The 67,172-nt window shown below is 39.4% G+C and overlaps 5 protein-coding genes across 5 annotated transcripts; 1 reads left to right on the plus strand and 4 right to left on the minus strand.

Annotated features, from left to right (window-relative positions):
* Positions 1–4,151: 4,151 nt before the first annotated feature.
* LOC129541400 (olfactory receptor 6K3) lies at positions 4,152–5,138 on the minus strand. Its single transcript, XM_055403278.2, has one exon. The coding sequence runs from the start codon at positions 5,097–5,099 to the stop codon at positions 4,152–4,154; it is 948 nt and encodes a 315-aa protein (XP_055259253.2). The 5' UTR covers positions 5,100–5,138.
* An 11,105-nt stretch (positions 5,139–16,243) lies between these two features.
* On the minus strand, positions 16,244–17,552 carry LOC129540442 (olfactory receptor 6K3-like). The gene is made up of 2 exons (XM_088834962.1): positions 16,647–17,552; positions 16,244–16,288 (listed from the first exon to the last, which is right to left on the minus strand). The coding sequence occupies exons 1-2, from the start codon at positions 17,550–17,552 to the stop codon at positions 16,244–16,246; spliced, it is 951 nt and encodes a 316-aa protein (XP_088691088.1).
* A 17,427-nt stretch (positions 17,553–34,979) lies between these two features.
* OR6K6 (olfactory receptor family 6 subfamily K member 6) lies at positions 34,980–35,936 on the plus strand. The gene has a single exon (XM_055403087.2). It carries the CDS (start codon positions 34,989–34,991, stop codon positions 35,934–35,936), a length of 948 nt encoding a protein of 315 aa, XP_055259062.1. The 5' UTR covers positions 34,980–34,988.
* A 7,877-nt stretch (positions 35,937–43,813) lies between these two features.
* On the minus strand, positions 43,814–44,752 carry OR6N1 (olfactory receptor family 6 subfamily N member 1). Its single transcript, XM_055403684.1, has one exon. The coding sequence runs from the start codon at positions 44,750–44,752 to the stop codon at positions 43,814–43,816; it is 939 nt and encodes a 312-aa protein (XP_055259659.1).
* A 16,946-nt stretch (positions 44,753–61,698) lies between these two features.
* Positions 61,699–62,652, minus strand: LOC129541465 (olfactory receptor 6N2). Its single transcript, XM_055403387.2, has one exon. The coding sequence runs from the start codon at positions 62,650–62,652 to the stop codon at positions 61,699–61,701; it is 954 nt and encodes a 317-aa protein (XP_055259362.2).
* Between the last annotated feature and the right edge of the window lie 4,520 nt (positions 62,653–67,172).

Consider the following 67,172-nt stretch of genomic DNA (forward strand, 5'->3'; position numbering starts at 1 on the left):
TCAAACCCAAGTCTGAAGCGCAGGCAGATTCTTTATGATCCGAGCCACTGTAATGTTTTAATGTTGAATACTTTTTTTACATACCTGTTAGCGAAGTGTATGTCTTATTTGAAGAAATATCTGTTCAAATCCTTTACCCATTTTAATTGAGTTATTTGAGGGGGTCTTTTTTATATTTCGGGGTTTCCTTGGTGGCTCAGAGAGTAAAGAACCTGCCTGCAAGGCGGAGACCAGGGTTTGATCCCTGGATTGGGAAGATTGCCTGGAGAAGGAAATGGCAACCCACTCCAATATTCTTACCTGGAGAATTCCATGAACAGAGGAGCTTGATGGGTTACAGTCCCCGGGGTCGCAAAGAGTCGGACATGACTGGGTGACTAACAAATGTTTTAGAAATTATCTCCTCCTCAGATATATGGTTTGCAAATGTTTCTCTCTTTCTGCAGATTGCCTTTTTGTTCTGTTGATTATTTCCTTTGCTGTACAGTAGTTTTTAGTTTGACGTAGTCCCACTTGTCTATTTTTTTTTCCTGCTTGTCTGTTTTTGTTTTTGTTGCCTGTGCTTTTGGTGTCATATGCAAAAAGTCATTGCCAAAATTGATGCCAAGGGTATTCTCCTGTTTTCTTCTAGGAATTTTACAGTCCCAGGTCTTATGTGAAACAGTCTCTTCTGATCTGCTGTTTAAATTATTCTTTAGCTCAAAAATAATTTCCTTTAATTTCGATTATTATTTTTCTTCTACTTTGTTTCTTTATGGAATTTCTATATTCAAATGTATGGCAAAGGATGAGATGGTTGGATGGCATCACTGACTCAATGAACATGAGTTTGAGCAAACTCCAGGAGACAGTGAAAGACAGGGAAGCCAAGCGTGCTGCAGTCCACGGGGTCACAAAGAGTCAGACATAACTTAGCTACTGAACAACAACAACAACAATATATGGTTTGTAGAATAAGTGAATATATGCCTTATATATTTCTTTCCTTACGTTTAATCTTTGGCTTCTCATGTTGGTCCTTTTTTTCTGGAATATGCCCTTCAGGCTTTCTTCTAAGTCATTATTTTCATTGTTTGTAGTATTCAATTTATTCAATATTTCTATTTTATTTTTGTATTTTTTATTTGCCAGTATTTTTACTAATAGATGTTAATACTATTTTCACAAATCTCCTTGAATATTTAAATAAAAATTATTTTACTTATTTTTTAAATTAGGTTTATTCTTTTTCATTTGCTTCCAATCCTCAAATCTCAATCTCTATTTAATTATAGTAATTCTTCAAGTAATTATTGAGCCATGCATTAAGAACATTTAATGGTCTTATATCATTCAGTGTAGGGGAAGACTAAAGCACATTTTTTTACAAAAGGATAATCTGGGGGTGTGGGTATATTTGTGTGTGTTCCTGTATGTGACTACATATATGGATACAAAACTAACTAGAGCAGAATGTGTCAATGATCTAATGGCTCATCACAAATATGGAAGCATCTGCCATGAAGTTTGATATCAGCTTTAGATGACTGTACTGTGCCGAGAAGTTGTATGTTTCTGGTTTTGTTTTAGCAGCCTGAGATCACTTGAGTATTTAATCACTTCTCTGGCTTGTGTATTTCAGATTTACCTTTCATACACTTCTCTGAACACAGCTGAAGGGACAGCTCCACTGTGATTCTACTTGATTATATTTCCTGTATCTGGAGCTTCCAAATGCACCATGACTTCTCAGCATCTGCTTTTCCAACTTTCGATCATTTTTTTTTTCATAGCTTATATGTAGAATTATATCCATTTTCAACCCTAAGTTCTTTTATCCTATTTCCTCTACCAAAATCTGCTGATAAGTATGGTCTTCAATTAGACCTTGTATGTATGCATACTGGGGAAACAAAGTTTAGGGATAAATTACGGGAAATCTTTTTTACAGTATAGATTTTGGTTTTATTTTACTTTTTTTTGTATGTTCTGATTTATGGTAGTTTTTATATATACACCTTTGATCATTTCTGGACTACCCAACAGACAGATTCAGCAGTTTTAGACACTTCAAATCAAATATGTTAATTTTTCTCTTGAAAGTAATGTGACATATGGTATTTCAAGGTATAAAAATAACATTATGAATGTCCTTGGACAACACAAAGAGAACAAAAATGAAAGCAAAAGAAGTAGCTCAGAAAAGTCTGTGTCTTTAATGATATGTATTATCTCTCTTTGTTTTCTGAATGTTGAGCTTCAAGCCAACCTTTTCACTCTCCTCTTTCACTTTCATCAAGAGACTTTTTAGTTCCTCTTCATTTTCTGCCATAAGAGTGGTGTCATCTGCATATCTGAGGTTATTGATATTTCTCCCAGCAATCTTGATTCCAGCTTGTGCTTCTTCCAGCCCAGCGTTCCTCATGATGTACTCTGCATATAAGTTAAATAAGCAGGGTGACAATATACAACCTTGACGTACTCCTTTTCCTATTTGGAACCAGTCTTTTGGGAAATAGATGGGGTAACAGTGGAAACAGTGTCAGATTTTATTTTTTTGGGCTCCAAAATCACTGTGGATGCTGATTGCAGCCATGAAATTAAAAGACGCTTACTCCTTGGAAGGAAAGTTATGACCAACCTAGATAGCATATTAAAAAGCAGAGACATTACTTTGCCAACCAAGGTCCGTCTAGTTAAGGCTATGGTTTTTCCCGTGGTCATGTATGGATGTGAGAGTTGGACTGTGAAGAAAGCTGAGCGCCGAAGAATTGATGCTTTTGAACTGTGGTGCTGGAGAAGACTCTTGAGAGTCCCTTGGACTGCAAGGAGATCCAATCAGTCCATTCTAAAGGAGATCAATCCTGGTTGTTCATTGGAAGGACTGATGCTAAAGCTGAAACTCCAATACTTTGGCCACCTCATGCGATGGGTTGACTCATTGTAAAAGACTCTGATGCTTGGAGGGATTGGGGGCGGGAGGAGAAGGGGACGACAGAGAATGAGATGGCTGGATGGCATCACTGACTCGATGGACATGGGTTTGAGTGAACTCCGGGAGTTGGTGATAGACAGGGAGGCCTGGCATGCTGTGATTCATGGGGTCGCAAAGAGTGGGACACGACTGAGCGACTGAACTGAACTGAACTGAACTGATTATCTCTCTATTCATCATCTATCCGCTTTTTATAATTTCAGAGTGTGTTTGAAACCACATTAAATCAAATAGTCTAATTCAATCTAATTGGATGAATTCAACCAAAATAGTCAAAGTACACTGAAGACTGAGTCCACTTGGCCCCAGAAAAGCAATAATAAGAAAACTCTATGAATAATAATCATAGATAAGTGTCCCTAAGTATGAGATTTCATTTCTAATATATCATTTTTTACTATAGCATTCTTTAAAACATCCAAAATAAATGCAAGTAATTAGTGGCAAATAATAGTAAAGCTAACAGTTATTTTTGCACTTGCCCTGTGTTATGAAACATTCTAATTACTTGCATAGAGTAATTCACTCAGTTTTTATAATAACTGTATGAAGCTCTACTTTCAACACATATTACTTTTATATCCATTTCATAGATGATGAAACTAAGATGCAAAGTGATTAATTAACAACTTGTTCAAGGTCTCAAAGCTAGTATGTGGTACCAGTGAAATATGGACCCCACCCTCTTCTCTATATCTTATGCTTTTAACTGCTGTATTTTATAACTTTCAGTTGTTACTAATGACTATAACATTATAATAATAATATAATAATTATTATAATTTAAAACATATTAACAATAAAATTGATGTTCATAAACAACAAATGTTCAAGAAAGAAAATAACAATAAAATTAATGCTCAAATATATTTTGATGGCTTAAATATCATATTTCCTTTCTATTGTTTATCTATCTTTTCAAGTCTAAACGGGTAGTTTATTGATATCTTGGCCTGGAATGCTGTGATTCATAGGGTCGCAAAGAGTCGGACACGACTGAGCGACTGAACTGAACTGAACTGAAATGTAATAAATAGGTACATGGGAAGAAGAACTGGGATAAACAAAATATCAGTATAACAATAAATTATTTATATGTTAATTTTAGGATCTAGAACATTACAGTCACATTCAAATTAAGAGATTTTAATGATCAATCAATTCTTAGAATCTACCATTAACTTGCAGATGCATAAAGTACCTTCTGAAGGCAGACAAGCTTCTTAATTGCAATCTTCATATCCTTGTTTCTCAAGGATATGATAGGATTGAAAAAGGGAGCAAGAACTGCAAACATCAGTGCAATGATTGTGTCCAAAATTGGTGGGAAAGTGGCAGAGAAACGCAGGTACATGAGGGATACACTGCCATAGAACATCAGAAAGACACCAAGATGAGATGCACAGGTAGAAAAAGCCTTCTGACGGCCTTCAGCAGAGGGAATTCTTAGGATCACAGTGATGATTCTGATATATGAGAGGGCAATTATCAAGACAGAGAAGATGATAGCAATAGCATGGATCACATCCTCAATCAGAATCATGGATGTGTCTGTACATGCCAAACGTAGCACAGGTTCAAAGTCACAGAATATCTGGTGGATTTGGTTTGGCCCGCAGAAGGGCAGTGTGGAAATCCATGCAATCTCTGGGAGCAACACAAGAAAACCAAAGATACAGGAGCCTATAGAGAGCTGAGCGCACAGCCGGGGCGTCATAATGGTTGGGTAGCGGAGAGGATTACAGATGGCAACATACCTGTCAATGGCCACGGTAGTCAACAAAATCCCCTCTGAATTGCCCAGTGAGTGGAAGAAGTACATCTGCAAGAGGCAACCAATTATGGAGATGGTCCTCTTCTTACTGACAAGATTGGAGAGCATTTTGGGAATGGTGGCTGTGGTGTACCAGATCTCCAAAAATGAGAATATGCTGATGAAATTATACATGGGATTGTGCAGATGAGTATCCATCCTGACTGCAAAAAACACAATGAGATTCCCAATTATGATGAATAAGTAGATGATGAACAAAGGAATGAAGAAGAGGAGGCTACCATCTTCAAACTTCGGAAATCCAGAAAAGAAAAACTCTGTCACCATAGACGTTTGGTTACTTCTCACCATGGTCTCAGCAGCCTTAATTATTATGCTTAAAAAGACACAACTCACTCCCTAGATGAAGTATGAAGAATCAGGTCAATTACCTTATATGAGTACAAAGAACAACACTTGAGGTAAATTATTTACTTCTATCATTCTTTGACTCATTAAACAAATATTCATTTAGTGCCTACTATGTGCCTTGGGCTTCCCAGGTGATGCAGTGATAAGGAACTCTCTTGCCAATGCAGGAAATTCAAGAGAGGTGGCTTTGATTCCCGGATTGGGAGGATCCCCTGGAGAAGGAAATGGCAACCCACTCCAGTATTCTTGCCTGGAGAATTCCATGAACAGAGGAGCCTGATGGGCTACAGTCCATGGGGTCGCAAAGAGTTGGACATGACTGAGCACACACACACATGTGCCAAACACAACTGTATGTTTATTGAGTTCAGTAGTGAAAAAAATAGTCTCTACTTTCATGAACCTTATATACTAATTAAGGAGACAGATAATAAGCAAATAAAGTATTAATAAAGTCATGTTTATAAGCCATAGTAACTACAATAAAGTAGAATATTAGGGGTACTATTAATAATCACATTTTTATAAGAACTCACAAAATCATTACCAATCATATGCTAAATTCTCTAATGACTCTTGGCTATATATTAGAAAAATCAAAACTTTTAGTTCTTTTCTCTGTATGTAATCATCATAAAGGTACATTTTGCATTTTCTGGAACATCCCCAGTTTGCAATATTATGCTTCTTTATCAGGCCACACAGCAGCTTTGAGTGTAGCTAGAGAAGAGAATAAGGCTTTCAGACACACAAATAGAGATTTGGTAGGAAACTCCAGTAGCAGCAAAAGTAAATCCAGTAGAAATTGCCCAACACAGAATGAAAGGACTGGTGAAAAATTCAGCACTAGAGCATTTTGTAAGTATGGAGGAGGCCCAGTAGGTGAACTGTGGGCTCTCTCTTGGGAATCTGGTTCTTGAAATCTTTTTAATCAGACTCCTAAAATGTCAATCTGTTAGAGATATTGAAAGGAAGCAGAGATTCTGATTGAATAACTGTCTCCCTATTCAGTTTTCTCAATTGAATTACACACACACAAAAAAAATGGTGAATTTCTTAGAAATGGAACTTCAAGGTTAGTAGATTTGGAGATAGTGGCTGAAATGCTTCAAGGAAAAACTCAAAGATAAAGACATACATTACTTAGCTTTTGGATTTAGGAGTTTAAGATGGATGTGTGAGAATGTGAAGACAGTAAGATACTGATAATTGTGTGGAAATGGAGGCCTAGAAACTGATATTTCCATGAAATTCAAGAGAAATTGGAACAGAAATAATAATTAATGAGATAAAAGGTCATATTCTTAAAGACCAATATATTAGAGTTTAAAATATGTAAGGTAGAATAGTTACTATATGTCAAAAGTCCTAGAATGGGAGAAAAGCAATGATATAAATTCAAGGTCAAAGTTTATGAGAAAAGTGTTAACTGAGTCATTCCTGTGAACTTTAATGTCTTTGCATGACCTAACCAAGGTTGAAGGTATTAAAGTATGTACCAAAGAAAATAATTTTTAGGCAACAGCAATGTAAGGAAAAGGAGAATACCAATAAAACATTTTCCCTGGAACTCTTTTCTCAGCCTATAAAGGAAGTGGAAGAGTTGGCAACTTTCATCTGAAAATGATATTGTTTTTAGAAAAGAGATTCACTTCAGTTAAGAAAGAAGGTAAATAGACATTATAGACACAGAGAAGACTATTTGACAAGGGAAAAGTGGTGCTGGGTATTCATAGGAAAGAATAGGAAGGAATGATATTAGTTGGGATTAGTAGGAACTACACTATATTAGAAAAGTCTTGGAGAAATCCACAAAAGAAGGTAAGAAACAGGATTGACTTCAAATTCACAGAAATGTTAGGCTATCCCAACACCCAAAGGGGAAGAATCAGAAAGGAAAGAATTACACTTTTAAATAAAGGAAGTGGATTTAAGAGTTTAATGCTCTTAATAATAAGAGAGTAGAAGATCCTTCTTGCTCTACCCTCCACCTCAAAAATACATGGACAGTGAAGAAACTGGCTTCTGATGAAAAACCTGTAAAAGTTGTCAGATGTTTCCTGGTAGGCTCTGCAGGGGAAAGATGCTCTCTCCACTCCTGATTTGTGCACAGCCAGGTCATCACAGTCTCTGAAAGGAGTTGCAGTAAAACACTTAGTCTCCCCTGGTCATTCATGCTTTTTGAACATTTACATTCACCCCAGCATTTTCATTCCTAAGTCCCTTTAGCTGAAGCCTCAGACCAAAGTACCAAAGTCATCCTCAGGTATCTCTACTGAGGCCTCCTTTATGGGAGAAGAAGGAAAAACCTTTGAGATAGTTTTCTCCTCTCTGACTTAGGTCACTCTGTGACTTCCCCTCTATTTCAATGTCTGCAAAATGTTACAGCCTTTTGTTCAGAGCCCCTTCAACCCTGAAATGACCTCCAAGTCTGTGTTGATAACCCTGATGCTTGCTGGTGCTCAGTTTTATAGGAGATATGAGACGGGGTTGGGATGGGGGGATTGGTCCTTTCTCCAGTCACACTCTCACGGTAAGTGATTCAAAGCTTCACTTTTACTCCCACTTGCTTCAGTTGCTGCTTTAACCCGCTGTTTTGACACTTGGCAATTCAATGCTCTTAGATCAGTGGAACTCAGGAAGAGACTAAAGGAAGGAGCAAAGAAGAGTTACATAAGCTCCATTTACAAATTAGTGGAGAAATGACTACTACTAATTCTTTAGAACTGAGACATTTTGGACCTCTAATGCAGTCCCAGCTACTGACTTCTTGGGTTTCTAGCATCTGTGTTTATTTCCTCTAAGTGACTAGTAGTAATCCTTTCAATAGAATCCAGGTGCTTATATTTTAGCAAAATCAATATTGTACTCTACAGATCTTCATATGAAATTTATCTTCTGGAGACTGGGAGAAGAGAAATGAGCTGACCCAACCCCATGGGAGAAAGGAAGATGCACATTAAAAAACTGATCTGGAGTTAGAGACTAGTCAATTTGAGCCAATACTCTGGGATATGATTTTCAGTAATAGGCTACTGATACTACCTAATCTCTCTTTATTCGTGTTGTCATTTGGTTTATATTCATTTCACTGGGAACAGAAACCAGTATGTAAAATGACTTACTTTTGGACCAGAGTTAATTTAGAGAACCTCTGAAGGTGTGAAAGCAGAGAAACATAATAATTAGGGAAAAGGTGTTAATTATTCAACCCATCATGCCTCAGATAAAACATAACATTATCACTGGTTTTAAATCTATCGCCTCCCTTCTGATCCTAATTCCATTTATGTAATCTCAAATATGTTCCCAAATATTGGTATTTAAGTTAACAGAAGAAGCACTAGCTAAGTGCCCTAGAAACTTGCTTTCTCGTTAACATTGGACCAATCTCATCTTGGACCCGTGTGCATTTTCCTCTTACCTCTGGCAGAAACAATGAGGTCCGTTTCCTTTCCTTCATTTAAGCAGTTCAAGTCCCTTCAGGACTTCAGGTAGGACTGTTATACCTGCCTAAAGTCTTCTTAGGCATATTTCTCTACCAAAATATTTCCGCTGATGACTGAAGAAAAACAGCAATTCTATTTCCCTGTGGGTTAATTAGTAGAACCCTTCTCCTCCGGTCTTTTCTCATTAGTTCTCCTTTCTGTTAAGAACTCCAAGAGCCTTCCTTAACTCTGACCACTTTTGATAGATACGCTCAGAATCAATACAAATGAATACCATTATTCTGAAGAATTGCTTTCAACAGAATTAGGGTGTGTTTTTTTGTGGTGTGTTTTGTTGTTGTTGTTTTGGTTTTGTTTTTAACTGTTCTCTGAAAGGATAGTGGCCTTTTTCAAGGCCTGTTGAATTTCCCTGAGGAAGAGAGGAAGATACAACATCATTTGCAATAGGATTGTTAACTTGATAAACTTGTTTACTTTGCTGAAGATACTCCTCTACCACAAGCCCTAAATATAGACCACTACCTTTCCGTTGAGCCCACACAGACAGGATTAGTTCCAGTGGCTCCAGTGAAGATTTTAGCATAATGTGGGGATACCAATCATCTCTCTGTGGCAAAGAAAATCACACAATCTTAACTCTTCCCTTATCAAGCCCTTTGCAAGCTAATTTGGCAGCTCTTTCCAGTGCAGTGGTAAACAATCTGCTTGCCAGTGCAAGAAAGAGAGGCAAGAGATGCAGGTTTGATTCTTGAGTCATGAAGTCCCCTGGAGACAGGAATGGCTATCCACTCCAGTATTCTTGCCTGGAGAATTCCATGGACAGAGGAGTCTGGTGGGCTACAGTCCACAGGGTCACAAAGAGTCAGACATGACTGAGCATTCATATACTCACTCACTCTACCAAGAAGTGAAATTTCTTTCCCTCCTCTAAGTACCACTTTTTTGACTATGAGGGCTACTCCATTTCTTCTAAGGGATTTTTGCCCACAGTAGCATATATGATGGAGAAGGAAATGGCAACCCACTCCAGTGTTCTTGCCTGGGGAATCCCAGGGACAGGGGAGCCTGGTGGACTTCCATCTATGGGGTCACATAGAGTCGGACACGACTGAAGTGACTTAGCAGCAGCAGCAGCATATATGATCTGAATTAAATTCTCCCATTCCCATACATTTTAGTTCTCTGATTCTTAAAATGTCAATATTCACTCTTGCCATCTCCTGTTTGGCCACATCAAATTAAACTTGCTTCATAGACCTAACATTCCAGGTTTGTATGCAAAAATTGTTCTTTACAGCATCAGACTTAACTTTGACCACCAGACACATCCACAACTGGGCATCGTTTCCACTTTGGCTCAGCCTCTTCACTCTCTGGAGCTTTTTCTCAACTCTTCCCCAGTAGCATGTTGGACATCTACTTACCTGGAGGCTCATCTTTTTGCCTTTTCATACTGTTCATGGGGTTCTCAAGGCAAGACTGCTGAAGTGGTTTCATTGAGTTAGACAAGGCTGTGATCCATGTGATCATTTTGGTTAGTTTCCTGGGATTATAGTTTTCATTCTGTCTGACATCTTATAGATGAGGATAAGAGGCTTGTACAAGCTTCCTGATGGGAGGGACTGGCTGTTGGGAAAACTGGGTCATGCTCTCATGGACAGGGCCTGCTTAGTTAATCCAATTTTCTGCTGATGGGCAGATCTGGCTCAGTCTTTTGTGGGGGTCACTTTTTCTCTCCCTGAGTCACAAAGAATTGGACACTCCTGAGCAACTGAACAAGTTCCCCTTTTAAACTGATTTGGTTGTAGGATGCAACAGAAGGATTTATGTGCCAGTTCTGAGATGTCTCTAGAAGCCCATGTACTCAGCCTCTATATTAACACCCCAGCTAGCCATTATATGCACAATAAGGGCTAGCCTACTGTAAGATGAAAGACATGGGAGAGAGTATAACTGTCTTAGCCAGACAGAACATTGTCCTCATTCAATCAGTTCCAACCAAACAGTTGCTGACTCTTAATGCATGAGTGAACCAGGACTAGAAGAACTAGCTATATGATTCCAGTGAAAATTAACCCATAAATTAAGAGACAGAGAGATAGTTTCTCTTTTAAGCTCTAATTCTGCAGGCAGTCTGTTTTGTAACAGAAAAGCATTACTATGTTTCCATAATTCATCTTTTCCACCTCCACATTTGCTGCACTCCAACTGGAAAAGATTCTGATGCTGGGAGGGATTGCGGGCAGGAGGAGAAGGGGACGACAGAGAATGAGATGGCTGGATGGCATCACCGACTCAATGGACATGAGTTTGAGTGAACTCCGGGAGTTGGTGATGGACAGGGAGGCCTGGTGTGCTGTGATTCATGGGGTCGCAAAGAGTCGGACACGACTGAGTGACTGAACTTGTATTCATGGGCTTCCTAGGTGGCTCAGAGGTGTCGCCAATGCAGGCGACACAGGGGACAGGAGTTTGATCCCTGGGTCGGGAAGATCCCCTGGAGGAGAAAATAGCAATCCACTCCAGTATTCTTAGCTAGATGATGCCATGGACAGAGTCTGGCAGGCTATAGCATATGGAGTTGCAGAGTTGAATATGACTAAGCGACTGAGCGTGCACACAATTTGTATTCATACAACAGCAGTGGTGTTATTCTAACAATCTAATATCTTACTTCAATGTCTTCAGCTGGAACTAATTCCAGTATCTCATAATATGTGTTGCAAGTTTGCATATTTTGCCACTAATCTTCATCTCATGACTCTTACTGTGTTCCATTTGCACATATGCATTTGGTTGCTTTCAAATGGTTTTCTTAGAAATCCAGCTATTTCTAACCTCAGGATATTTGCACAATTGTTTTATCTTATATATTTTCCTGGCTGATTCTTCTCAGTATTCAACTGCCAGTTTAAATGCTGCTTCATCAAAAAAGCATTCTCTGTCACTACTTCTAAATAGATATATTAATTCTTTTGATGCATATTGCTAAATTGCTCTAGAAAAGATTATACTATTTTAACATCGTGTCAGTACTGTCAGAGAGTGTATATTTATTTTCTTCATCATATTAAAATTGCCATCATTTTAAAAAATAACACTCTTTTTTTTTAATAAAATGCAATACTTTATTATAAATAAATTAGAAAACTATAAGCAAATACAAAGTTAAAAATAGAAACAGCTTATTAAATACTCATCCAAAGACAGCAAAAATTAAAGACCCAATTTCATCAATTTTTGAAACTTATCACAATCCATTAGGAAGTGGTGAAATAAGTTCCAAAAATGATTCTAAAGAAATAGAATGGGGAAAGGAAGTAAAGAAAAGATAAGAAGTACCATATGGATTATGGATGAGAATATACATTTATGTAGATATGTGTATCTTATATTATGGCTTAAAATATGTTGTGGCTCACCCTCAACTATTTTACTGATTCCACTTGCTTCTTATTACTTTATTTCTCTCTTTTCAGTAGTAGTAAAACTCCATGAAAGAGTTATCTATAACTGAAATTTCCAACTTTTCTTTGATTCTTTTCTATCTAACTACCCAAGTCAGGCTTTTACTTTCACCATTTCATGCATACTTCTCTTATTTATTTAACAATGATCTCCATGTGTCTAAGTTCAAAGTCAACCTCAGTCTTTACCTTACTTGAATATTTTGCAGAATTTAGCAATCACTTCTTTCTTGATGTATTCTGTTCACTTGACTTTCAGAATACTTTACCTTTGTTCTTCTGTCTTATTGATCATGTCTTCTGAGTCAGGTTTTCACTAGCTTTTACTGCTGCCTAGATTATTTATTATTTTCTCTCCTCATATTCCTGTGAATCACAATTTTATTCAAATCTTTGCTCAAATGTAACCTTATAATGAGGTCCAATTGTGGCCACTTTATTTAAAATTATGATCTCCCTACCCACACTAAATCCTATTATCTTGCAATAGTTTTATTTTTCTGTTTCATAGAGACCAGATGATTTTATCCTATTTTGGAATTTTTTTTTTATTTTTAATACCTTTTTGATAACTTCCCTCATCATAGTGCAAGTTGCATAATGGCAGGGAACTTTTCTTAGTCTTATCACAAGCACCTAAAACAGATAGAGCTTGGCATAGTAGCCTAAGTAAGCTTTTGTTGTTTGAATAACAAAATGGGTCATATTATTATTTCTTTAGTTGGTTAGTATATTTTAAACTCAACAAGGTTTTAGAAATAGAATCAAAATTTATTGTCTATATTTTGCACTAAGGAATTTGTATATATTTAGTATTTTATGCAGTTGCATTATTTAAGACAATTTGACCTATTAGAATACTAGATATACCTTGCAATTCTAATTTTAGATTTCTAATTGAGCAATTAATTTGTATATTTAAAAAAATTTATGTATTTACTTTTGCCTATGCTGGGTCTTCATTGCAGTGTGGGCTTTCTCTAGTTGCAGAGCACAGGTTCTAGGCATGTGGCCTTCAGTTGTTGTGGCATATGGGCTTGAGTTGCAGTTCCTAGGCCCTTGAATATAGGCTTGATACTGGTGGTGTACAGACTGAGTTGCTCCACAGCATGTGGGATTCTCCAGACCAGGGATCAAATCTGTGTCTCCTGTATTAGCAGGCAGATTCTTTACCACTGAGCTCCCAGGGAAGCCTTTTACTTTTTAAAAAAATTTATAGTTTTTAAAATGCACACATTAAATCAAGATTTTACACTTTATTATTTAAAATTTAAATCTTACTATATTTGTCAAAGTATTAAAACACTTAAAAGTATTTAGGATAAGCCATATTTATTACTTTCTTTTTAGTTTTTGAGAGTTTTTTAAGATTATAAAGATCGTTTTTTAAAACTTGTGGAGGCTTTGGTTATTGAGTCAGAAAATCGAGGTACTTAAAAGCAAAATAGTATATGTCATGTATTGTGCTGTGCTTAGTCATGTCCAACTCTTCGTGACCCCATGGACTATATAGCCCACCAGGCTCCTCTGTCCATGGAGATTTTCCAGGTAAGAGTGTTAGAGTGGGTTGCCATGCCCTCCTCCAGGGAATCTTCCCAACTCAGGGATCAAACCCTGGTTTCCCACATTTCAGGTGGACTCTTTACCACCTGAGCCACCAGGGAAGCCCAAGAATTCTGGAGGGGGTAACCTATCCATTCTCCAGGGGAACTCCCCGACCCAGGAGTCAAACTCCCTGACCCAGGGGTCTCCTGCATTGCAGGTGAATTTTTTACCAGCTGAATTACCAGAGAAGCCCAGTGTATACTATATTTAAATGCAATTCAAAATGATTTAATTGCCAAGTTTATAAACCAGACCAAATATTTGTCAAACACCTTTAATAGTGAATAATAAAATCTATTAGATTTATAAATGGAATACTAAGCTTTTAAACCAGGAGTTCAAAAGTCAAAAGGCTAGGTTTCTAAACAGTAACCTCAAATAAGTTCATTTTAATTTTATGACCGAGAAAAGTCTATATACTTTTCTTTACTCCCAAAAAATTTCCTTATGGGCATCAAAAAGCTGACATTAATATAGCAGATAATTTGCATTTACTGGAGTGAGAGGGGATATAGGATAGCACTTGTTCCCTGAGGCATGAGAGGAAATGGGGCCTGGATGGTCCAAAGCTGAGAGCTAGCACTGTCTTCCACCTTAACACTCCCAAGTGCATTAAGAACTTATCTCCCTGATCAAAGCTGACTGGACTTTTTTTGATGGTCTATGCTACTGATATTTCTATCTTTTGGCCCCTCTCTTCTCTCTCACCTGTGGTTGTCTTCCTGCTATTTGTGATACCACTGAGACAACTGGTTTGCTTCCAACAGGAGCTAGGAGAAAAAACTTCTTCTAGAGACAATTTACCCCTAAAATCACTAGAGCACTTTTGTAGGAGGAAGGCATGGACTCTTATCCCAGAAGATAAAATGTATGTGAATTCCAGTTAGAATGGCAATCATCAAAAAACACACAAATAATAAACGGTGGAGAAGGTGTGGAGAAAAAGGAACCATTTTGCACTGTTGGTGGGAATATAACTTGATACAGCCACTACGAAGACAGTATGGAGATTAGTCAGAAAACTGTGAGTGGAACTACCATATGATATTTTGAAGAAAGCAAAATTTAAAAAGGCACAAGTACACCAGTGTTCATTACAGCACTATTTACAATAGCAAGGACACGAGAAGCAACCCAGATGTCCAACATCAGATAAATGGATAAAGAAACAGTGGTACATATATTCAGTGGAATATTTCTCAGCTGTTAAAAGGAATACATTTTTTTTTTAGTCAATCCTAATGAGGTGAATAAACCTAGAGCCTATTATGCAGAGTGAAGTAAGTCAGAAAGAGAAAAACAAATATTGTATATTAATGCATATATATAGAATCTAGAAAGATGGTACCAGTGAACCTATAATGGAGGCACAGACATAGAAAACAGACTTATGGACATGGGTGGGGGAGAGGAAAGAGAGGGTGGGGAGAATGGTGAGAGTAACATGGAAGCATATACACTACCATGTGTAAAATAGATAACCAATGGTAATGTGTTGTATGACACAGGGAACTCAGACTGGGGCTCTATAACAACCAAGAGGGCTGGGAAGCCATGGGAGGGAGGTTGAAGAGGGAGGGACGCATGTATACTTACGGGTGACTCATGCTGATCTAGACAGAGATCAATGCAATATTGTGAAGCAGTTTTCCTTTAATTAAAAATAAATAAGTTTGAGGTGGGGAAGGAAAAAAAATGTGTGTGAATTGTTTTCTTTTTTCTTTTTTTTTTGATGCTGAGTATAAGTTCCAAGGCAGAAAATAGGGAGAAACATTCCACAGCAGAAAGGTAACAAGAATAGGAACACTGAGGTGTGAGACTGGCCCAGCAGTTTAGTATAACATAACATAGAACATTATCAATATAGTGATAATAATTTTTTTAGATTAGCACATCAGATATAATTATATATATATTTACATAATTTATGGGAGTTTTTTGATCCGAAGACTATATATTTTTTCTATTTAACCTTCAAGCTTTCGAGAGTACTTGGTCGACAATTTTCTGAACAATATAAAACAAAACCCAAAAGAGTTAATAAAAACTGCAGGACACAAGCATCACAAGGTCAAAGGCTATACGGACTGCACAATCATTGTTATCATTAGACAACCTATGGAGGGATGTCTCTTAGATGAATGTTAGGAAGCCAAGTTTATTCTTCTGCCTTAAACTACTTCACTGCTGCACATCTTGTAAATCTTTTTTAAATAATAATAATAATAGTGATATAGGAGTACCGTGAAATAAAATGGAAGAGTAGGTAAGGGAAAATTTTAGATTTGCAAGAAATAAATATGATTGTTATTTAGTTCAGTATCCCCATTGATTTGGTGTTATAAAGTGTACAACATACTCCATCATAATCTATAAATGTTACAAAGATAGGTAGACCACCGACAACTTCTTTTATCAGATTAAGCAATAGTTCTTATGTTAGAAAAGTGGAAATCGTACCCAAACTACTACATAAAAATGAATTATGCCCAGTAGTTTTAAAAACTGATTTGTTAGCATTTTAAATTTATGAATATAGATACTTCATAGATAGAGTGAATTCTCATTGGCTTCCAGAGACATTGAACATGTTTTGAGAACAGACGATATTCTTTCTTTACATTTTTTAAGAAGATTTACTTATCTGTTTGCTTATTTTTTGGCTGCGGTAGGTCTTAGTTGCTGCACAGGGGTTTCTCTAGTTGCAGGGGTGGGCTATTCTTGCAGTGTGTGGGCTTCTCACTGTGGTGGCTTCTCTTGTCGCGGAGCACAGGTTCTAGGGCTTGCAGGCTTCAGTAGTTGTGGCTCGTGGACTCTAGAGCGCTGGCTCAGTAGTTGTGGTACACAGGCTTAGTTGCTGCATGGCATGTGGGATCTCCCTGGACCAGGGATTGAACGGTGTGCCTTGCATTGCAAGTTGGATTCTTAACCATTGGACCACCAGTGAAGCCCCAAGAACAGAGGGTTTTCTTGATGGCATCTTGCATGTCTTTGTTCCTCAGACTGTAGATTATCGGGTTGAAAAGTGGGGCAAGGACAGCAAACATCAGTGCAATGGCCTTGTCCAGTAGTGGTGGGAAAGTGACAGAGAAACGCAGGTACATGAGTGTTACACTGCCAAAAAACAGGAAGAAAATAGTAATGTGGGCTGCACAAGTGGAGAATGCCTTCTGACGGCTCTTACCTGAGGGAATCCTCAGGATTACAGCAATGATTCTTAAATAGGAAAGGGTGATGATACAAACAGAAGTCAGGATGGAAATAGCATGAATCACATCTTCAATCAGAATCATAGATGTATCTGTACAGGCTAAGCGTAATACAGGTTTAAAGTCACAGAAGAGTTGATGGATTTGGTTGGGACCACAGAAGGGAAGAGTAGAAATCCACACAATCTCGGGCAGTAGCATAAGGAAGCCAAAGATGCTAGAACCAGCAGAGAGTTGGATGCATAGTTGAGGGGTCATAATGGTTGCATAGCGGAGTGGGTAGCAGATGGCAATGTACCTATCAATGGCCATCACTGTGAGGACTAGGGCTTCTGTGATCCCAAGTGAGTGAAAAAAATACATTTGCAGGAGGCAGCCAATGAAAGAAATAGTCTTCTCTTTACTGACAAGGTTGGAGAGCATCTTGGGGATGGTCACTGTGGTGTACCAAATCTCTAGGAAGGAGAAGATGCTGATGAAATTGTACATGGGACTGTGGAGACGTGCATCCAGCTGGACAGCAAAGAAGATCATGAAATTTCCAACAATAATGAACACATAAATTAAGAACAGAGGAATGAAGAATAAGAGACTGCCCTTCTCAAACTGAGGGAAATCAGAGAAATAAAACTCAGTCACCATTGTCTGATTCTCCTGATCCATATTTTCAGGTGTTTCACTTGTTGGCTGGTGAAATCAAATATAAGCAGTCAGAACTCTACCTAATTTAAATAACCAGTATAAACTTTCTTTTTAAGCAGCTCATCAGCCTTGAAATGAGGTTGATTAAATTAAACAAAATATTTATGTGCATTGCTTTGCAAATTATAAAGTGAGTATGTCTAACTTGCAAATACACTTTTAGTAATACATTTTAAGAATTAGATAACACATTGCATTATCAACTATTCTGAGAGCTAAGTGAACAGTTTTGCTATTTGGACATTTAAATTGGTACAAACTCTCTTGAATGGCAATTTGGCAATCTTTTTTAAGAGTTTTGGGACTTTTTAGAGACTTCCTTTCACCATATAGCCCAAGAAAACTATTTTAAATATTAAAACAAATACAAGGATATTCACTGGAATATTTATTATAATAGCAAATTAGAAACACCTTAAATAGGTAGACATTTTTATTTTTGACATTAAATATTGGAGACACAGAATGAGTTGTGACAAAATGATCCCCTTTGTGGATAAAAATAAAACTATTTTTAAGTGGGTATCTTAAAAATCAAGTGCAGGTACTGTCTTCCCTTGCTGGCTTCATAGTTAGAAAAATAGAGTAAAGAGAAGAACTAAATATCATACTGAATTCAATTTACTTTAAAACGCAACAACTTAGACCCATGCAATATACTTTTATGTGCAAATTAACCTTATCTAGGTTAGTTAATGGTCAGTGGTAAAGAGCATTAGCTAATAGTTGAAATATACTAATCGAGAAATCACACTCTAGGAGTGGTTTGATGACATTTCAAAAACTCTGATTAGCAGTCTATAGCCAGAGGCAGATAGTTTCAAGTATCCAGAATGGCATCTTCACCATGAGTGCTTAGATGCTCAGTTGTCTGACTCTTTGTAACCTTTTGGATTGGAGGCTACTCTTGGGGCTTCCCTGGTGATCAGATGATAAAGAATCTGTCCACAATGCAGGAGACCTGGGTTCGATCCCTGGGTAGGGAAGATCCCCTGGAGAAGGGACTGGCAACCCACTCTAATATTCTTGCCCAGAAAATTCCATGGACAGAGGGGCTACAGACCATGGGGTTGTGACTAACACTTAGACTTTCAGGCCACTCTGTCCATGGGATTTTTCAGGCAAGAATATTGCAGTGGGTTGCCATTTTCTTTCTTCAAGGGATTTTCCTGACCCAGGGACCAAACCTGCTTCTCCTGTGTTGCCTTTATTGCAGGTGGATTAATTAACGGTTGAGCCTTCTGGAAAGTGGGTTCATTAATTACCATAGGGCAGGTTTTCTCATCTTCAGCACTACTAACATTGTGTATCAGATAATTTTTTGCTAGGGTTGAGGAAGAGACAGGTTTTCAATGCATTGTAGGACATTTGGCATCAGTTCTAGCTTCTACCAGAAATTAGTAGCCCAGACCCTTTCCTCAGTCATGATAAACAAAATGTCTCTAGAAAATGCTAAAATTTCTGCAGGGGAGTAGTGGGAGTAAAATTGTCCCAGCTGAATATCAGCAGCATAAGGAACTTTAGGTTTCTTTTTTTAGTTAAAAACCAGGTGACCAAGATATGTGGCCTGGCTAGAAATAAACCTAAACCATTTCTTGAAGTAGTATTAGAATAAGAGCTTGTCATGCCACCTATACAGAGTGGAAGGGTGGAATAGACCCCTGATTCATTCATTTCTGTTCTCCTCCCTTAGCAGAAGATCTATCACATGATTTCACCATGTAAGTTTTTCCTCCAGTGAGAATTTGGTTACATTTTGTCTTTGATAAAACCTTTCATTCATTCTAATCAGAGAAACTAAGGAATAGAGTTGGAACTTCCTTGTGCTTCCAAAACCAGGTTTGATATTGGTTTTTGTACCTGCTTGTTAGTATTTGTGTGCCTGGCAAAATTCTGAGACTTGCCTTCAATGAACTAGCTGATAGTTTAGCTCTTGTACATGGGACTTCTATAATTTTGCGATATGACAGGAGTGATAAATAACACTATGATGTTAATCAGACTGCAATGTATAAATGCATCAAATAAACACATCCACCTTAAATTTATACAGTGTTATATGTCAATTATATCTCAATTATTAAAAATTTAAATAAATAAACAAATAAGTCAACAGAGGTAAAGAGTCATAATTCTAGTGGCCCAGACAAAAATGATCTCTCAAGGGCTAATGTCCCAGATAAAATTTAATAGGTTGTCTTATGACCATCTCTAGTCCTATAACACACATTATCCAAAATCCCTCATTCCTGAACTACTTACTGTCTTTCCCCCTACCTCACATGCCTACAAAATGTCAACAAATCTTCTACAAGTCTCAATTTAAAACTAATATAAAAATAATCTGGTTCTCTGTGCCTCTTCCCCTATGTAGGGCACTCACCCATATGCCAAAGTACAGAGCCCACCCTTCATCCCATACCTATGTCTTTCAGAAACTCAGAGGGCTCCCTCCTATTTCCCAAATGTCTTCATTTTCACTGTTCTGCAGTCCAGTGAATCAGAAGGTTCTAGCCACAATCACAAATCTAGGTTCTCAGGGACTAGTTAGTAGGGTAGGGAATGGCTTGCTTCTGTAGGGATCTCCCTTAGTGCCTAGAGGAAATCTACTCCATGTCCCATGTGGTTAATTAGGAAAACACTTGCTGCCATGCTTCCTTTCAGGGAGTTGCCCTACCTATGGGAAGTTAGCTCTTTGAGTCAGGCTAGAAATCAGAAGGAAAGAGATAACTTCGTTTCTTTTCTGAACAAAGTGTGAAAGAATTGTTTGTATAAAAATTGTCTGCTGAGACAGAGGAAGGTTAAGGAAAAAGGGGAGTTAAGCTAACAAAATGTGGTTCAAAGGAAGAAGTATTTTCTTCACTTCACTGAAACAGATTCAGAGCAGTTCAGTGATAGCATAGCACAACTCTGAAGTATATTCTAGAAAATTCTGTCAACAATTGTGCAGCACAGCTCAGCAGAACTTCTTCAGAAGGATCTAGGGTATTAAAGGACCATTAGCAGTAGTGGTGGGAAGGAGGGGTTCACATGCAAGAGACTTCACCTACTTCAATGGTTCCAGAGGCAGATGGCCCCAAAAGCTGGGGTCAGGATTTAACGCTCCTTGACTGCAAGATAAAGCTTACTATTAAACTATTTGACCCAGTTTCCTACCACTTGCTCTAGTTATTACCTCTTTGATCTTCAATATCTTTAGTTTCTTTTTTACTACTGACTCTTCTCCCTCTCTTCCAAGCATGCACATTTATCATAGTATCTAAGAAACTATATATCTACTATAACTTAAAGAAAGTTATCCTTGATTACATTACCTTCTCTAGTTCTCCCATCTTTTCATTATCAAACGTCTCAAACATCACCCATATTGGCTGATTCATTTGTGTTAATTTTATTCATTCATCTTCCACAGACTATGCAGAAACCATATAGCTAAAATTATATTAACTCCTCATTTGCCAATGATCCTCTAACAACCAAATTTTATTGCCATTTTTTCAGTTTTTATTTTCCCTGACAAATATTCAATCAGCAAATATATCCAAGGTGGGTTTTAAGACATTGATGGGCTTCGCTGGTGGCTCAGAATCTGCTTTCAATGTGGGAGAACTGAGTTTGATCCTTGGGTCTGGAGGATTCCCCTGGAGGAGGAACTGTCTCCCCATTCCAGTATTCTTGCCTGGAGAATCCCATGGACAGAGGAGACTGGCAGGCTACAGTCCATGCGGTCACAGAGAGTTTGACATGATTGAGCGACTAACACTTCCAACACTTTAAGACATTGAGAGTAGGGAATAATAATAATAAAACTAGATCATTTCCAAATCTCACCCACTGATCATTTGTTTGTTCCTGTATTTTTTTCCCTTGATTTTCTTGACACAGCTGTGTCTTTGTTCTCTTAGTTCCCTGGATATTTTGGTACATGACAGTAAGATAGACTTTGGTTCTAATTCTGACTTTGTCACCTTCTTAGCTGCATGACTATGGGGGTGATACATAAGTCATTTAAACTTCAGTCTCCTCGCTTTTAAAGTGGTTGACAATAATGAGCAACTTATGAGAAAACGGAAACGATGAAATGAGAAGAAATATATAATTGCCTTGGTGCATTTTTAGCACATACTTAACCTAGTAAATAATAGTTATGTATTATATTCCTCCACCTACCGGTTATAATCTTCCAGTCTCTCTTGCTGTTTCTGACACTGTTTTTCAACTATCTAGTGCATCCTCATAGTTCAATTATAATCTTTATTTAACACTTATATCTAAGTCCATAGACTTTTCATCTATCCTGAAGTCCACTTCTTCATCTTTAATGGCAATAAGAAATTTCTACTTATAAGTTTGTCCACATACTCAAAATAACATATCTATAACTCATCTTATCATTGTCCCCCTTTACTAGTTTTTGCTTTAGCTCTTACTGTATTTATCAATAATGGTGCCTGATAAGCTAACTTAAACTTAAAATCTGTCTCTTTAATGCTCTTCTTTCCAACATGCCTACATAGAGTCAGTTGTTAGACCTTAATGATTATTCATAATTCTCCTTCATTTATTTTCTCCTTTAGCTTCATTATTACTGCCTTATTTAGGCCTTTATTCCAGACCCTTTCAGAAAAGAGTCTGATGCCTGAAAAGTGGTGAATAAATGCTAGTTAAATGAATTAATGACATTTCTCACTTCCATAATTTCTACGCATTCTACACATTAAAGTGCAATTTTGTGCATTAATGTCCACTCTAAAATTACCTAATAACTTCATACTGCTTGCAAAATATATTTTAAAAATCCCAACTCTTGACATTCTTAGATCGCCAAATCCACCTAAGTTAATCGTCCAATGCCATTTCTCCACTGATTCACTCTACAAGCCCTCTGTTTCAAATCCAATATATTTAATATCCTACGACGCGAGAGACGCCGGCCCCGGCGGCGCAGACGCGACGCGAGAGACACCAGCCCCGGCGCAACGAACCACTCAAAGAGGTGCGGCCGTGAGGAGCTACCCCACGCCTGAGGCCAGTGCCGGCGGCCGAGAGGAGCTACCCCAGGTCCAACAGGCAGTGGCTGCGCGGGCGCAGGAGGGCCGAGAGGAGCTACTCCGCGTTCAAGGTCAGGAGGGGCGGCCATGAGGAGATACCCCTCGTCCAAGGTAAGGTACAGCGGCTGCACTTTGCTGGAGCGGCTGTGAAGAGATTTTCCACGACCAAGGTAAGAGAAACCCAAATAAGACGGTAGGTATTGTGAGGGGGCACCAGAGGGCAGACACACAGAAATCATAATCACAGGAAACTAGCCGATCTGATCACATGGACCACAGCGGAATGTGGTCCGCTGGAGAAGGGAATGGCAAACCACTTCAGTATACTTGCCTTGAGAACCCCATGAACAGTAACAAAGGGCAAAATAATGGGATACTGAATGAGGAATTCCCCAGGTCAGTAGGTGCCCAGTTTGCTACTGGAGCTCAGTGGAGAAATAACTATAGAAGGAATAAAGGGATGGAGCAAAAGCAAAACCAATACCCAGTTGTGGATGTGACCAGTGATAGAAGCAAGGTCCAGTGCTGTAAAGAGCAATATTGCATAGGAATCTGGAATGTTAGGTCCATGAATCAAGGCAAATTGGAAGTGGTCAAACGAGATGGCAAGAGTGAACGTCGACATTCTAGGAATCAGTGAATTAAAATGGACTGGAATGGGTGAATTCAACTCGGATGACCATTATGTCTACTACTGTAGGCAGGAAACCCTTAGAAGAAATGGAGTAGCCATCATGGTCAACAAAAGAGTCCGAAATGCAGTACTTGGATGCAATCTTAAAAACGACAGAATGATTTCTGTTCGTTTCCAAGGCAAACCATTCAATATTACACTAATCCAGGCATATGCCCAACAAGTAATGCTGAAGAAGCCGAAGTTAACCGATTCTATGAAGACCTACAAGACCTTTTAGAAGTAACACCCAAAAAAGATGTCCTTTTCATTATAGAGGACTGGAATGCAAAAGTAGGAAGTCAAGAAACACCTGGAGTAACAGGCAAATTTGGCCTTGGAGCACGGAATGAAGCAGGGCAAAGGCTAATAGAGTTTTGTCAAGAGAATGCACTGGTCATAGCAGACACCCTCTTCCAACAACACAAGAGAAGACTCTACACGTGGACATCACCAGATGGTCAACACCGAAATCAGATTGATTATATTCTTTGCAACCAAAGATGGAGAAGCTGTATACAGTTAGCGAAAACAAGACCAGGAGCTGACTGTGGCTCAGATCATGAACTCCTTATTGCCAAATTCAGACTTAAATTGAAGAAAGTAGGGAAAACCACTAGACCATTCAGATATGACCTCAATCAAATCCCTTATGATTATACAGTGGAAGTGAGAAATAGATTTAAGGGACTAGATCTGATTGATAGAGTGCCTGACGAACTCTGGGCGGAGGTTCGTGACATTGTACAGGAGACAGGGACCAAGACCATCCCCATGGAAAAGAAATGCAAAAAAGCGAAATGGCTGTCTGAGGAGGCCTTACAAATAGCTGTGAAAAGAAGAGAAGCGAAAAGCAAAGGAGAAAAGGAAAGATATAAGCATCTGAATGCAGAGTTCCAAAGAATAGCAAGGAGAGATAAAAAAGACTTCCTCAGTGATCAATGCAAAGAAATAGAGGAAAACAACAGAATAGGAAAAACAAGAGACCTCTTCAAGAAAATTAGAGATTCCAAGGGAACATTTCATGCAAAGATGGGCTCAATAAATGACAGAAATGGTATGGACCTAACAGAAGCAGAAGATATTAAGAAGAGGTGGCAGGAATACACAGAAGAACTGTACAAAAAATATCTTCATGACCAAGATAGTCACGATAACGTGATCACTGACCTAGAGCCAGACATCTTGGAATGTGAAGTCAAGTGGGCCTTAGAAAGCATCACTACGAACAAAGCTAGTGGAGGTGATGGAATTCCAGTTGAGCTATTTCAAGTCTTGAAAGATGATGCTGTGAAAGTGCTGCACTCAATATGCCAGCAGATTTGGAAAACTCAGCAGTGGCCACAGGACTGGAAGAGGTCAGTCTTCATTCCAATCCCAAAGAAAGGCAATGCCAAAGAATGCTCAAACTACCACACAATTGCACTCATCTCACACGCTAGCAAAGTCATGCTCAAAATTCTCCAAGCCAGGCTTCAGCAGTATGTAAACCGTGAACTCCCAGATGTTCAAGCAGGTTTTAGAAAAGGCAGAGGCACCAGAGATCAAATTGCCAACATCTGCTGGATCGTGGAGAAAGCAAGAGAGTTTCAGAAAAACATCTATTTCTGCTTCATTGACTATACCAAAGCCTTTGACTGTGTGGATCACAATAAACTGTGGAACATTCTGAAAGAGATGGGAATACCAGACCACCTGACCTGCCTCTTGAGAAACCTGTATGCAGGTCAGGAAGCAACAGTTAGAACTGGACATGGAACAACAGACTGGTTCCAAATAGGAAAAGGTGTACGTCAAGGTTGTATATTGTCACCCTGCTTATTTAACTTATAGGCAGAGTACATCATGAGGAACGCTGGGCTGGAAGAAGCACAAGCTGGAATCAAGATTGCTGGGAGAAATATCAATAACCTCAGATATGCAGATGACACTACCCTTATGGCAGAAAGTGAAGAGGAACTCAAAAGCCTCTTGATGAAAGTGAAAGAGGAGAGTGAAAAGGTTGGCTTGAAGCTCAACATTCAGAAGACAAAGATCATGGCATCTGGTCCCATCACTTCATGGGAAATAGATGGAAAAACAGTGGAAACAGTGTCAGACTTTATTTTTTTGGGCTCCAAAATCACTGCAGATGCTGATTGCAGCCATGAAATTAAAAGACGCTTACTCCTTGGAAGGAAAGTTATGACCCACCTAGATAGCATATTAAAAAACAGAGACATTACTTTGCCAACCAAGGTCCATCTAGTCAAGGCAATGGTTTTTCCTGTGGTCATGTATGGATGTGAGAGTTGGACTGTGAAGAAAGCTGATCGCCGAAGAATCGATGCTTTTGAACTGTGGTGTTGGAGAAGACTCTTGAGAGTCCCTTATACTGCAAGGAGATCCAACCAGTCCATTCTAGAGGAGATCAATCCTGGATGTTCATTGGAGGGACTGATGCTAAAGCTGAAGCTGCAATACTTTGGCCACCTCATGCGACGAGTTGACTCACTGGAAAAGACTCTGATGCTGGGAAAGGTTGGGGGCGGGAGGAGAAGGGGACGACCGAGAATGAGATGGCTGGATGGCATCACCGACTCTGTGGACATGAGTTTGAGTGTACTCCGGGAGTTGGTGATGGACAGGGAGGCCTGGCGTGCTGTGATTCATGGGGTCGCGGAGAGTCGGACATGACTGAGCGACTGAACTGAACTGAACTGATAGTTCTTGTATTTTCGCTGCTAGACCTTTGTTTACCCTCTTCATTAAGCATATGTTACTTGAGTTCCATGTAAGTCCCTGGGCTGTGTACTAGAAATTCAAAAATGAATAGATAATTATAGATAACCATTAAATTTCTTAGAATCTGGACATATAACTAGATAATTTCAGCAACATATGTATGTACCAGATGCTTTAGGAACACAAAAGAAGACCCCTCCAAAACAACCTGGGAACCAAGAAAGGCTTCCTGAAGAAGAGGGTAATGTACTGAAACTTGAGAAGTTAATAAGAATTACAGAGGTGAAGTGTGTGCCTATATTTTGGTTGGAAAGAAAAAAGGCAGGGTTGAAATTTCAGGAAGAGGGAAGAATAGGGAAAAAACCCAAAGCATGATAGATCAACACAGCATTGTGAAAGTATGGCTACAAACAGTTTGATTGCTGGGACTTACAGTTCAAGGCAGGGAATAGAGGGGAAAATAGAAAAGTGTAAAGCAAAAGGAATGTCCTTATTTTCTCTGCCTTTCTTCTTAGTCAAACCAAGTCCTATTAAATGATACTGCAAGTTAAGTGAAAGATTATTTTAGAGAATATATATTTGGGAATAATTAAAGTTGTAATCAAAGGGAAAGGTTAATCTTTGGCTAAATTTGAGTTTTGAGGCTCAAGTTTCAATTTCACCCTTGCATTTTTTGGCTGTGTGAACTGGAGCAAGCCTTTAACTGCTCTGAATTAATTCCATCTGCAAAATGGGAATAACTCTTGTCTTGCCTACCTCATACAAACAGCTTTTTATGTTTGTGGTGAAAAGTGTGTAATATAAAATTTACCATGTTAATCATTTTAAGCTTACAAATTCTTTTTCTAAAGAATCAAGGAGAGGGAGGCTCAAAAGGGAGATGATATGTGTGGGTGTGTGTGTGTATATATATATATATATATATGTCTGGCTCTAGGTGAGTGATCACACCACTGTGGTTATCTGGGTTGTTGAGATCTTTTTTGTACAGTTCTTCTGCGTATACTTGCCACCTCTTCTTAATATCATCTGCTTTTATTAGGTCCATACTGTTCTGTCCTTTATTGTGCCCATTGTGCATGAAATGTTCCCTTGGTGTCTCTGATCTTTTTAAGAGCTCTCTAATCTTTCCCATTCGATTGTTTTCTTCTATTGCTTTGTATTGATCAGTTAGGAAGGCTTTCTTATCTCTCCTCGCTATTCTTGAAACTCTGCATTCAAATGGATATATCTTTTCTTTTCTCATTTGCCTTTCACTTCTCTTCTTTTCTCAGCTATTTGTAAGGCCTCCTCAAACAACCATGTTGCCTTTTTGCATTTCTTCTTCTTGGGGATGGTTTTGGTTACTGCCTTCTGTACAATGCTAGGAACCTCTGTCCATAGTTCTTCATGTACTCTATCAATTCTAATACCCTGAATCTATTTCTCACTTCCACTGTATAATCATAAGGGATTTGATTTAGGTCAGACCTGAATGGTCTAGTGGATTTCCCTACTTTCTTCAATTTAAGTCTGAATTTTGCAATAAAGAGATCATGATCTGAGCCACAGTCAAATATATAAAATTATGACACAGTCACATAGTTTTATGGCAGAAACCAGCACCTTGTAATTACCCTCCAATTAAACAATAAATTTTTAAAAAAGAATTAAATGAATGTGTATTTAAAACTTCAAAAATATATCATCATCATCATCATCTCAGCCAAAGTGGAAAACAGTGAAAAATGAATGAAAGGCTGAGAAGAAAGTAGTGTTTACTGGTGGTCTGTTTCAGAGAGGTGTGATCTTGAGAGAAGTCTGTTCTGACACCCATTGTCATTCTGGGCCCCAGTGCCTAGATCTATACTCCCCTATGAGAGATAAGATTATTTAGCCACAGGAAAGTTTTGAGACCTGACCCCCTCAGGAATGTCTAGTTATCATGTGACATGCTTCCTCTAATAGGTCCCTTAGAGCGGAGAATGAGATGCACCACTTTTTAAAGATCCTAAAGAGAATTATCTAAAGAGAAACTCCCAGGCAAGATAATCTTTCCATTCTAGATACTCCAGAAAGAGAGTGCAGAAACATCTACAGTCTCACTGACAAACTAGCAGAAGGGGCAGGTTGTTGCAGAGATTCTGAGGAATATTCTTGTGGTCTCAGGCAAGGTACGTGGTAAACCAGTTGGTGTGCTAACCTGCATTTGGTACCCAAATTAACCTAGTCTTTCAAGTTAAATTTTCTTTCATGGTAAAATTTTCTCAGAATGTGGAGTAAAACTTCATATGTTTAGAACTGTATTATGCAAGTAAAGAAATTATAATAAGTAAAGAAATTATAATAAGTAAAGAAATTAGAATGGATATTAGGAAGAATATTGTTCATCTAACAGATAAAGATACTGATGATATCTAAGGTCTTTCCAACACTAAAATTTTAAAGTCCAAAGAATTTTGGGTTCCTGGGGACTTATAGAGAATTTTGCTTCTTTATTTCCAGGACTGAAATTTAGTTCAAGTCTCTTTTTACTCTACAATGAAAATCTGGTAGGCTGAACTCCTTGGGCACTGCTGATTATCTGTCATCCCAGGATTTTCTTAAACATTCTTTATGTGTCTCAGGAGCAAAAATTAATGTTTTATTCAACTTTATAAAGCCTTCAGTGAGCCTTCAGCTGAAGCCTTCAGCGAGCTTCCCAGGTGGCACTAGTGGTAAAGGACCTGCCTGCCAATGCAAGAGATGTAAGAGACACAGGTTCTATCTCTAGGTTGGGAAGATCCTCTGGAGGAGGGCATGGCAACCCACTCTGGTATTTGTGCCTGGAAAATCCCATGGACAGAGGGGCCTGGCAGGATACAGTCCATTGGGTTGCAAAGACTCAGACATGGCTTAGCACACACTTATGCACAAACCTTCAGCAGTGATTGGCACCTAGCAGAGGATCAATAAATATATGAACGTAATTGAACTGATGTACAGATGATAGATAACAATATAAACTTTCTAGTGAGGAGAGCCTCACTCAAAGTAAGAAATAGTCCCTCTAGTTGCCTTTTATAAGCCACTTAGCTCTGAAATTCCATTTTTCATAGCTCAATGGTCTCTTGCTTTATCCATCTGTGTTCTGTATAATGACTACTCAGGATGGCCATTCTCTGGGACTTTAGGCTGAGAAAAGATAACACGCAAGAGACAGAAATGTGGCTGCTTCCAACAGAGAAAACTCAGATCTCTCACATCTTTCTCAGTGCATGCCCTCTGCCCTTCTGCTTCACTGGTGCCTGCTCCATTCCAAAATCTGGCTCTCTTTTCTTCCTCAAGGCTTGAGACATAAGGCAAGAAGCATCTTCTAAAACTAATTTTCCTAGTTTTCGATGTATTTATTTTAACCTCTGTTTGACCTGAGGGGAGTGGGGAAACACATTAGCTCTCATACCTAGGACAGTCATAAACACATAGTGGTACTCAGAGAAGAAAACAGAATGAATGATGAATCCTGATCTAAATTTCCTAGTGTGGTACAAATAATAATAGTGACTAAAGACCTAAAGACCAAAATTCCAGTTATTGCTTTGGATCCTAGCTATGTGAATTTGGGAAATTACTTTTCCCTTTTGGTTCTCAATTTCTCTACCTGTAAAACAATAATAATAATCTCCCTAGCATGCATGCATGCCTGGTCAATTGCTTCAGCCATGTCTGACTCTTTGAGACCTAATAGACTGTAACCTATGAAGCTCCTCTGTCCATGGGATTTCCCAGGCAAGAATATTGGAGTGGATTGTCATTTCCTCCTCCAGGGGATCTTCCAGAATCAGGAATCGAACCCAGGTCTCCTGCATTGCAGGCAGATTCTTTACCATTTGAGCCACCAGGGGAAAATGCAAAAAAGAGGTGTTAAATATCATGAAAGAAGAAAATATAAAGTACTCTTAAGAGAGGGTGTTCACTTCTGGCAGTGAGAGTCAGTAAGACTTTTATGATAAGGGGAGCATTTACTGGATATTGGCAATTGGATTCCAATAGGAAGAGATCAAGAAAATGGAAGAAAAGAATGATATAAAAATAAAATGTAGGAAATTGGTCCTATATGGCAGAGCTGATGAGCTTATAGAAAAATATTTGGCTTAAAACTTTGACTAGTAGGCAGTGAAAGACAAATACATGATACTGCTTATATGTGGAATCCGAAAAATGGTACAAATAAATTTACAGGGCAGAAATAGAGCCACAGATATGGAAGACAAATTTATGGTTACCAGGGGAAAGGTGGCCAGGAGGGATAAATTGAGAGGTGGGAATTGACATAGACACAGTACTATTGTGTTATTCAAAAATATATAAAATAGGTCAGGGGAGGCGGCTGAGAGGAGCTACCCCACGTCCAAGGTAAGGAGCAGCAACTGCACTTTGCTGGAGCAGCCGTGAAGAGATACCCCACATCCAAAGAGAGAGAAACCCAAGTAAGGCAGTAGGTGCTGAGGGAGAGCATCAGAGGGCAGACAGACTGAAACCACAACACAGACAACTGGCCAGTCTGATCACACGGACCACAGTCCTGTCTAACTCAAAGAAACTAAGCCATGCCATGTGGGGCCACCCAAGACGGACGGGTCATGGTGGAGAGTTCTGACAGAATGTGGTCCATTGGAGAAGGGAATGGCAAACCACTTCAGTATTCTTGCCTTGAGAACCCCATGAACAGTATGAAAAGGCAAAAGATAAGATACTAAAAGAAGGACTCCCCAGGTCAGTAGGTACCCGATATGCTACTGGAGATCAATGGAGAAATAACTCCAGAGAGAATGAAGGGATGGAGCCAAAGCAAAAACAACACCCAGTTGTGGATGTCACTGGTGATAGAAGCAATGTCCAATTCTGTAAAGAGCAATATTGCATAGGAATCTGTAATGTTAGGTCCATGAATCAAGGCAAATTGGAAGTGGTCAAACAGGAGATGGCAAGAGTGAACATCAACATTCTAGAAATCAGTGAACTAAGATGGACTGGAATGGGTGAATTTAACTCAGATGACCATTGTATCTACTACTGTGAGCAGGAATCCCTTAGAAGAAATGGAATAATGTGGAACTTGGATGCAATCTAAAAATGACAGAATGATCTCTGTTAGTTTCCAAGGCAAACCATTCAATATCACGGTAATCCAAGACTATGCCCCGACCAGTAATGCTGAAGAAGCTGAAGTTGAACGGTTCTATGAAGACATACAAGACCTCTTAGAACTAACACCCAAAAAATAGGTCCTTTTCTCTATAGGGAACTGGAATGCAAAAGTAGAAAGTCAAGAAATACCTGGAGTAACAGGCAAATTTGACATTGGAAAGCAGAATGAAGCAGGGCAAAGGCTGATAGAGTTTTGCCAAGAGAACGCAATAGCAAACACCCTCTTCCAACAACACAAGAGAAGGCTCTACACATGGACATCACCAGATGGTCAACACCGAAATCAGATTGATTATATTCTTTGCAGCCAAAGATGGAGAAGCTCTATACAGTCAGCAAAAACAAGATTGGGAGCTGACTGTGGCTCAGATCATGAACTGCTTATTGCCAAATTAGGACTTAAATTGAAGAAAGTGAGGAAAACACTGGACGATTCAGGTATGACTTAAATCAAATCCCTTATGATTATACAGTAGAAGTGAGAAATAGATTTAAGGGACTAGATCTGATAGAGTGCCTGATGAACTATGGATGGAGGTTCATGATACTGTACAGGAGACAGGGATCAAGACTAACCACAAGACAAAGAAATACAAAAAAGCAAAATTGTTGTCTGAGGAAGCCTTACAAATACCTGTAAAAAGAAGAGACACGAAAAGCAAAGGAAAGCTATACCCATTTGAATGCAGAGTTCCAAGTATAGAAAGGAGAGATAAGAAAGCCTCCCTCAATGATCAGTGCAAAAAAATAGAGGAAAACAACAGAATAGGAAAGACTAGAGATCTCTTCAAGAAAATTATAGATACCAAGGGAATATTTCATGCAAAGATGGGCTTGATAAAGGACAGAAATTTTATGGACCTAACAGAAGCAGAAGATATTAAGAAGAGGTGGCAAGAATACACAGAAGAACTGTACAAAAAAGATCTTCATGACCCAGATACTCATGATGGTGTTATCACTCACCTAGAGCCTGACATCCTGGAATGTGAAGTCAAGTAGGCCTTAGGAAGTATCACTACAAACAAAGCTAGTGGAGGTGATGGAAATCCAGTCAAGCTATTTCAAATCCTAAAATATGATGCTGTGAAAGTGCTACACTCAATATGTCAGCAAATTGGGAAAACTCATCAGTGGCCACAGAACTGGAAAGGTCAGTTTTCATTACAGTCCCGAAGAAAGTCAATGACAAAGAAAGTTCAAACTGCCACACAAGTGCACTCATCTCACACACTAGTAAAATAATGCTCAAAATTCCCTAAGCCAGGCTTCAGCAATACATGAACTGTGAACTTCCAGATGTTCAAGCTGGTTTTAGAAAAGGCAGAAGAACCAGAGATCAAATTGCCAACATCTGCTGCATCATCAAAAAAGCAAGAGAGTTCCAGTAAAACATCTATTTCTGCTTTGTTGACTATGCCAAAGCCTTTGACTGTGTGGAGCACAATAAACTGAAAAATTCTGAAAGAGATGGGAATACCAGATCTGCCTCTTGAGAAACCTGTATACAGTTCAGGTATACAGGAAGGAATAGTTAGAACTGGACATGGAACAACAGACTGGTTGCAAATAGGTAAAGGAGTATGTCAAGGCTGTGTATTGCCATCCTGGTTATTTAACTTATGTGCAGAGTATATCATGAGAAATGCTGGGCTGGATGAAGCACAAGCTGGAATCAAGATTGCCACGAGAAATATCAATAACCTCGGATATGCAGATGATACCACCCTTATGGCAGAAAGCGAAGAAGAACTAAAAAGCCTCTTGATGAAAGTGAAAGAGGAGAGTGAAAATGTTGGCTTAAAGCTCACCATTCAGAAAGCTAAGATCATGGCATCCGGTCCCATCACTTCCTGGCAAATAGTTGGGGAAACAGTGGAAAAGTGGCTGACTGTATTTTTTGGGGCTCCAAAATCACTGCAGATGGTGATTGCAGCCTTGAAATTAAAAGACGCTTACTCCTTGGAAAGAAAGTTATTACCAACCTAGACAGCATTAATAAGCAGGGACATTACATTGTCAACATAGGCCATCTAGTTAAGGCTATGGTTTTTCCAGTAGTCATGTATGGATGTGAGAGTTGGACTATAAAGGAAGCTGAGCACAGAAAAATTGATGCTTTTGAACTGTGGTGTTGGAGAAGACTCTTGAGAGTCCCTTGGACTGAAAGGAGATCCAACCAGTCCATCTTAAAGGAGATCCGTCCTGGTTGATCATTGGAAGGACTGATTTTGAAGCTGAAACTCCAATACTTTGGCCACCTGATGTGAAGAGCTGATTCATTTGAAAAACCCTGATTTTGCGAAAGATTGAAGGCAGGAGGAGAAGGGGACAACAGAGGATGCGATGGTTGGATGGCATCACCGACTCGATGGACATGGGTTTGGGTGGTCTCTGGGAGTTTGGTGATGGACAGGGAGGCCTGGCTTGCTGTGGTTCATGGGGTTGCAAAGAGTCGGACATGACTGAGTGACTGAACTGAACTGAACTGAATAAGACCTGTTGTATAACACAGGGAACTCTACATAGTACTCTCCAGTGACATAGATGGGAAAAGAATCTGAAAAAGAATGGATCTATGTATATGTAGAACTGATTCACATGCTGTACACCTGAAACTGACCAACATCATGAAGTAACTACACCTCAATAATTTTTAAAATTAATAAATAAATTGAAATCCATAAAAGGTAAGAAAAAGAAAAAATTGATTAGAACCTGATGAGAAAAGACAATAAATATAAGGCTACGATCTCTGGGTTTATCCTTTAATGTTTTTGAAAAGACAAGGGACAGTAAGACCATGCATAGAAATATTCATCTGTTGAATGACTTCATGGAGGTAAGACAGGTGAAAAAGATGTTAAAATAGTTAACAGATAAGCATACTTCTGTACTTAAGTTTAATTAGCCTTTAAAAAAATGTAGTTGCCCTTTCTTTCAGACAACTAGATGTTGGCCTGATTTTTATTGCAGCTGATTTTTGTGAAATTTTCTTCCCAAGATTGCCAAAGTTATTAGAGAAGTTTATTTTTTTTTTTAAATTTCAGGATGATCTCCTCCTCTCTTTGGTTCTTAGATGTGGTCTTTCTGGGAGGAATGGGATGTGCAAGGGTGAAATTACATATTTGTCCTAAATTCAATGGCCACTTTTCAGGCATACTGTGATTCTGAAGAGACTCTTGGTCTAAGCACCTATCAATATCAACCACTGATATGAGAGAAGGAGAGGGAGTTACAGAGAAAGCAGAGGAGAGGAGGGATATTTTCTGGTGTCTGGGTTCCTATACTCTAAATGGAAAATAGACTTGCTCCTAGGAAACCAACAGAAAAGAGGCAGAGAGATAAAGGTAGCCAATCTAAGATTAGATAGCAGAGCCATAAAATATGCATGAGCATCTGAAGATTTGATGGTGTTTTAATTGTTTTTCTAAAGAACAGGAATTTTTAAAGCTAAACACAGAGTGGAACAAAAAACTCAGAAATTAAAAAATTGACTGCACCTCCAGAAAATAATTCAAGAGAATTAAAGTTGTGTGATGCTTTGTGTTGTCTTCATATCATTTGAAGATGTTTAAAAAAAGATTCATTTAGGGGTTCAAAAGCAAGCATTTCAGATGTTCCTGCATAGAAGTGCAACTGGAGAGATTTCTAACTGGCCTGTTTAGGGCCCCAGCATCAGGTTAAGTAACTGATTACCGCAAAGAGCAAAGCAATTTCAATAAGTAATCACCATCCCAATTTCAGTAGTTTTTGGTCCCTTTCTTCCCTTCCCAGGTGATGACCAGTGAGAATCAGACAAGGGTGACTGAGTTCCTCTTTTCTATGTTCCCGCATTTACATGAAGGTGGCCTCTTATTCTTTATTCTCTTGCTTCTCATCTATGGATTTATCATAACTGGAAACCTAATGATATTCATTGTCACCCAGCTGGATGTGGCCTTACACACCCCCATGTATTTCTTCATCCGTGTCCTCTCTTTCCTGGAGATCTGGTATACCACGACCACCATCCCCAAGATGCTCTCCTGCCTGGTCAGTGAGCAGAAGACCATCTCTCTTGCTGGTTGCCTTCTGCAGATGTACTTCTTCCACTCACTTGGCATCACAGAAGGCTGTGTCCTGACAGCAATGGCCATCGACAGGTACATAGCTATCTGCAATCCCCTCCGTTACCCAACCATTATGACTCCCAAACTCTGTATCCATCTGACAGCTGGATCCTGCCTCTGTGGCTTCCTCCTGGTGCTCCCTGAGATCGCATGGATTGGCACCCTTCCTTTCTGTGACTCCAATCAGATCCAGCAGATCTTCTGTGACTTTACCCCTGTGCTGAGCTTGGCCTGCACAGATACCTCCCTGGTGGTCATTGTGGATGCCATCCATGCAGTGGAGATCCTGGCCTCCTTCCTGGTCATCGCCCTATCCTACCTCCGCATCATTGTGGTGATTCTGCAAATGCCCTCAGCTGAAGGCCGCCACAAAGCTTTTTCTACCTGTGCTGCCCACCTTGCTGTGTTCTTGCTGTTTTTTGGCAGTGTGGCCATCATGTACTTGCGATTCTCAGCCACCTACTCAGTGTTTTGGGACACAGCAATTGCTGTCACTTTTGTTATCCTCGCTCCCTTCCTCAACCCCATTATCTATAGCCTGAGAAATAAGGATATGAAAGATGCAATTGGGAGGCTCTTCGGCTATCAGAAGAGGACTGGTGGGGTTGAGAGATAGAGCAAGATCACTCTAGACTCTGAAAAAGCTCTTGGAATTTCACCTTTGCACTGTCCCTTGTCTTGTTCATGATTATGCTTTTTCTATTGTCATAGCTACTTGTTCTATTACTATAAACAAGGATGAAAAACTGCTGCATCCAATTCATTGGTTGTGATTGCAGAGCTTATTTACATTGATGTAGTTGTGGTAGCTGAAAGCAGTATGCATGGGTTTTCCTGCTTTATGGTGCAGGCAAGCTTCTTCCTCACACTCTATTAGCAAGACTCCTGCCCTTGTTTTCTGTTGTCCCGGGTGCTGGTGAGACCAGAGAGCAGGACTGAAGAAGCATAAAGGACATTATGGTTCTTGATATTGCTTGATATTGATATTTCCCCAATCCTCTTTCCAAAGTTGAACCCCATGCATTTCCACATTCCACATCAATAAACAATTTTCTGAAACTACAGAGAAAGCATCTTCACTTTTAGCTTATTTAATGCATAAATTCAACTCATTGGCCATGTTCTAATTTGTATACCATGTGCTATAGAATTTTAGCCCAATAGAGTGGCATAGCAATTAATAATAGTCCACTATTTCATCTTGTAATTTACTATTTTAAATATTTTCACATATATGAATCCTCTTGACTTGAAAATAAAACTAAAGTAATTTAGTCAGTCAGTTCAGTCGCTCAGTCGTGTCCGACTCTTAGTGACCCCATGAATCACAGCACGCCAGGCCTCCCTGTCCATCACCAACTCCCGGAGTTCACTCAAACTCATGTCCATCGAGTCGGTGATGTCATCCAGCCATCTCATTCTCTGTCGTCCCCTTCTCCTCCTACCCTCAATCGCTCCCAGCATCAGAGTCTTTTCCAGTGAGTCAACTCGTCGCATGAGGTGGCCAAAGTATCGGAGTTTCAGCTTCAGCATCAGTCCTTCCAATGAACACCCAGGATTGATCTCCTTTAGGATGGACTGGTTGGATCTCCTTGCAGTCCAAGGGGCTCTCAAGAGTCTTCTCCAGCACCACAGTTCAAAACCATCAATTCTTCGGCGATCAGCTTTCTTCACAGTCCAACTCTCACATCCATACATGACCACGGGAAAAACCATAGCCTTGACTAGACGGACCTTGGTTGGCAAAGTAATGTCTCTGCTTTTTAATATGCTATCTAGACTGGTAATAACTTTCCTTCCAAGGAGTAAGCATCTTTTAATTTCATGGCTGCAATCAGCATCTGCAGTGATTTTGGAGCCCAAAAAAATAAAGTCTGACACGGTTTCCACTGTTTCCCCATCTTTTTCCCAAGAAGTGATGGGACCAGATGCCATGATCTTCGTTTTCTGAATGTTGAGCTTCAAAGCAACTTTTTCACTCTCCTCTTTCACTTTCATCAAGAGGCCTTTGAGTTCCTCTTCACTTTCTGCCATAAGGGTGGTGTCATCTGCGTATCTGAGGTTATTGATATTTCTCCCAGAAATCTTGATTCCAGCTTGTGCTTCTTCCAGCCCAGCGTTCCTCATGATGTACTCTGCATATAGGTTAAATAAGCAGGGTGACAATATATAGTCTTGATGTCCTTCTTTTCCTATTTTGAACCAGCCTGTTGTTCCATGTCCAGTTCTAACTGTTGCTTCCATACTTACATACAGATTTCTCCAGAGGCAGGTCAGGTTGTCTGGTATTCCCATCTCTTTCAGAATTTTCCACATTTTGTTGTGATCCACACAGTCAAAGTCTTTGGCATAGTCAATGAAGCAGAAATAGATGTTTTTCTGGAACTCTATTGCTTTCTCCATAATCCAGCAGATGTTGGCAATTTGATCTCTGGTTCCTCTGCCTTTTCTAAAACCTGCTTGAACATCAGGAAGTTCACGATTCACATATTGCTGAAGCCTAGCTTGGAGAACTTTGAGCATGACTTTACTAGCGTGTGAGATGAGTGCAATTGTGTGGTAGTTTGAGCATTCTTTGGCATTGCCTTTCTTTGGGATTGGAATGAAGACTGACCTTTTCCAGTCCTGTGGCCATTGTTGAGTTTTCCAAATTTGCTGGCATATTGAGTGCAGCACTTTCACAGCATCATCTTTCAGGATTTGAAATAGCTCAATTGGAATTCCATCACCTCCACTAGCTTTGTTCATCGTGATACTCTCTAAGGCCCACTTGACTTCACATTCCAAGATGTCTGGTTCCAGGACCATTATTTAAACGTTGGAACAAAGGTTCAAAGAAGTTTAATGATCTGCCTGTAGTCATATAGATCATTAGTGACAGAGCTGGGACTTAACTTTAGGATTCTATTTCATGCTCTGCCCCCAGTAAATACATGTGTTCATTTAATATATTCTGTGTTCAAGAAAATATATTATACACATTTCTTTTCCTCAAAGTTTCATGAAACCTTACCAGTCTTTAATGAGTAGTAGAAGTCATGGGTTCTTTCCTTTGTGAATTTCCTAGTCCTCAGGTGATTGTGGAAAGACTATTGAACTGTAGGGTTCAAGGACAAAATATTCTGTCTTTTTCTGCCACTAAGCTGTGTCATTTCCTTATCTTTATAATTACATGGTTCCTGGAACTGATTGATCATCAGAACTTATGACTGAGAAAATCTGAAAGTGAAAACTATTCTTGTGCATTTCTGAGAAGTTTCCAAGAATATTCTGATGATGAATCAGATGTGGGAATGACTAAACTCATTCCTAGCTCTAGGGCTTCTTGACATGCATAAAAGCTAAGATTTTTTTTTTTATTTAAGATAAAGATCTTAAATGTACTACTCATTTATTCTTACAACAACCCTGTGAAATAAATATTAAAACATTTTGTTTTACAAATGGAAAATATGAAACACAGTTTCAATAGTTCAAACAAGTGGAGCTTATTATTAGGAATCCAGAGCAAAAATTCAATTCTACCTGATACCAGAGTCAGGTCTTTATTTGCCAAGATATTGTGCTCACTTTACATGGCTTTCATTCAGGCCATAATCTTCCAAAGGAAATATGATATTCAGTAAATATGATAACTATTAAATAAAAAGTGATGAAACAGTTTGCTCCTCGAGATTTCAAGATTTATTTAAAAAAATGTTTGACTAGCAGTTCTATGTTATGGACTCTGTTAAGTGCAGAGGATTTAATTAGTGGCTATCATATCAGTGTTTTTGATCTTTGGAGGCCTCAAAATCTGATGAATAATTTTTGTTGCTATTTTAATGAGTGTTGTTATTCATTGAACTCACATTTTTCTTAGCACAAAATGTATATAGACTCAGTGTTCCCAGTTTTAGGTTATTTTATTTCATCTAAATCTTCTAAGCATTTAGTATTTGTTCTTCAAGCCTCTTTGAATATGTATCATTTTTTCATCCTTTCTTCTCTCTTTTAATCTAGCATATTGATTCTTTTCACAAGGATAGCCTTAACTTTTGTCACTGAAGCTCAGAAATTATCATTTTTACTATTATTGTCCTCTACTTTTCAATTTTAACTGCAAGCTTCAAGAAAGATTCCTCATATTCAAGTATGATATTCTGGGTACAGACATCAGGACCAATATAGGCCCTTATTTTGATGTGACTTATTTTCTATCTTTTTGCTTGTCATGCTGTTTCTTGCTTGCTCCCCATCTCCCATTGGACTTAGGATCCACGGGATAAGGTTTCCTCATCCTTCTGAATGTTACACCATTCAGCATAGCATCTGTTGACTATCCAAGGTTTGCTGTTGGCTAAGTGACTGACTGATTGAGAAGCTGGGCCGACTGACAATCAATCATGGATCAATACCCATGAGAACAAATGAAGGAGAGAGAAAAGATGGTCTTGGTAAAAACCAAGTATCCATATCAGCCTAAAGTAGCAAAAGGAGAGGGAATGAAGAAGAGAGGATGTGTCAAACAGATAGATGCACTATTCAGAGGAGCAAGACTAAGATAATGATTAGTCTAAGATAATCGTCAGGCTAATGATTAGTCTTAACTGCTTCATGCTCTTGACTGTTTCCTAGACCCAGCCCTATTTCAGGATAAGAGTACCTACTATGTATAATAGTGCCTTTGCTTTCTGTTTAAGGTCATTAGAACTAGAGAGTAGCTATTTTCCCCATTTGTTCTGAACTCCAAAGTTACCTTTGGAGACATCAAGTTATCTCTAAACCAGATGAGGAATCACTATTCAGCATATCTGAACAAATATAATCTAATCTCTGCTTGAACGCTTAACCAAGGTGGTCTCCTACAATGTTGGATAACTCTAATTTTCAGATTGCTTCTCCTTATTAGAGTAAACTTAATGTGGTATAAGACTGAGAATTTGAGATCATACTATCTGAACATGAATTTTACTTTTCCACTTGCCAGCTGTACAACCATGGGGAACTAGTATAGGTGTCCTGAGCTATGGTGTCACTATCTATAACATGGGATCTTCAAGGTGTTTGAGGATTAAGCGCTGTAAGGTGTATAAAATGCCAAGCTCAATGTCTATAGTGCTTATTAAATATTAGTTACTATTAATCAATGCTTTCTTTACTTTTATTATTGTTCTAAACTGAAAATTACTTCCAAGCCCCTCATCTTGTACATCTCTTGGGAACGCCATTCAATCTTTAGTTTTTGCTTTCTGAAATTCCAGTAGCAGATGCTGAGTTACCCAAATTTCATAACATGAGTTACCCAAGGCCAAGCACTGAAATTTTTGTATGAACTTTTGGCACAAACTAAAGAATACCTTGCCTTTGTACACATAGATTACAGAGTCCTGTCTAAAATGTGATTATCTCTCCCCATGTTGGAAATTTACTGTCTTTCAGAAGACATAATTCTTTACATTTTGAAACTGAAAAATGATCAGAGCTATAACAACCCTTTAGCAAAATAGTCAGTACCATCAGAGCATGGAATTAAACACTACTTCTCTAAAACTGTGATTGGAGAACCTCATTCTCTGCATTTAAATTTTGTTTCTCCAGGGAACAAAGCACCAGGTCTGCATAAAGCTGGTTGGTTGTGCAAAACCCTGGTTTAAATCAGTTTAGCCAGTGATATTCCTGAATTCAATACTTATTTTTCCTTTAAAAATAAACTTTTTATTATTAATTTTTCTACACTATATCCCATCCCATATATCTTATATCTTTGGGCTAATTAACTCCCATCCAAGGTAAAGTAAAAAAGATCCAAGAGATAACATTTATTGTTGATAATGTTATCTCCTTTCAATAATCTCTTCCCAATCCATCCTCCCATCTATTTAAAATCACTATGCTCAGAGAAATTAATCAGTAAAATATCTATATTTTGAAATAGAATTTGTTTATAAGACTTTGTTTTCATATGCAGAGTCCCTGATTCTGACTTGCTCTATAGTTTTGGCAGGTGTTTTATCTAAGTCTAAATTTCCAATTCTGTAAAATAGAAAAAATTATTGCAATTACTGCTTTCATAAATATGTCTAATTGTGATTTATCCTTCAGTTTTCATCTTAAATGTAACTTATTTGAGAAGAGAGTGCATGTGTGCATGCTAAGTCGCTTTAGTCATGTTCAACTCTTTGAGATCCTGTGGACTGTAGCCTGCCAGTCTCCTCTGTAGGTGGGATTCTCCAGGCAAGTGTACTGGAGAGGGTTACCATGACCTCTTCCAGGGGATCTTCCAAACCCAAGAATCAAACCCATGTCTCTTATATCTCCTGTATCGACAGGCAGGTTCTTTACCAGTAGCATCACCTGGGAAGACAGTGCATGTATATTTAACTACTAACTGCCACAACTTAATTCAATTAATTGTAACTAATTACAAATTGAGCACAAATTTAATGTCTAAAATCTTCAACTCTTTGAAAACATTTTAAGAACATTCTTGTTCTTACTAAGAACAAGAACTTAAAGAAAAACAGTAAATGGACAGTAAATGGACATTTACTTTGTACATCATCATTTTATGTAAAGTTTAGCACAGCATTTGATATACACTAATAGCTTGAAGCTCAACATTCAGAAAACAAAGATCATGGCATCTGGTCCCATCACTTTATGGGAAATAGATGGGGAAACAGTGGAAACAGTGTCAGACTTTATTTTTGGGGGGCTCCAAAATCACTGCAGATGCTGATTGCAGCCATGAAACTAAAAGACGCTTACTCCTTGGAAGGAAAGTTATGACCAACCTAGACAGCATATTAAAAAGCAGAGACATTACTTTGCCAACCAAGGTCCGTCTAGTCAAAGCTATGGTTTTTCCCGTGGTCATGTATGGATGTGAGAGTTGGACTGTGAAGAAAGCTGATCGCCGAAGAATTGATGCTTTTGAATTGTGGTGCTGGAGAAGACTCTTGAGAGTCCCTTGGACAGCAAGGAAATCCAACCAGTCCATTCTAAAGGAGATCAGTCCTGGGTGTTCATTGGAAGGACTAATGCTAAAGCTGAAACTCCAATACTTTGACCACCTCATGTGACGAGTTGACCCACTGGAAAAGACTCTGATGCTGGGAAGGATTGGGGGCAGGAAGAGAAGGGGAGGACAGAGAATGAGATGGCTGGATGGCATCACCGACTCTGTGGACATGAGTTTGAGTGAACTCCGGGAGTTGGTGATGGACAGGGAGGCCTGATGTGCTGTGATTCATAGGGTCTCAAAGAATCGGACACGACTGAGAGACTGAACTGAACTGAACTGAACAGCTAAATAAACATGCGCTGAATTGACAGATGGAAGAGTGTAGAAATACAAATACTTGAGTATCTTTATTATGTCAATCTACGTAATTCTACACAGAATTAAAGATTTTCTTACAGTCAACATTTGATAATCTACCAACAGTAGATAGCCAATGTATAAATAATCCCTAACACCAAATAATAATTAAAGACTTGAATTTCTCAGATGCTAAACCATAGGATTATTTTTCATATATTAAGGGAAGTAACTACCTTGAAATGAAATAAAGTAGTCCAACATAAAAAGTGATCCTATTTCCTGCCACAGACTCCTTCATTTTCACACTTTTTATTGGTAACAGGTATTAAGATCACTGAGATAAACACATCTCACAAATTCTCCTTCTGGCTAGTTTACCCCTTTTTTCCTTTTAAGAAAAACATCTGGGAAATATTTTTGCTTAATTATGTTTTCCTGGATATTGTTCTAACAGAGTAATAATGAGAGGTCTGGGAGGAGTTAAAGAAAGAAAATAAATGTAACTCTTTTTTTTTTAAATCAATTTATGCCAGACATTTTGTACTGTGGTGTTCAGACCTTATCAGTAATCTTCAAAACAAACTTCAAGAATAACAAACGATGAAATTGGCTCATCAGTTAAGAAGGTTTGAGTTATAGAAATTATGTATTTAATAACTGATTAAATGAACTAGAATTTAAACCTAGATATACGTGATGTTGAAAGAAAGCTTTTCTCTACTACATCAGTGTTTTCCATTTTAATACATAGATGTTCAGTATACATGAAATGATTGTAAATGATACATGAAATACCTTTTTTTTTCCTAAGATGTATTTAGGAAATTTTATTATTGATCGTATGACTAAATGTATTTACATTAAATCAAGTAAATCTGAAAGACTTATATATAAGGAAGACATAGATTTGACCAACATCCAAAGTATGGTGTACAAACATCCAGGATTTGAAAATCACAGCACTGTATCATATTTCTAGAGAGGATTGCCAGTCTCTGGTCCCAAGTCACATGTGGTTGTAGCAGATATTATTAAGGCTGCACTATCACTGAAAATTAGGCAGCATTTTCCCTAGTTCAGTAGCCCATGTAGAAAATCCCTGAACACTTTCTATTTCATCTATGACTGCTGAGGACCCCCAAGGTCACCATATCCTCAGCTTCACACTTGGTCTGCTTCCTCCACCTTCACTCCAGTATCCTGGTCCTCTTTAACTGCCTTCTCACAGCCTCCTTGATCTCCTTGTTGCGCAGGCTATAGATAAAGGGGTTGAGGAAGGGTGTGAGCACTGAGTAGCCCACAGCCAGGGCCCGGTCGTAGTCCAGGGAGTAGCTCTTCTTCAGCCGCACATACATGAAGAGGATGCTGCCGTAGAAGATGAGGACCACGGTGAGGTGGGAGGCACATGTGGAGAAGGCCTTCCTCTTGCCTGCAGCTGAAGGAATTCTGAGCACTGTACAGATGATCTGCACATAGGAGCCGAGGATTAACAGAAAGGTGGCCAGGATCTTGCAAGAATTGATAACAAAGTCCACTAGGACATTGACCGATGTGTCAGTACAAGCCAAGCTCAGAACAGGAGGGAAGTCACAAAAGATGTGCTGAATACGATTGGGACCACAAAAAGGGAGGTGGGAGACCAAGGAAATTTCAGCCACTGGCCCAGCCAAGCCTCCCAACAAACAGCCAACAGAAATCTTGACACAGAGTGCTGGGGTCATGCGAGTAGGGTAGTGGAGGGGTTGACAGATAGCTAAGTATCTGTCATAAGCCATTGCTGTGAGAAGATAGCATTCAGTAGCCCCAAGAGAATGGAAGAAGTAGATTTGCAGAAGGCATCCAGAGAAAGAAATGGTCTTCTTCTCACTGAGCAAGTTAGACAGCATCTTGGGGATGGTGGCAGCTGTGTAGCCAAGCTCTAGTAAGGAGAGGATACTGACAAACCGATACATGGGTATGTTGAGCCGGGAGTCCAGGCAGACCACCAAGAATATCAGCAGATTTCCCAGGATGGTAGTGAGGTAGATTAGGAATAACAAGAGGAAGAGAAAAGCCTGAACACCCTGAAGATGGGGAAAGCCCAGGATGATGAACTCTGTTACCTGACTCCAATTCTCGGGCTTCATCGCTCTCCATTCATTTCCCTGGAATGTCAAGTATGGAGGGATGAGAAACAATGCTGAGCAAAAGAATATCTAAGAAGAAGGAAACCCTCAAAGTCCACTTGTCCTTCCCCTGCACCTCCAGAATAAGCGATCTTAGTACATGCTCTACAAGGCCGGACTTTCTATCCCTCCCCCGAAAGTTGTCAACAGCCTCCTTCAGAGTATCCACTCTTATAATCAGACTTAAATTGTCTTCTCTAATTATAAAACACATTTTTGGCCACTATAATCCATTCTATAATCAATATATCTTCCTCAGTGGATTCTATCAGTTCAGTTCAGTTCAGTCGCTCAGTCATGTCCGGCTCTTTGCAACCCCATAAACCGCAGCATGCCAGGTCTCCCTGTCCATCACCAACTGCTGGAGTCCACCCAAACCCATGTCCATTGAGTTGGTGATGCCATCCAGCCATCTCATCCTCTATCATCCCCTTCTCCTCCTGCCCTCAATCTTTCCCAGCATCAGGATCTTTTCAAATGAGTCAGCTCTTCGTATCAGGTGGCCAAACTATTGGAGTTTCAGCTTTAGCATCAGTCCTTCCAATGAACACACAGGACTGATCTCCTTTAGGATGGATTGTTTTGCTCTCCTTGCAGTCCAAGGGACTCTCAAGAGTCTCTCCAACACCACAGTTCAAAAACATCAATTCTTCTGCACTCAACTTTCTTTATAGTCCGACTCTCACATCCATGCATGACCACTGAAAAACCATAGCCTTGACTAGATGGACCTTTGTTGGCAAAATAATGTCTCTGCTTTTTAATATGCTGTCTAGGTTGGTCATAAGGGTTTTAAAACTTTAAATATTCCTCAATCAGATTCATATCATAATTTATACATATTCCTTGTATGAGGTATAGATGATCATGTGTACTAATAAAATATTGGTAGTTCACTCCACTAAGATTACATCATTTGGACCACACATTTTTATTTCCGATTTTAATTCATTTTCTTCTTCAATTTTCTGGAAACCAAAGAATCAATGCTTTCACCCCTAGCTCCATTCCATTTTCTTATGGAAACACAGGTCTAACAGCTTCTTTCAAGCAGGTAGATCAGAGTTTCACCTCTTTTGGACATTGGTGAGAATACTAGCCAAGGAAAAGGGGGGATTAAGTAAATAAAAGAGCCACCAAAAACCGGTAGGCAAATCTATCTCTGCATTTCTACTCCATACTGTGGCCACTATATGAATTCTTCTTACCACTTTCCCCCTCCGCCAACTTCAAATGCACTTTTCTGATTTTTTGCTTCACACATGGTAAATATTTGCATTTCACTGTGTTGAGGTGTATTTCACTCTTGAGAGTCCCTTGGACTGCAAGGAGATCCAACCAGTCCATTCTAAAGGAGATCAGTCCTGGGTGTTCATTGGAAGGACTGATCCTAAAGCTGAACCTCCAATACTTTGGCCACCTCATGCGACGAGTTGACTCACTGGGAAAGACTCTGATGCTGGGAAGGATTGGGGGCGGGAGGAGAAGGGGACGACGGAGAATGAGATGGCTGGATGGCATCACTGACTCGATGCACATGAATCGGAGTGAACTCCGGGAGTTGGTGATGGACAGGTAGGCCTGGCGTGCTGTGATTCATGGGTTGGCAAAGAGTTGGACACGACTGGGCGACAGAACTGACTGAACTGACTGACTGACTGTGTTGAGGTCAATGTAGCAAAAGTTAGCTGAACATTGTCTGTGTGTAAGCATTATATTAATACCTAGAACAGGGTCTAAATCGATACGGAAAATATGGCATCTGAAGTTGAGAAACTAATATTATAATAGAGAAAATGGAGAGCCAACTAATTACAACTGTTTACTAGAACAATCTATCATCATGGAAATATGCTACTATTCTCACTTGTTAAGGAACAAAAAACAGGAAACAAAACAAACAAACACAAAATGTGAATCTCTTGATTCAATTACCCCACAGCCACTGCTCCATTTCCTTCTCTGTCACTGTAATAAGCTCTTCCCATATATAAATTGCCTATATTTACTGCCTCTAATTCCTCTGTTATATTCTATTGGTGTATACTTGATTAACAAGGCTATCTTAAGAGTCAGGTGTGAAACAAAGTGATTCAGTTTACATACACATGTATCTGTTCATTTTCAAATTCTTTTCCCATTTATGTTGTTACATAATACTGAACAGAGTTCTCTGTGCTCCACAGTAGGTCCTTGTTTGTTATGCATTTTAAAAGCATTGTGTACATGCCAATCCCTAACTATCCATCTCCGGCTTCCTCACTGAATTTCTTCTCTAAGTCTTTGAGTCTTTTTCTGTCTTGTAAATTAGTTTATCTGTATCACTTTTTTTATCTTCCACATATAAGTGATAAGGAACAATATTTCTCTTTCTCTGGCTGACTTACTTCACTCTTAAACTCATTCTAATTAAACCCTCACCAAATCCTCTCCAGCAAAGCCTCCATCCTATAGCCACTAATTAACTAAGATTTGAAAAATCCAATTGTCATCTCTTCTTCCTTTGCTTACTTGGACTCTCAGCCACTCTTCATGGAGGGGATCTATCCTGCCTCTTGACACACTCTCATCACTTGGTGCTCAGGATGCTCTACTTTAGGTTTCTTTCCACCCTAGTGGAAGTTTTCTCTTTGCCCTACCTTCTTAATGCCATAGTTTGCAGAGGTCAGCATGAATTCTTCTTTTCTCATTTCTTTGTAAACTCACTGCTTTGTTAATGTCATCAAATGCTATGGCTTCCGCCCCCAAATATATGTGTTGAATGAATATCCCAACCAACATTTCTCCCCCTTATATTTCTCTCCCTTATTCAACTGCCTGTGCACATCTCCAATTAATCATTTAGTACCCATCTCCAAATGAATTCCCGTGGCACTGCCCATAGTCTTCCCCATCTCAAATGACGGCAAGTACAATCTCTCAGCTAATGGGCCAAAATTCTCGCAGTCATCATTGTTTCCACCTTTCTCTCATACATCCAGGATCTATTTTTCACTTGAATTAAGCCATGTCATCATGCACCTCTGTTACTGTAATTGTCTCCTAACAGATATTCTTATTTGCATTTGTTCATCAATACCCTCATGCTGATGCAGCAACCTGAATTTTAAATTAATAAATCAGGTATTTCTTTTCCTCTCTTCTGTGGCTTGATATTTTACTGTCTTTGTTGTAGATGTTTCCTCTTCCTAAACTTTTTTTTCACCAAATATCCACTTGAATATCTTTTTCATTTATTACAAGTTTTTGGCCAAATCTAACTCTCTCAGTCAGCTCTACTGGAACCACCCTAAATAAAACCAGTCTCCCTCCTTCCTTGCATACATATCCTGTACTGAAATCAACTTCTCCTCAATTCAGTTCAATTCAGTCACTCAGTCGTGTCCGACTCTTTGAGACCCTGTGAATCACAGCATGCCAGGCCTCCCTGTCCATCATCAACTCCTGGGGTTCACTCAAACTCATGTCCATCGAGTCGGTGATGCCATCCAGCCATCTCATTCTCCGTCGTCCCCTTCTCCTCCTGCCCCCAGGCCCTCCCAGCATCAGAGTCTTTTCCAGTGAGTCAACTCATCGCATGAGGTGGCCAAAGTTTCAGCTGAGGAATTTCAGCTTTAGCATCAGTCCTTCCAATGAACACCCAGGACTGATCTCCTTTAGAATGGACTGGTTGGATCTCCTCGAAGTCCAAGGGACTCTCAAGAGTCTTCTCCAGCACCACAGTTCAAAAGCATCAATTCTTCTGCACTCAGCTTTCTTCACAGTCCAACTCTCACATCCATACATGACCACTGGAAAAACCATAGCCTTGACTAGACAGACCTTGGTTGGCAACGTAATGTCTCTTCTTTTTAATATGCTATTTAGGTTGGTTATAACTTTCCTTCCAAGGAGTAAGTGTCTTTTAATTTCATGGCTGCAATCTGCATCCGCAGGGATTTTAGAGCCCAAAAAAATAAAGTCTGACACTGTTTCCACTATTTCCCCATCTATTTCCCACGAAGTGATGGGACCAGATGCCATGATCTTAGTTTTCTGAATGTTGAGCTTCAAGCCAAATTTACTTTACTTTTAACTTTTTTTTCCAATGGTACTTATCATCTTTAACATATTAAAAAATGTACTTATTTATTATCCCAATTATTTATTGTTTCTCTCCTTTGTGAGAATATAAACGCTGTGAGATCAAGGGATTTTGTTGTTTAGTTCACTGATATACTTCAAGTGTTCAGAGTTGTGTCTCAAACATGATGACAATTCAGTAAATACTTGTTAAATGAAAAAGCAAATTTATAAAGATAAATGCTTATTTGCATATATGGTAAGAGTTGGAAGAGCAATAAATGACCTATGGGCTAGAATTGGAGTTCAGGAAAGCCTCATAGAAGGCACAATTTCATATGAAATGAAAAACTGTCAGAATTTTCTAGATGGAAAATTTAAAGTATTCTAGGCACAAAGGATTACTTGTATAAAGGCAAAATGTTATGAAAGGTCTCCTCTTTCTGCCCTCCAAGGTTCTTATCACATCTTCCCTCTCCAGACCCCTCTGATCCCATCCAAGCTAATATTATTTACTCTGCTTAGTTCTTAGGATTTTCTTCTAAATCCAAGCAGCATGGCCACCTCTTATATCAAAACCTTTTTCATTCCAAGAATTAATATGGATGTTTCTTCACTAAGATACCAGAGGACTTCTTCTAGACAGAACACTTCTATGGGTGACTCTGCTTCAGCAGAATCATTTTACTATCAGAGATTTCCTCTTTGTTTAGTTTTTTTAACTTTGAATTCATGTCTGTCCACTGCTGAATTCTGCCTTCTCTCTCTTTCAAATCTTGGATGTAGGCACGTCACCTCTAAACACTTATCCCCACATTTTTATCCAACTCAGATCCTTTCTTTCCTAGATGTTTTATATTCCATCCCTTTAAATTTAAATATAAAGCACCATTCCCAGAACTGCTCCTGTCCATATCTGGCCTCCCAATTCCAGATATGTTGTATAGAGACCTTAACTAAACTTTCAGATATTCATGGCTGCAGCCTCAAGGTTGAATGTTAGAAGCCAATATCTTACCCTTTCCTTTCTCAGAAAGTAAGGTTTCCACTTGACTCCAAAGACTCACAGTATTCTCAGACTGCTTTGCTTCATTTCTTAATGATGACCTGCTGTCATTAGCTCCTTGCATACTCTTCCTGGGAAATCAAAGCCACCATGACCAGGTCAAGCATATTTCCCACTGAAAACTAGCACCTCTATACTCATTCAACTCCTCAGTTCACAATTACAGAGATTTTGACCAATCCCCTCATACCCAATCAATAAGGCAAAACTACTGAGCGACTGAACTGAACTGAACTAATCTTTTCCCTTGAACAGTTGTTTTATTTCATTTTCTTTTATAATTTTTAAATGCTGCTATAATTCATTTTCTGCACCAAGAGATTTTGAGTCAGTGTTGAAAAAAACATTAAGAAATATCACTCCCTCTAGTGACCGCCACAGTTTTGTATTTCATTGTGTGACTAAGAATATTTTAAGTGTTTCAAAGATTCCATCAACTGATAAAAATGAAAGATCTTTTAATATCTGTAAAAAGAAGGAAAGCTGAAATAAAGAATAAAAAGAAACAGTCTGAACCAAAGTTTATATTGTCTGTATGGCTTTCATTTTTATTCAAAGCAGTGAAAACTCAGATCTTCTCAGCCATGTAGGAATCCATCCTCTTGGCATCCCCCACAAATGGGCATTAAACTTCTGCTTAGACTGACAGCTCCAGAAGGTCCTTGCACCATATGACAGTTCTTTCCCATTGTTGAAATAAACCATTGTTGTTTATGGTTCATAAACATAAAGCTGCTTCCTTCCCTGGAGGAAGGAAGTGGCAACCCACATAGGTATTCTTGTCTGGAGAATCCCATGGACAAAGGAGCCTGGCAGGCTATATATAGTCCCTGGGGTCACAAAGAATCGGACACAACTGAATAACTAACACTCCTTCTATGGACCTGAAATCTGAGTTTCACCCACTATTCTTAGTTTTTACTCTGTGGAGAAGAAAACCATTGCTGTAGGACAGATTCATAAATTTAAACATAATTTTCGTGTCATAGAGATCTCACTGTTTACCAAATTGGTCCCTATCTTCAGCCTTGCTTCTTTTGTTTGCCATGTACCCTTACCAGAATATACTTTATCCAAAGTTAGTCTGTAAATACCTAAACCATTTTCTGGCTCAAGTTCCTCACATTTTCCTTTGATCGTCCAAGGTAAACACTGGCCTTTCCTGCCTCTGAATTCCCAGTAGCACTTCCTCACTTTTCCTCCAATTATATTCTGTAATGTACTGCAATTACTTTTCATGCATACATCTTGTCATCCCAAAGCAACTCTCTGTGAAGTTAAAGAAATCTCATATTATGCCCCATTTTCCAGATACTTAGCACAATGCCTGACACATTACATCCATGGTGGCTAATGGAAAAATTATGATAATTTAGATAACTTACACAGCTCCTTAACTTACCAATTACTCATCCCCTTCCATTGGTTTCCTGATATTGTTGTCAGGACTCTTATAAAATCTACTGCAAGTATTGTTTTTGTTTTTCAGTCACTAAACTGTGTCTGACTCTGTGACCCCATGGACTATAGCCTGCCAGATTCCTCTATCTCTTGGGTTCTCCCAGCAAGAATATTAGAGTGGGTTGCTACTCTCTTCTCCAGGGGATCTTCCTGACCTAGGAATTAAAACTAGGTCTCTCCTGCATTGGCAGGCAGATTCTTCACCACTGAGCCATCTGTGAAGCCCATACCACATGTATAAATTAGTACTTATCTTATTTTAGTAATCATATTTTATTAGTAATAAATAATTTAGTAATCATATTTTATTTAGTAATCATATTTTATTCCCCTTATTCCAAAAATAGCTTTTACTACAAATCCCTTGCATTCTATTTTCAAGTCCCTACAGTTGCATTATCCATAACCCCAAATTATTTAAGCATAGGGCCAAAGAGCTGGTAGTTAGGAAGGGGGTGAATTTTAGAGATCATCTTGCTCTATCTCCCTTTTGCAAAAGAGGAAACTAGAATACAGAAAGGAGAGATGACTTTCTCAAAGTCAGATTAATTACAACATAGTCATATATCCCTCCCTCTTGTACCTTCCTTACATTCCACCCCCCATTCTCTTCACTTTGTCATACAGCAGACACTAACACAATATTGTAAAGCAATTATAATCCAATAAGACACAGAAAAATAATCATGACAGCAACAGAGTTATATATATAATATATATATAAAACAGATATACAGAGTTAAGATAGAGTACATAAAAATGGGGGAAAAAATTAAAAGAAAAAATATTGCTAATTTACTAAGTCTGAGCTCAAAGTCTTTAACATTTGGAAAGGAGAATATCTGTGTGTGTGTGTGTTTTAATGGTTTTTATGTTCTGAATCATATGTCCTCTGAACTCTAATTATTCTCCTCCTTTTCCTATTTCACGATGCTCTAAGTTCTTCCGAGGGCTCAGACTAGAATACATGATGGTAGAAATGCCTGACTGACAATGTTCTTACCCAGAGCTTGATGGTGGGAGGGTTCTTGGCTACGGCAGCCCAGTCATTGCTGAGTCTGCAATTGGAAAAGAAAAGCTCTCAGTTCACTTCTTACCTCTTACTTACAGCATTACAGTCACATTCTCCTGGGGCCTGGAAGAGTAAGAGTTTAGCACTTTGATAGAACCTCTGGGAGTAAGTCAAACCATGAAAGATTCCCCTCCCATGACCAATGTCATTGATAGAGTTCTTAGAGAGGTAGAAGCCCCTGGGTCTCTGAGCAAACCTTCTGGGGTTGCTAAAATGCTCTCTCACGAAGGTAAACTGTCAAAGAAGTTCATTACACAATGGTCCTTCATCATTCAGTAGTTCACAACAATTGTAATAACCACCAGCCCAAGTTGAGAAAGAATATCTCTAAGGGTATTTTTTTTTCTGTTAAAAACAGTAACTTGTATGGGAGGTCTAGGTTAAAATGGATTCCTGTATCATACAACCTCAGAGACAGCATATAACTTCTAATTATAACAGGATCTTTCTAAAATGTGACTGGCCTTTTCGGGCCCTGAGATAATAGAAACACAGCCAGGATGAGAACATAAATGATGTCAAGGCAGCCTCCTACTCCTGCCTGTTGCTCGTATCTATAGTAGCTTTATTTCAACTGCATACAGCAGCTTCCTCTTTACTCTGCTATTATCTTGCTCTACAAAGAGCCCTGCCTCAGGATCTTGCATTCCAGTCCCAGCTGTTCTTCTAGCCATTTATGTGACATTGGCCACCTACCTGAGTATTTGATGTCCCATATTTCATATGAAGAAGATATACTTTCTTCATATGAAGCAATGTGATAATGAATGTAAAGTGTATTTATCAGTTATGACATATTCCATGAAAGGATTTAATTTTTTCATTTTCACAGTCCCATTCATGCCTTCAAGTTTGTTCATCCAAACTTTTCCTTCTCTCCTTACTAACCTATTCCTGGAGGACTTTACTCTCTCCAAACTGAGTTAAGAAAGTTATTTTTTTGCTTATTGTAGATATATTTTAAACAATAATTTAATTTTTGAGTCAAAGTGTTATTTTATCCCTTGATTGTTATGGATAGACTTTTAACTAATAATTATGTGTAATTAATGACTATAGATTTATTTGAAAGTTTTGGCTATCCCCGCCACCAACTCACACACATTAAAAGACTTGACCAAGCAATAACATAGTTTCTAACATCTCAGTGCTTCATCCCAAGAGTGATTCTAGCCACCCACCTTAACAAAGTTGCTTCCTGAGACAGTCCAAGGCTGCCAAAAGAATCCACTGATTATTCTAGCCAACTAGTAGACCCTTGACTATCCTTTCTTAGAGCACTTACTGAAAAGGGTTTCCAACTGTGGCTCCTTCCCTTGTCCTTTTGAGATGTGTATGGATCTCTTCCAACTCAAAAGTGTCTTTCTCAAATTACCTAAGAGCCACTCCTTTAAAGTGTAGTCATCAGTTTCTTGGGCTCGGCCCGGTCGATATCCGCTTGAGAAGGTGCGCCAGTTGTACACCCAGAAAACCGAGTAGCAGGGACTGGGGAGACGATAAGTCGCAGCGACCGCGCTTGCAAACACCTGGTCACCTGAGCTGCTCGGACCGGGGAAGGCAAAAACGCAGACCCAGCCAAGTCTGCGCCTTTGTGGAGTACCCGAGAAACTGAACTTGAGACGCTCAGACCTGGGAAGTGCATACAACCCAGCGCCAGCCTCGGATAGTTCCCGGCAGAGCAACCTAGAGCCTGTGCAGTGTAGACTGGGACAACATATGCGCTGTGAGCGGAGGCAAACCCAGTGTGGCCGAGACACTGCGAGCACTCCCCACAGATGCCAGAGATATTTGTCTGCAGCGTTCCTCCCTTCCCAGAACAGGACTGAGCAACTGAGCCTTAAAAAGTGTCCACCTGCCCCCTAGTATTAGGGCGGAAATTAGACACTGAAGAGACCAGCAAACAGAAGCTAACACAGAGGGAACCACCTTGGAAATGACAGATAGAGAAGTCTAGAGACTAATCCAAGAGTAAGACCAAAAACCAGAAGCAAGAGGCTTAAGCCCGCATCCTGAGAACACCAGAGAACTCCTGACTCCAGGGAACATTGATCGATAGGAGCTCATCAAACGCCTCCATCATTTCAGTTCAGTTGCTCAGTCATGTCCGACTCTTCGTGACCCCATGAATCACAGCACGCCAGGCCTCCCTGTCAATCACTAACTCCCGGAGTTCACTCAAACTCATGTCCATCCAGTCGGTGATGCCATACAGCCATCTCATTCTCTGTCGTCCCATTCTCCTCCCGCCCCCAACCTTTCCCAACATCAGAGTCTTTTCCAGTGAATCAACTCATCGCATGAGGTAGCCAAAGTATTGGAGTTTCAGCTTTAGAATCAGTCCTTCCAATGAACACCCAGGATTGATCTCCTTTAGAATGGACTGGCTGGATCTCCTTGCAGTCCAAGGGACTCTCAAGAGTCTTCTCCAGCACCACAGTTCAAAAGCATCAATTCTTCGGTGATCAGCCTTCTTCACAGTCCAACTCTCACATCCATACATGACCATGGGAAAAACCATAGCCTTGACCAGACGGACCATGGTTGGCAGAGTAATGTCTCTGCTTTTTAATATACTATCAAGGTTGGTCATAACTTTCCTTCCAAGGAGTAAGCGTCTTTTAATTTCATGGCTGCAATCAGCATCTGCAGTGATTTTGGAGCCCAAAAAAACAAAGTCTCACAATGTCTCCATTGTTTTTCCATCTATTTCCCATGAAGTGATGGACCAGATGCCATGAAATTTGTTTTCTGAATGTTGAGCTTCAAGCCAACCTTTTCACTCTCCTCTTTCACTTTCATCAAGAGGCTTTTTAGTTCCTCTTCACTTTCTGCCATTAGGGTGGTGTCATCTGCATATCTGAGGTTATTGATATTTCTCCCAGCAATCGTGATTCCAGTTTGTGCTTCTTCCAGCACAGTGTTCCTCATGATGTACTCTGCATATAAGTTAAATAAGCAGGGTGATAATATACAGCCTTGACGTACTCCTTTTCCTATTTGGAACCAGTCTGTTGTTCCATGTACAGCTCTGACTGTTGCTTCCTGACCTGCATACAGGTTTCTCAAGAGGCAGGTCAGGTGGTCTGGGATTCCCATCTCTTTCAGAATTTTCCACAATTTATTGTGATCCACACAGTCAAAGGCTTTGGCATAGTCAATGAAGCAGAAATAGATGTTTTTCTGGAACTCTCTTGCTTTCCCCATGATCCAGTGGATGTTGGCAATTTGATCTCTGGTTCCTCTGCCTTTTCTAAAACCTGCTTGAACATCTGGGAGTTCATGGTTCACATATTGCTGAAGCCTGGCTTGGAGAATTTTGAGCATGACCTTACTAGCATGTGAGATGAGTGTAATTGTGTGGTAGTTTGAGCATTCTTTGGCATTGCCTTTCTTTGGGATTGGAATGAAGACTGACCTTTTCCAGTCCTGTGGCCACTGCTGAGTTTTCCAAATTTGCTGGCATATTGAGTGCCGCACTTTCACAGCATCATCTTTCAAGATTTGAAATAGCTCAACTGGAATTCCATCATCACCACCACTATCTTTGTTCGTAGTGATGCTTTCTAAGGCCCACTTGACTTTACATTCCAAGATGTCTGGCTCTAGGTCAGTGATCACGTTATAGTGACTATCTTGCTCGTGAAGATCTTTTTTGTACAGTTCTTCTGTGTATTCTTGCCACCTCTTCTTAATATCTTCTGCTTCTGTTAGGTCCCTACCATTTCTGTCCTTTATTGAGCCCATCTTTGCATGAAATGTTCCCTTGGAATCTCTAATTTTCTTGAAGAGATCTCTTGTTTTTCCTATTCTGTTGTTTTCCTCTATTTCTTTGCATTGATCACTGAGGAAGGCTTTCTTATCTCTCCTTGCTATTCTTTGGAACTCTGCATTCAGATGCTTATATCTTTCCTTTTCTCCTTTGTCTTTCACCTCTCTTCTTTTCACAGTTATTTGTAAGGCCTCCTCAGACAGCAATTTTGCTTTTTTGCATTTCTTTTCCATGGGGATGGTCTCGATCCCTGTCTCCTGTACAATGTCATGAACCTCCATCCAGAGTTCATCAGGCACTCTATCTATCAGATCTAGTCCCTTAAATCTATTCCTCACTTCCACTGTATAATCATAAGGGATTTGATTTAGGTCATACCTGAACGGTCTAGTGGTTTTCCCTACTTTCTTCAATTTAAGTCTGAATTTGGCAATAAGGAGTTCATGATCTGATCCACAGTCAGCTCCTGGTCTTGTTTTTGCTAACTGTATACAGCTTCTCCATCTTTGGCTGCAAAGAATATAATCAATCTGATTTCGGTGTTGACCATCTGGTGATGTCCATGTGTAGAGTCTTCTCTTGTGTTGTTGGAAGAGGGTGTTTGCTATGACCAGTGCGTTCTCTTGGCAAAACTCTGTTAGCCTTTGCCCTGCTTCATTCCGTGCTCCAAGGCCAAATTTGCCTGTTACTCCAGGTGTTTCTTGACTTCCTACTTTTGCATTCCAGTCCCCTATAATGAAAAAGACATCTTTTTGGGGTGTTAGTTCTAAAAGGTCTTGTAGGTCTTCGTAGAACTGTTCAACTTCGGCTTCTTCAGCGTTACTGGTTGGGGCATAGGCCTAGATTAGTGTAATATTGAATGGTTTGCCTTGGAAACGAACAGAAATCATTCTGTCGTTTTTAAGATTGCATCCAAGTACTGCATTTTGGACTCTTTTGTTGACCATGATGGCTACTCCATTTCTTCTAAGGGATTCCTGCCCACAGTAGTAGATATAATGGTCATCTGAGTTAAATTCACCCATTCCAGTCCATTTTAGTTCACTGATTCCTAGAATGTCGACGTTCACTCTTGCCATCTGTCACTTCTGTACAAATTGAAGTTGAGTTCAGTTCACACTGTACCTCTTATTTTATTGCAATAGTATGCTACTGATTAAAATATCTCCTTACTACTATAACTAGTGCTTAGCTTTGTTTATTTTTGATACCCATCACCTTGAAAAAAGGCTCTTATTTGTAGCATTTGGGTTTCCCTGGCAGCTCACCTGGTAAAAAATCTGCCTGCGATGCAGGAGACCTGGGTTTGACCCCTGGGTTGAGAAGATTCCCTGGAGAAGGGAACAACAACTCCCACTCCAGTTTTTTTGCCTGGAGAATTCCATGGACCATATAATCCATGGGGTGGCAAAGAGTTGGACTCGACTGAGCAACTTTCACTTTCCTTGTAGCATTTATTGATTTGCATAGTGTATATACTCCAACACCATGACTGATTTCAAGCTACCTGCTCACAAAACCCCTGACAATTTAATATTCACCTCTCAGGAATGAACTGAGTGTGTTCAATTGTTCAGTCACTCTATCTTGTCTTACTCTTTTAGTTCCTGAGGATCCACCAGGATCCTCTGTCCATGGCATTTTCCAGACAAGAACACTATAATGGGTTGCCATTTCCTTTTACAGGGGATCTTCCTGATCCAGGGATCAAACCAGCATCCTCTGCATTGGCAGGGGAATTTTTTAACACAGCCACCCGGGAAGCCACCAGGAATGAAAAAGCTACAGCTGATTAAGACAGTAGAGATGAATCTTGTAAATATATAGAGAGTGAAAAAATCAGACACAAAAGATGTATACTGTAAGAAACAACTTCTGAAAATACCAAAACAGACAAAATCAATCTACAGTGTTAGATGTCATGTTATTGATTATACTCGTGGGAGGGAAAGGGATATATTTAATATAAAGGAGCATGGGGAGTGTTGGAGATATTTCCAGTGTTCTGTTCTGAATGCTCATTATATGAAAGGGCTCCATCAAGACTTCTCTGGTAGCTCAGGGGCTAAAATTCTGGACTCCCAATACAGAGGGCTCAGTTTTGATCCCTGCTTGGGGAATTAGATCCTGCATATCTCAACTAAAGATGTGAAATGCCACAACTAAAGATTCAGTGTGCCAAAATGAAAATCCTATGTGCTGCAATTAAGACCCAGCACAGCCAAATAAATATTTTTTCCAGTAATCATGCACAGATGTGAGAGCTGGACCATAAAGAAGGCTGAGTGCTGAAGAATTGATGCTTTCAACATGTAGTACAAGTACTAGAGAAGATTCTTGAGAGTCCTTGGACTACAAGGAGATCAAACCATTCAATCCTAAAGGAAATCAACCCTGACTATTCATTGGAAGGACTGATGCTGAAGCTGAAGTTCCAATACTTTGGCCACCTGATGTGAAGAGCCAACTCATTGGAAAAGACCCTGATGCTGAGAAAGACTGAGGGCAAGAGAAGAGGTGACGGATGAGATAGTTGGATGGTATCACTGACTCCATGAACATGGTTTTGAGCAAACTCCAGGAGATAATGGAGGACAGAGAAGCCAGGCATCCTGCAGTTCAAGGGGTCACAAAGAGTTGGACATGACTTAGCGACTGAACAACAGCAGCAATACAGCCAAATAAAAAATAAAAATAAATATTTTTCTTAAAAAAGTTCAGTCTCTATGAACATCCATTTTGTCGCACATTTATATACAATTCTCTGTATATTTAAGTGTCATATTTCAATAATGATTTTCACTGATAGTCTACAGTCCAGATTGTACATTTTGCATTCCTTTGGTTAGTTGCAGGCTCTGCAAAACAAAAGGGTTGTTGGGTCAAGAACTGAAGCTGACATATAGTATGCAATTTACTCAGAGTGTAGTCAATTTTTTACCAAATCAAGTAGAGAGTAAAACAAACTAGGAATCAGGCCCAAAGAAAGCTGAGTCTTTTCTTTTATAATTTCTGAATCCTTTTGCTTTGTGTTTCCCACAGACATTCACATTAAATGCATTGCAAACTAGGTATGGAGGATTTGTAAGAAAGAGATGAAAGATAGTACCTTTCATTAGTAAGTAGGAAGGCAGTGGGCTCCAGTAGTGATTGGAATCAGGAAGAAGTCACTAAAGATAAAAATATGTCAGTGACAAGAGTGGGTAAGACTCATTGTTGTTATTGCTCAATCTCCCAGTCATGTCCAATTCTTTTCTTGGCACTCTCCTTCTGTATGGTCCAGTTCTCACAACCGTACATGACTACTGGGAGGACAATAGCCTTGACTATACAGACCTTTGTCAGCAGAGTAATGTCTGTTTTTCAACCCATTGTCTAGGTTTGCCATAGCTTTCCTGCCAAGAAGCAATTAACTTCTGATTTCATGGCTGCAGTCACCATCCACAGTGATTTTAGAGTTTAAGAAGAAGAAATATGTTACTACTTTCACCTTTTCCCCTTCTATTTGCAATGAAGTTACGGGGCTGAATGCCATGGTCTTCAGTTCAGTTCAGTTCAGTTGCTCAGTTGTGTCTGACTTTGTCACCCCATTGACTGCAGCACGCCAGGCCTCCCTGTCCATCACCAACTCCCAGAGTTTACTCAAACCCATGTCCATTGAGTCGGTGATGCCATACAACCATCTCATCCTCTGTCCTCCTCTTCTCCTGCCCTCAATCTTTCCCAGCATCAGGGTCTTTTTAAATGAGTCAGCTCTTCGCAGCAGGTGGCCAAAGTATTGGAGTTTCAGCTTCAACGTTGGTTCTTCCAATGAATATTCAGGACTGATCTCCTTTAGGATGGACTGGTTGGATCTCCTTGTGTCTAAGGGACTCTCAAGAGTTTTCTCCAACACCACAGTTCTAAAGCATCAGTTCTTCAGTGCTGGGCTGGATGAAGCACAAGCTGGAATCAAGATTGCTGGGAGAAATATCAATAACCTCAGATATGCAGATGACACCACCCTTACGGCAGAAAGTAAAGATGAACTAAAAAGCCTCTTGGTGAAAGTGAAAGAGGAGTGTGAAAAAGTTGGCTTAAAGTTCAATATTCAGAAAACAAAGATCATGGCATCCGGTCCCATCACTTTATGGCAAATAGATGGAGAAACAGTGGACTTTATTTTTGGGGGCTCCAAAATCACTGCAGATGGTGATTGCAGCCATTAAATTAAAAGATGTTTACTTCTTGGAAGAAAAGTTATGACCAACCTAGACAGCAAATTAAAAACCAGAGACACTACTTTGCCAGCAAACGTCTGTCTAGTCAAGGCTATGGTTTTTCCAGACATCATGTATGGAAGTGAAAGTTGGACTATAAAGAAAGCGGAGCACCATGATCTTAGTTTTTTTAATGTTTAGTTTTAAGCCAGCTTTTTCATTCTCCTCCTTCACCCTCATCAAGAGGCTCTTTATTTCCTCTTCACTTTGTGCTGTTAGAATGATTGTCATCCACATATCTGAGGGTTTTGATGTTTCTCCCACCTATCTTGATTCCAGTTTGTAATTTTCAGCCCAGCATTTCTCATGATTTGCTCAGTGTATAGGTTAAATAAATGTGGTGACAGCAGGCAGCCCTGCCGCACTTCTTTCTCAATTCTGAATCAACCATTTGTTCCATACAGGGTTTTAACTGTTACTACTTGACCCACATACAGGTTTCTCAGGAGACAGGTTAGATGGCCTGGTATTCCCATTTCTTTAAGAGCTTTTCACAGTTTGTTAAAGAGTCATTACACTTTCCATTTATTATATTTTTATTAAATACTCACCATATTTGGACACTTGTTAGATTATGGATATAGATATATATCAAGTAACAAAACTGACATGATTTTAGGCCAAATATATTTTATAGTCTTTCAGGAAAAACCTGAAAACTTTATCTATATCCAACTATATCTATATATACACAAATGTGAATATACACATAAATTTTGATACATATTTTGAAGGAAAACAAACTACTTCAAAAGGAAAATAAGTAGCATAAATAGGATGGCTTTTCAGAAGTTCTTTAAAAGATAAGGATTCATATCAATGTATGGCAAAACCAATACAATATTGTAAAGTTATAGCCTCCGATTAAAATAAATATACTAAAAATAAATAAATAAAATTTTAAAAACCAAACAAAAAATAGATAATGTCATTTGAAAGTGACGTTTGAACAGAAACTCATGCAAAGAGGAATGAGTCCATTGAAGTGCTAGAGGGTTAAGGGGGTTGTGGAGAACAGTATCAATTTCCTGTAACCATACAGATCTTAATTTGTTTGAAGAAATAAAGAAAACACAAAGAAGTAAACCCTCTGAGAGTGTAAGAGGAGATGGGATTCATTGCATGTGTGATGATGGGAAGATTATTACAGGTTAGGACAAAGATACATAGAATTTTATGAGATCAACATCGAAGTGGAGGAAAGACCTTGGTAGAATGTCAATGTTGGGTGGGATAAGCTCTCTCTCCTTTCCGGAAGATGGTTCTCTTAATGGCCTTAATGAGTTCCTTGTTACGAAGACTGTAGATAATTGGGTTGACTAGTGGTGTTAGTACAGAGTAGACTACAGCAAGCGTTCGATCAAGGGTCAATGAATAGCTCTCCTTTAGCCGCACATACATGAAGATGATGCTCCCAAAGAAAATGAGGACCACAATAAGATGTGAAGCACATGTAGAGAAGGCCTTCTTTCTTCCTGCGATCGTTTTTATCTTCAGTACAGTCCCAATGATTCTTCCATAAGACACCATAATAAACAGGAAGGTGATAAGGATGATGAAGGCATTGATGGCAAAGTCCACCAGGACATTAATGGATGTGTCCTTGCAGGCCAGGCTCAGAAGAGGTGGAAAGTCACAAAAGATGTGTTGAATTTCATTGTAACCGCAAAAAGGGAGCTGGGAGACCAGGATGACTTCAGATATGGGACATAGAAAGCCACAGGTCCAACAACCAGCAGCCATCTTGGCACAGAGCATGGGGGTCATAATTGCAGGATAGTGGAGGGGCCGGCAAATGGCCAGGTATCGGTCATAAGCCATTGCAGTAAGAAGGTAGCATTCAGAGGCCCCTAGGGAGTGGAAGAAGTAAGTCTGAAGGAGGCATCCTGAAAAAGAAATAGTCTTCTTATCACTGAGAAGATTAGCTAGCATCTTGGGGATAGTGGTGGCGGTATACCACAGCTCCAAGAAGGAAAGAATACTGACAAAGTGGTACATGGGTGTGTGTAGGGCTGCATCCAGACGTATGACTAAGAAGATGAGCATGTTGCCACAGATAGTGAACAGGTATGCCAACAGCAGCAGGACAAAAAGCCAGCCCCTGATATGCCCCACCCTGGGGAAACCAAGGAGCACGAATTCAGCCAGGCTTGAATGGTTGTGTGGCTCCATGAGAGGCTGAGGTGAGGAAGGAAAGAAGAAACCAGATTGAAGTGACTGAAAAATTCAACTCAAAAGTTTCTCTTTACTGTCTAGTCTTTATTATTATTATTATTTAAAGGCAGAACTTTCATTACTACTACCACTCTATTGCTATTCATATTACCCTAAAAATAATAACAGCTAACGCTCATTAGCACTCACTGTGCACTGAGCATTTTACAGGTGCTTTGCAGTCAATATTTTACTTAATTTTCAGACATCCGATCAGATAAGTACCATTGTTATACATGTTTTACCAATGGTAAAATTTAAGAAGAGAAAATAGTGAGATTATGAAGATTTTCTATTTCATATAGATACCATGGTACAGAAACAGAATTTCACCTTACGCATGCTAACTCCATGCTATTTACCTCTATGCTATGTCACCTTCCCCAAGCATTCTATTCCCCTACCCCAGGTCATAGTTTTTCCTTCAGTCAGTTCTCCAGAGTTTGAGGCAGGAGGTAGATGCACTCCCCCCGCAGGGTTAAGCAAGTAGAGATTCATTCCCTGTGAACTGAAACTCCGAGATGAAACTAGCAGGACAATTAAGGTAGGAGGCTGGCCCCTGCCCAGACCACATATTTCTCATTCTCAAAGTCAGGAGACCTCCCGGACCACACATGAAATCCACCTTGGCTAAGAGATGTGTGTGCACACATGGGACAATCCTGAAATATACCAAGTATGAACAGTGAACCAGGAAAATCAAAATGATTGGCCAAAGAAAACCTGGAAAAAATGTCCCATAAAACTAATTCAAACTGCCATGAGAGTGCGACTCAGGGACTCTCTGAGTCTTCCCTGTGTCTATCGACACATATTATACTCTTTTCCTCCTAGTAAATACTTCACGTGTTTCACTACTTTCCATCTTTGTGGGAATTATTTTCTGCAGAGCTGAAGGGCCTTTGTCACTGATCACTGGTTTAATGCCTAGGATTTGGTGTTTTCACTGCCATGATCCAGCCTCAACCTCTGGCCAGGAACCTAAGCCCTGCTTCAAGCTGTTGCAGGCCGAGGCCACCCAAGATCAGGGTGAATTTTGTCCATGAGATTAATGTAGTGACAAGCCTTTTCTAATTGTTCAGCTCACCGCTCTAAAACTTTATTGGATACAGATGTATCCGGCATAAGGAATACAGAACGAAACAAGCAATAATCCCTGTGACCAGAAAGCTTGCATCCTCCTGGGGAAGCAGACAAAGCAGTCATCTTGATACAGCCTGTGAAGTACAGAACACTACAGAGTGCTAAGGTAAGGACCCATTTCTCAGACCAGGTAGACTAAGAAAGGCTTCTCAGAGGAGGAAACCTTTAAATAGAATTTTCCAGGAAGACTAGGAGTTACCTGGAAGAGGAAAAAAACATTTCAGACAGAAAGTACACATGAAGATGCTGAACTGGAAGCAGCCTGATTTAGGGAAATGTGTGCTTGCCTGTATGACAAAGCAACTGGGAAAACTCACCCAAGGATTTAGAATCTTACCCCCAAAGGTGGGGAGAGCCATTGAAGAATATTAGGTCAGTAAATGACATCATATGAAGATTTTGAAGACGTCACTGATATTTGACTACTCTAACCAAGCTCAGAGATGAAGGTATGAATTTGCCTATGGGTATCACTGATGGAAAGATGAGTGGGGTGTTAACACATCTGGTGAGAGAATGAAGGCTAAAAAATAAACATGATAAAGTGGCAGTTAGTATAAATCTTACATTTTCAGAAAAACAGAAATAGGTGAGAAATATATGGCTGGTTTAATGATATTTCATAGGAACAAATATCAGACATTCTTATTCTCAAGCCCAAAGTGAAGCAGATACAAAAAGAAAAAGAAGGGAAAAGAAAATAAACCATCACAACTAAAAACAAACAAACAAACAAAAAGCCACAAGCAATGTGACTTTAAATGGATTAAAATGGTAGCCAGTGTCAGTCACATCACATTTGCAGAGGGCTGTTCATATTTTAGCCACCAAACTGACAAACTGCAATCTCTTCCTATTTTTGTAGTCCTAATATTTGTCATAACTTACTAAAGGTTAAGTTAATTAAGCTAATTGCTTAATCAAACAAATTAATGTGGAGATTATTTAGAAATTAGTAGATTCCCCTCCCAATGGTTTCCCTTCAACTCATGCCTCATAGCTAAATTGAAACATTGTTCCCAAACCCAAAATACCCTGCAGAAGAAATCAAATTCTGGGCTTGATATTTGTAAATCCTAAATTGACTCAAAGAAATTAGTGTTTAAGACATTCTTCTTGCATCTATTCTAATTCTAAAGGCATTGTATATTAACTTCTCTAACTGCAAGAGACAAACATGCTGAAACAGAAACATTTGCTTGGTTACAAACTGGCACCCTTGCTCCTCTGCACCATTTGCTTCTGGTTTACCTCTCAGCCCCTTTTTTCCTTCAAAATGAGGTCAAATGTCAACTCATTAGTGACACCTTTTCTGAATCCCTCAGACAATGTTTATTCCTTCTTCAAAGTCCTCATGTTTACAGTGTCCACTTAACACATTGTATTATCTTTATAATGTCTGTATTCCTCATAAATTGTCAAATCTTTGAGAGTAAATGTGATACCTTATTAACTATTGTATATCCCCCACCAGTGCCTAGAACAATGAGGATAGAATTGTAAACTCAATGTTTCTTAAATATACTTGAACTTTTTGTAGATAAATTTGTTTTTCGATTGCATTTGAACACACTCTTCTTGTTCTTTTGGTGTCTTAAGTTTAATATCCCTACTAAACTTAGCAGCTCAATTTTCCCTCAGTTCAGTTCAGTTCAGTTCAGTCGCTCAGTTGTGGCCGACTCTGCGCGATCCCATGAATCACAGCACGCCAGGCCTCCCTGTCCATCACCAACTCCCGGAGTTCACTCAAACTCATGTCCACAGAGTCGGTGATGCCATACAGCCATCTCATTCTCTGTCGTCCCCTTCTCCTCCCGCCCCCAACCTTTCCCATCATCAGAGTCTTTTCCAGTGAGTCAACTCGTCACATGAGGTGGCCAAAGTATTGTAGTTAGTTTTAGCTTTATAATTCTGTCAAAAACCCATCATTACTCTGACCCACCCAGAAAAATTAAATCCAAGAAATATTTTGATCATTTTTTATGTATAGGTAAGGATTGGAAGGACTGATGCTAAAGCTGAAACTCCAATACTTTGGCCACCTCATGCGATGAGTTGAGTCACTGGAAAAGACTCTGATGCTGGGAAGGATTGGGGGCGGGAGGAGAAGGGGACGACAGAGAATGAGATGGCTGGATGGCATCACCGACTTGATGGACATGAGTTTGAGTGAAGTCCAGAAGTTGGTGATGGACAGGGAGGCCTGGCGTGCTGTGATTCATGGGTTTGCAAAGAGTCAGACATGACTGAGCGACTGAACTGAAATGAACTGGACTGAACTGAAATGAACTGAACTGAACTGAAGGATTATTGAGGGGCTTCTCTGGTGGCTCAGTTGGTAAGGAACCTGTCTGCCAATGCAGAAGATCTAAGAGACACAGGTTCAGTCGCCTGGAGACTACCATGGATTTTCTAGGGAAGAATTGTAGGAGGGCTGGGGGTTTGAGTTTGAATCTACCTGCTAGAAGACAGACGTGGTTTCTATCCAAGTGCCCTCCCAGGAACCTAGCCTAAGCCTGATTCTCATCTGTATCTGGGGCTGTATCCCCCTTGCCTGTGTCCCTCATGGCCTGAGACAGTCTCTGGGGTAGCAAAGAGTCAGACATGACTGAGTGAGCACGTTATGGATGATACTGATGAGTGAGGGTTATTTATGATATTTTATCTTTCTACAAATTAGCTTTCTTTCAACAAAGCTAACTGTATGTGTAAGTTGAGTAAGTTCTTAGCAACATGGAATAATTTCAGTAGCCCTCTGAAGACCTCTAGATTTTAACACTGGTTCATCAAGTGTCTTTAACATCCCCAGTGAGAGAGCTGTGTACAGCCCTCTCTGCATGAAACCTTTTCAAATATAGCTAGCTGCTCCTGAGATGATGCAACATCTCATTAGATCTTCTTAGTTACAGTTCCTATGTCATGAATGATTTTCTCAGAAACCTCTAATCTCTGCTGTCCTTGACAGAATGTAGCCAGTCTACAGCAGTACACAGGGAAACTTCTTGTCTCTCAAAATAGTCATTAACCAATCTCTTGGCTGTAGAGTGAAATTAAGTATCAAACAGGACAGTGGACAAGGTAACCTGTAAAGTTTCCTCTAAATTAAAGCTCTATGATTCTCAGAATTGGACATCCCAAGTCCCCATCATTTAAGTCATCTTCCTGCCAACCCAACTCTCTAACTTCAAAATATTATGTTTTCAAATCCTTTACTCGAGGCCCCCCCTTTCAGATGCTCAGATCACCTACCAGCCACTGAACATCATTTGGTATCTGCCTTTGTCTCGCTTTGCTCTGGTATATGTGGGAGATGGAGACTGTACCTAGAAGCCTTT

The sequence above is a fragment of the Moschus berezovskii genome, chromosome 4 (genome assembly GCF_049115385.1).
Source record: "Moschus berezovskii isolate FMDL1 chromosome 4, NW_MosBer_1.0, whole genome shotgun sequence".
Classification (NCBI taxonomy): Eukaryota; Metazoa; Chordata; class Mammalia; order Artiodactyla; family Moschidae; genus Moschus; species Moschus berezovskii.

Coding starts and splice junctions, on each gene's coding strand:
- LOC129541400 (XM_055403278.2), bottom strand. CDS start 5,099: ATGGTGAGAAGTAACCAAACGTCTATGGTGACAGAGTTTTTCTTTTCT.
- LOC129540442 (XM_088834962.1), bottom strand. CDS start 17,552: ATGGATCAGGAGAATCAGACAATGGTGACTGAGTTTTATTTCTCTGAT. Junction 16,289..16,646: donor TGCAAGATGCCATCAAGAAA/ACCCTCTGTTCT, acceptor TAAAGAAAGAAT/ATCGTCTGTTCTCAAAACAT.
- OR6K6 (XM_055403087.2), top strand. CDS start 34,989: ATGACCAGTGAGAATCAGACAAGGGTGACTGAGTTCCTCTTTTCTATG.
- OR6N1 (XM_055403684.1), bottom strand. CDS start 44,752: ATGAAGCCCGAGAATTGGAGTCAGGTAACAGAGTTCATCATCCTGGGC.
- LOC129541465 (XM_055403387.2), bottom strand. CDS start 62,652: ATGGAGCCACACAACCATTCAAGCCTGGCTGAATTCGTGCTCCTTGGT.